The sequence below is a fragment of the Natator depressus genome, chromosome 2 (assembly GCF_965152275.1).
Source record: "Natator depressus isolate rNatDep1 chromosome 2, rNatDep2.hap1, whole genome shotgun sequence".
Lineage (NCBI taxonomy): Eukaryota > Metazoa > Chordata > Testudines > Cheloniidae > Natator > Natator depressus.
This window is the reverse complement of record NC_134235.1, coordinates 161,541,387-161,613,475: the sequence shown is the minus strand read 5'-3', so window position 1 is coordinate 161,613,475 and position 72,089 is coordinate 161,541,387.

The window sequence follows — 72,089 nt, the reverse complement described above, 5'->3', positions numbered from 1 at the left end:
AGATGGTTGAGTTCAGGATCCTGACAAAAGGAAGAAAGGAGAGTAGCAAAATACGGACCCTGGCCTTCAGAAAAGCAGACTTAGATTCCTTTACGGAACTGATGGGCAGGATCCCCTGGGAGGCTAATATGAGGTGGAGTCAGGAGAGCTGACTGTATTTTAAAGAAGCCTTATTGAGGGCGCAGGAACAAACCATCCCGATGTGCAGAAAGAATAGCAAATACGGCACGCGACCAGCTTGGCTTAACAGTGAAATCTTCGGTGAGCTTAAACTCAAAAAGGAAGCTTACAAGAAGTGGAAATTTGGATAGATGACTAGGGAGGAGTATAAAAAATATTGCTAGAGCATGTGGGGGTGTAATCAGGAAGGCCAAGGCACAATTGGAGTTGCAGCTAGCAAGGGATGTGAAGGGTTTCTACAGGTATGTTAGCAACAAGAAGAAGGTCAGGGATAGTGTGCAACCCTTACTGAATGGGGGAGGCAACATAGTGACAGATGATGTGGAAAAAGCTGAAGTACTCAATGCTTTTTTTTGCCTCAGTTTTCACAGACAAGGTCAGCTCCCAGACTGCTGCACTAGTCAGCACAGTATGGGGAGGAGGTGAGCAGCCCTCAGTGATGGAAGAACAGGTTAAGGACTATTTAGAAAAGCTGGACATGCACAAGTCCATGGGTCCAGATCTAATGCATCCAAGGGTACTGAGGGAATTGGCTGATGTGATTGCAGAGCCATTGTCCATTATCTTTGAAAATTTGTGGCGACCGGGGGAGGTCCCGGACAATTGGAAAAAGGCAAATATAGTGCCCATATTTAAAAAAAGGAAAGAAAGAGAACCTCGGGAACGACAGACCGGTCAGCGTCACTTCAGTCCACAGCAAAATCATGGAGCAGGTCCTTAAGGAATCCATTTTGAAGCACTTGGAGGAGAGGAAGGTGATCAGGAACAGTCAACATGGATTCACCAAGGGCAAATCATGCCTGACCAACCTGATTGCCTTCTATGATGAGATAACTGGCTCTGTGGATATGGGCAAAGCGGTGGACGTGATATATCTTGACTTTAGCAAAGCTTTTGATACAGTCTCCCACAGTATTCTTGCCAGTAAGTTAAAGAAGTATGGACTGGATGAATGGATTATAAGGTGGATAGAAAGCTCGCTAGATTGTTGGGCTCAACGGGAAGTTTGATGTTTAATTGGCAGCCGGTATCAAGCGGAGTGCCCCAGGGGTTGGTCCTGGGGCCGTTTTTGTTCAACATATTTATTAATGATCTGGATGATGGGATGGATTGCACCCTCAGCAAGTTCACAGATGACACCAAGCTGGGAGGAGAGGTAGATAAGATGGAGGGTAGGGATAAGGTTCAGAGTGACTTAGACAAATTGGAGGATTGGGCCAAAAGATATCTGATGAGGTTCAACAAGAACAAGTGCAGAGTCCTGCACTTAGGAAGGAAGAATCCCAGGCACCGCTACTGGCTGGGGACCGACTGTCTAAGCAGCAGTTCTGGAGAAAAGGACCTGGGGATTTCAGTGGACGAGAAGATGGATATGAGGCAGCAGTGTGCCCTTATAGCCAAGAAGCCCAATGGCATATTGGACTGTATTAGTAGGAGCATTGCCAGCAGATTGAGGGAAGTGATTATTCCCCTCTATTCAGCACTGGTGAGGCCACACCTGGAGTATTGTGTCCGTTTTGGTCCCCCCACTACAGAAGGGATGTGGACAAATTGGAGAGTCTAGAGGAGGGCAATGAAAATTATGAGGGGGCTGGGGCACATGACTTATGAGGAGAGGCTGAGGGATGAGAAGAGTGAGGGGGTTTAGATACCAGCCTTCAACTACCTGAAGGGGGGTTCCAAAGAGGATGGAGCTAGGCTGTTCTTAGTGGTGACAGATGACAGAACAAGAAGCAATGGTCTCAAGTTGCAGTGTGGGAGGTCTAGGTTGGATATTAGGAAACACTATTTCACTAGGAGGGTGGTGAAGCACTGAAATGGGTTACCTAGGGAGGTGGTGGAATCTCCATCCTTAGAGGTTTTTAAGGCCTGGCTTGACAAAGCCCTGGCTGGGATGATTTAGTTGGGGTTGGTCCTGCTTTGAGCAGGGGATTGGACTAGATGACCTCCTGAGTCTCTTCCAACCCTAATATTCCATGATTCTATGAAAGCTCCTAGTACCTGGCCCAGTCTGGCCTCATCTGAATAGCAGTGAATATAGGTGGAAGGCAAATTTTAAAATGTACTTTCTATGTTTATTTGTGATGGATACCTGTTTCTAATGGATATAATCATCCAGTCAGGAAGCAGAAACCTACCATGTGATTGAAGACCTTGGTGTCTCAGGTTCTGCTGTTTGAGAGTTGTTGCACCAATGATTTTAAATTAGCTTCAGCCAGCCTAATTAGGCCCTAATGGCTGCTAGCATCCATGAGATGTTTGTGGTGGATCCATTCTCTCTCTACTCAAAGCCACAGTTTTTATTTCTCCACTTCAGATAAGGGGAAGAAAAATCAAGCTTAACTTAAATCAGTTCTTTTTTATGGGGAAACTATTTTTTCCTCCAAATTTTTGATGACCTGCAGCCATGTTACACCACTCTGTTAATCCCTTAAGAAGGGAAATGCAAATAGCTTTCTTTCAGCCTCTAGGAAAGGCGAAGATCATTATTTACTATTTGTATTTGGAATGTTGCCGTGGTTCAGAGATAGAGGAAGAAGGTTCACTAACAACCTTTCACATTCCATACATACCATATTAAATCGCATGTATATGCCAGATTAAAAAAACATTCCCATTGTCCCCCACACAAGACATACTGAGGATTTTGGACAGAGCAGGAAGGGAATGGCTCTCTCCTGCTTTCCCTTTAGGAGCTCCACTCTTTGGCATCCCTAAACTGCAAACAGGGAATTTTCAAAACTGTGATCAGGAGCACAGTGTGCTGACAAACACATAGTAAGAGCACAGTGTGCTGACAAACACATAGTAAGAGACAGTCACTTCCCTGAGGAGATTCCTATCTAAATAGGAAGACAGAGAGAGTGAAAAGAGGTGAAGTGATTTGCCCAAACCGTAGGAAGAACCAGGAACAGAACCCACATCTGCTTACTAACGGTTCAGTGCTCTAGCCACTAGACCTTGTAGCCATCCTCTGGACCCCCTTTCACCTGTCAATTCAAAATTAAAGGAAACAAAAAACATCCCTAAAATGTATTACAATGTATTGAGCTAGCTCTGTGTAGAGCACATTGTGGGTTTCCACTATGATATACTACTCGGTTCTTTATGTGGAATTGTTCAAAGTGGAATAGGATTTTAGAGTGGTAACATAGTTGTATACAAATGACATGCTTAGACTTTTAGGTGTGGGTAATTACAATCCATCAGTGGACATATCTAATAAGGTGTTTGGCAAGGAAAATTATTCAGCCACATTTCAATTTTAAAGGTGTTAATGAGCACATCTGGTATGTAAAGAACCTGTCTTAGTGCTGTGGAAATTAAAAATTGATCCTTGGAAACTTTTTAGCTGCTTGTTCTTATGAGATTTTCACAGCATAGATTACTAAAAAAAGGAATATTTAGATAATAAATCCTTGTGGATTCTATACCTGCTCCCACCAGATGCAGAAAAATCCATTTGCCCCTGGGGCATAGCAGTCTTTCCCAGGAGTTTACCACCAGGAATCTTGAGAATCTAGATATCTGTATTTAAAAATAAAATAAAATCTAGCCCTTATAGTTGTGAAAATAACATTCTAACGATGAGCCAAGTGTAAAGCAATGTAATATGCAGTCTTCTGAAGACTGAAGATGGCTCCAGTGCCTTTGCTGCTCTTCACAGCTGTCCCAAACTGCAACAGAAAGAAACTTCATGTGCCCTACCAATTGTGAATTTTACAAGCTGATGTGTGTGTGTGGGGAGGGGGGAGGGGGAAGGGGGGAAGAGAATGTCTGGGCCCTTCAGGAAATGAAATGTTGAGGATACAAGAACCACATGAAACAAGGTATCATTTTTAGCAAAATTTCATGAAAAAGGCACCAAGTTTGACCAACTTAAAACTTAAAACTTTTGATATTTAGAATAAATAGCCTCACCAATAGTGAAATAATTTGTTATATGGTACACCAATACAGATGAGTTCTTTGTACCCTGAACCGCATAGGCATGTGCTACATATTGTGCACACCCAAAGCATTCTTGAAATAAAATCTAAACAGACGAATAAACAAAAACCGGACGGCAAGAAAGAGAAGAATCAAAAACAGAAACAATTTTTTACAAAAGGAAAAGGTAAACCCTATGGGCTATTGTTCTCAAGCTGCTCTGCCGGATGCTGAGCTTTTTAGAAATATATGCATACAGGGGCCAATCCTGCACCCACCCCCATGTGGGACACACATGGAGGTCAATTAGCTTGAGTTAATTGGCGTAATTGTAAATGCCCGCCTAGGCCCTTGGCAAATAGTTGTTCCTGGTTTGGGCTAGACTAGCATTTACAATTGTGTAAGTTAAAAACTGAGTTAATTAGCAATCCACTAACCCAATTTCAAACACCACCGAAACACTAGTCTAGACAGGGACTATGAGAATTCTGTTTGCAGGACTGGGCCATGTGTTTCTCAGCTGATTTGCATCCAAACTGGCATTTCCCACACTACTGATGGAAGAATAGTTGGAACTGTATACAGCATATTAAATGTGTTGGCAGAGGCTGTAAATTGGATGAGATTGTATTTGATGGGTTAAGTGCAGGAAGGGTTGCCAGATCTGGTTATAAATATGTATCTTTCTGAATTTCTCCACAGATAATAAGAAACATGTCAATGAGTGATGACATTTAGATTTCCAATTATTGTAACAACAATAAACTGGATTTTCTGGGTATATTTCTTACAAATGCTTCACCATTTGTAGTTACAAGAGTAGGTGGAGAGGAGTTAGTTGAAGGGGATTCCTGGGTGCATAGAAAACTAGCCTGCTCAGAATTCCAGTCAGAACAGGAAGACTTATGTTCAGGTCTTTTTCGTTAGAAATTAATTCACTTTCATGTTGCTTTGCTCTGGCTGTTGTTTTTTATCAGAAGAAAGCTATTGTGTGAGATTCTGATGGAAGGAATCTGCAAATCTAGTTTACCTGTGACACTGCAATAAAAACACATTGTAAACTGTCTCTAATTTTTAATGCATTTAAGGACCAGATGAAGGTAACCATCAGTTCCTGGAATGACACTAGAAGGATAGCAATCAATCATTATGAGAGGGTAGAAAGTGACAGTTCTCCCACGAGACTTTCTAGCTTAAAGTTTTCATGCATTCCAAAGGAAATTTGAAGAGCTCAGGTGCTGGGGAAAGCACACTAATCCCCAAGATTGAGGAGGATTTTTTTTTAAATATAGATTTGCCCATTTTAAGATTAATTGCAATGTAGAAGGCCAAATGCAAAATAATTCTAACTTCTTACACTAGATAATTAGGGCTTGATTGTGCAGCTGTGAATTAGAGGTGGTACAGCACATCAGAAGGAGCTCCAGGAAGCATTGTCCCTGCTTCATGCACATTTCCTCCTGGACTTCTCCTTGAAGAAAGTGCTACCCTCTGTGTCTGGCCTAGTGCTTAGTTTGCAATGAAAGAGGTGCCGGGGTTCAAGCTATTTTTTCACTTTCATAACCAATGAAGCAAGCCCAGACGTCCTAGGGCTAGGAACTGCGAAGCCTAGAGGTGCCAGGGCTCAGTCCTGGCAAGCCCTGGCACAAATTACGCACTGGACTGACCATTGTAGTGAATCCCTCTCCCCTGGATTACCAGAATTGCCACTTACTCATATCTCTTAAATGGAAGAGCAGACTGCCTCCAGGGAGAGAAGCTTGGCTCAGTGACTTGGCTGACCTGGCACCTAAAGAATTGGTAATGTTTCAGAGATGAGAGATGCAAGACAAATTTGAAAAGATTTGTTTTAATTTTTAAGAAACCTTTGATTCATTCCTAGTAAATGGAAATTGAGAGATTCCTCTTCTTTCGGCTCCTTGCTTCCTTTCCTTTCTCTCCTTCCCATTCCTTGACTATTTTTTGTTCTATTTTTTTTTTGTTCTTCACTTATTTCTGTACATTTTTTCCCCCAATTATATATATAATAAGGCCCACCACTGTTTTTTGGCTCTGTGCAGGGAGGTGAAATAACAGAGGAACAAGAGATTAGAAAGAAGTTCATTGAACCCTTTCATTTTCTTGCATGCTCATTCAGAGGCCAGGCACAATCTGACTCTTTGTAGACTGCACTGAGAATCCAAGGCCTTGCCAGAAGTATTTCCTCTCACTGTTTGGTTTAGAGTTATGATGAGCAAAAAGCAAAGCAGACAGTAGTGAGGTTTATCAAGAATGTGACTAGAAAGGAGAGCTCTTCCATTAAGAGAGATGCTGAATAGAAGCACCTTTCCTTTGTGTTTTGTTGATACAATATTGTGGAGCGACTTGCTGAGACTGAGGGAAACCTGGGTGAAAAAAGTCAAAGGCCTGATCCTGCTTCCACTGAAGTCAATAGCAGATTAGCCAATAACTTCAAGGGAACAAGACTAGGCCCTCAGAGAAAGATTCCCATCCAGTATGGGATTTGATCCCCGGCTTTATTCTGATAAAGATGGCAGAACAAGGTGCATCATCCCAGGAACTTTTCATCTCTACCTCTCAAACACTGGATACCTTAACTTCAGGATCTGTGCTATTGCACACAAAATGAGGATCTTTTTGGTACTGCCAGGACAAAGAGACTATGCTATTCTTAGAATTTTTATAGTGCTGTTTGGGCTAGTAACTCTCTTAGTGAAAAGACTGATGTTGAAACAATTGAACTATTATCTTTTACTGACACCTTGTAGGAGGTCCCAGCACTCAGCATGCACAAAGTGATGGGGAGGAGGAGGTATGGGTGGGGGTGGATGCAAATCCCAAGAATTATACAGAGTGCAGAAACATACTAACTAATTAGAGATCCAAACACCAGAGATGCATATTTAGCACAGTGCCATGCTTTTTCTAGTTGTGCTGTGACAGGATGAGTTGGATCCATACACAGTGATCCTGTTATTTTGGGTGACCAGCTAATCAGTCTGTTTGACCCACACAGATATTAGGTCTAGGTAAATGTGTTTTGAAATGATGCCAAAAAGTGTTTAAAGTTATATATGTTTTGAAAGCTCCAGAGCTGGTTTAATATTTAGTTCTGTTTGATTTGTAATTCCACACAAATAGATTATACAAACCCATATATGTTGTTCCTCAATTGATTTTTTTAAAATATATCAGAAATGGTGTGCTTTCTAGGGTTGATATTTTGTAGAATGTCTACTTTTTAAATACATGCACTGAAAAGTGCTGCATTCATTTGTGCTGGTCCGGGATTCCTGCAAAGTCTTCAGGTTCCGGTCTGGACAATGGACTGAATCGATGTGCCAGAGAGGACAGAAACAATGGCAATGTAAGTCAAACATAGCTGGGACTAGAACCCTGGCCCTCAAATTCCAAAAATATAGGTTTCTGCCACTTGTGCTAATAGAAAAATGGGAAAATAGCACCACCTTATCTATCCTCTTTTTGGGCCAGGCAGGAGATGTGACTCTCTAATTGTCAGACACTCCATGCACAACTGTAATAATGGAAAGTCCCAGCAGGAAGATGGAGGGCCTGAGAGATTTAAGAATGGCAAAATCCTGTTCAATGATTGCCACTATTCAGAGTACAGAAGGGCCATGCTTTCCATTTCCATCACTGGTCACTATTTCTCCTCTAAAACCGATACCTGACAGCTTTCTTCTTTAACATTTAAATTATATATTTTAAAATATTACAATAAGGATTGACTTGCAGTTCACCTCCTCAGATACTAAAGCTCACCTCCGGAAAACAACTCCATTGATTACCTTTCTCTTATCTAGTAATTATATTCCAAACATCCAGAAGTCTGCCTCCCACTGCCTAAAAAGAAAGGGGAAATCCTTCCTCAAAACAGTGTTTGGCTAATAAAATGTTACATAATATGAAAAAAGCTACAAGATTCACACCAGTAATAGTGATGTAAGCCACGAACCAATCAGTGTAGTGCTGTGTCCCCCTTTAGGGGTGGTCACGTAGAGACTGAAGTTCCTGCTTCAGCCTCAGCAAAGTATGCATATTAATATGGAGAGGTTCAATCTCCACTGCCAACAACTCACCCAATGGTTTCAGCATTACAGTGCAGTTTCCAAGGTTAATTACTAGGGCTGTCAATTAATCACAGTTAAATCATGTGATTGGTGCAAAACAAATAGATAAAAATAGTTGTGATTTATCACACTATTTAACAATAATAGAATACCAATTTAAATTTATTATACATATTTTTGATGCTTTTCTACATTTTCAGATATATTAATTTGAATTACAACAAAGCATACAATGCTCACTTTATATTATTATTTATTATTACAAATATTTGCACTGTAAAAAAGATAAACAAAAGAAATAGTATTTTTTAATTAACTTCATGCAAGTCCACTCAGTCCTACTTCTTGTTCAGTGACTCGCTAAGACAAACAAGTTTGTTTACACTTACGGGAGATAATGCTGCCCGCTTCTTATTTACAATGTTACCTGAAAGTGAGAATAGGCATTCACATGGCACTGTTCTACCAAGAGTTGCAACGTATTTATGTGCCAGATATGTATCTGTATCTGCTAAAAGAAAAGGAGGACTTGTGGCACCTTAGAAACTAACAAATTTATTTGAGCATAAGCTTTCGTGAGCTACAGCTCACTTCATTGATGCATTCAGTGGAAAATACAGTGGGGAGATTTATATACATAGAGAACATGAAACAATGGGTGTTACCATACACACTCATAGACTCAGACTCATAGACTTTAAGATCAGACGGGACCATCATGATTATCTAGTTTGACCTCCTGCACACTGTAACAAGAGTGATCAGGTAAGGTGAGCTATTACGTAGAGACTGTCCAGTTTGACCAATGTTCATGGCAGACGGGCATTGCTGGCACATGATGCATATATCACATTGGTAGATGCACAGGTGAACGAGCCTCTGATAGTGTGGCTGATGTGATTAGGCCCTATGATGGTGTCCCCTGAATAGATATGTGGACACAGTTGGCAACGGGCTTGTTGCAAGGATAGGTTCCTAGGTTAGTGGTTCTGTTGTGTGGTTGCTGGTGAGTATTTGCTTCAGGTTGGGGGGCTGTCTGTAAGCAAGGACTGGCCTGTCTCCCAAGATCTGGGAGAGTGATGGGTCGTCCTTCAGAATAGGTTGTAGATCCTTGAGGATGCGTTGGAGAGGTTTTATTTGGGGGCTGAAGGTGACGGCTAGTGGCGTTCTGTTATTTTCTTTGTTGGGCCTGTCCTTTAGTAGGTGACTTCTGGGTACTCTTCTGGCTCTGTCAATCCGTTTCTTCACTTCAGCAGGTGGGTATTGCAGTTGTAAGAATGCTTGATAGAGATCTTGTAGGTGTTTGTCTCTGTCTGAGGGGTTGGAGCAAATGCAGTTGTATCGTAGAGCTTGGCTGTAGACAATGGATCGTGTGGTGTGGTCTGGATGAAAGCTGGAGGCAGGTAGGTAGGAATAGCGGTCAGTGGGTTTCCGGTATAGGGTGGTGTTTATGTAACCATCACCTATTAGCACCGTAGTGTTCAGGAAGTGGCTCTCTTGTGTGGACTGATCCAGGCTGAGGTTGATGGTGGGATGGAAATTGTTGAAATCATGGTGGAATTCCTCAAGGGCTCCTTTTCCAGATGATGAAGATGTCTTCAATGTAGCGCAAATAGAGTAGGGGCATTAGGGGACGAGAGCTGAGGAAGTGTTGTTCTAAGTCAGCCATAAAAATGTTGGCATACTGTGGGGCCATGCGGGTACCCATAGCAGTGCTGCTGATTTGAAGGTATACATTGTCCCCAAATGTGAAATAGTTATGGGTGAGGCTATAAAAGAATAAATGGACACAAATCAGACGTCAAGAATTATAACATTCAAAAACCAGTCGGAGAACACTTTAATCTCTTTGGTCACTCAATTACAGACCTAAAAGTTGCAATTCTTCAACCAAAAAAATTCAGAAACAGACTCCAAGGAGAGACTGCTGAATTGGAATTAATTTGCAAACTGGATACAATTAACTTAGGCTTGAATAAAGACTGGGAGTGGATGGGTCATTACACAAAGTAAAACTATTTCCCCATGTTTATCCCCCCCCCCCCCGCTGTTCCTCAGATGTTCTTGTCAACTGCTGGAAATGGCCCACCTTGATTATCACTACAAAAGGTTTTTCCCCCCGTTCTCCTGCTGGTAATAGCTCACCTTACCTGATCACTCTCGTTACAGTATGTATGGTAACACCCATTGTTTCACGTTCTCTGTGTATATAAATCTCCCCACTGTATTTTCCACTGAATGCATCTGATGAAGTGAGCTGTAGCTCACGAAAGCTTATGCTCAAATAAATTTGTTACTCTCTAAGGTGCCACAAGTACTCCTGTTCTTTTTGTCTATTGAGTAGATTAGAGTTCCTTTGTTAAGCACATGGGATTTATCACAATGCACACTGGGTGTGTGATTGCTGAGCTGAATTAACCAGCTGTGTGAGCTATTTATTGTTCCCTTTTAAGGGTAATAAGATTTTTTTCCATGCCACTAAGGTGGCTGATAAAATTATTAGAATATATGTCTCTTGTAGTGATTCTGGAGTAAATGTGTGGCTTCTCAAAGGTCAGAGAAAGCACCTTCATCCCCAGGCAAGCAGTCAGGAATTTGGAGAAACCAGTCTCTGGGGGGAGCCCCCGATCATGGACATGCTAAAAAAAAAAGTAGGGCTCGTCTTCACGAATAAATTGCACGGATTTAACTTAAATCAGTTTTTTAACTGATTTAGTTAAGTGTTGCAAAGCTGTGTGTGGACACTTGCTTTTTAGTTTAAGCATGACTTGCTTGATTTAAATAGATTCCTCAGCCTGTAAGCTAAAGTGAAAAAAAGACACTCTCCAACTGAAATAAATGTCTGAAGAGCCTTTTTCAATGGTTTAAATAAATCAGTTTAAAATCACAGTTTAAGTTCAGCCACTGCAACTTTCTCATGTTCACAAGTCCTTAAAAATGAACAGCTTTGCCTCTCTCTATATATTCCCTCACTCAACGATATTACACTGCAGCAGAATACAATGAAGGAAGAAATCAGCTTGAAATGGAGCTGATTTATATTTTCCATGCTGCCGCTCAGAAGCAGGATGTAAGCATAGAGTACAGACAAAGGCAGGCTGGAATGTTTCAGAAATGTGCTGTATGCTTTTATAGTCTGTCACTTAAACTCTCTGGCCAAAATGTTAAAACTTGGCTTCCTGAAATTAGGCACCTAAATCCATATGTAGACACTTAAAGGAAAGGCCTGATTGTTCTGAGTTGGTGAGAACCTGCAACTTCTGTTGAAGTGAATGGGAAAGCTACAAATGCTCAGGTCCTTTTGAAAAATGGATGATTAAAAACTGAATATTTCTTCCTCCAATTGGCTATTCTTATACACCATTGTGTGAGGGGAGGAAAGCTGATAGGATAACCCTTAGCTCATCAGGAATTATGTGGTGCCCTGCATCCTATTATATTGTAGTTTCCAACAGTGATTTTGTTAAAAGAAAAATATTTTTTTTCTAGCTATAGTGAGTACGTTGTATGTATTAAGGACATAAAATCCACCCAAAAGCTAGGTCAGGTCAAATAGGGGACTTATGCATGATATATGTGCATATACAACCCACTGGTGACTGTATAATACAGGTCTCTTCCCCTCTGACCGCAGAGCCCAGTCCTCAGAGGATATGAGTGTTATAGCCACATATTGAGAACTTTAGCTCAAGATATAGCAGCTTGTGATTTTTAGTTCTGGAAGACCCAGTTCAGTTCCTGGTTTGTTGTCCAAAATGGCAGCTGTCACATATGCGTGAGTGTAGATAGGTTTCAGAGTAGCAGCCGTGTTAGTCTGTATTCGCAAAAAGAAAAGGAGGACTTTTGTGAGCTACAGCTCATCCGATGAAGTGAGCTGTAGCTCACGAAACCTTATGCTCAAATAAATGTGTTAGTCTCTAAGGTGCCACAAGTCCTCCTGTTCTTTTTATATATAGATAGATATAGATGTGTGTGTTATACACACATACATTTTTTTTATTTATGTTTCTTTTTCTTGTATGATCCTTTTTTCACATTTTGTCCCAATATTTTCTCAACCCTTTCCATGACCCATGGATGAGGCTAAAATATTGCTGCCCACTTATTTCAGCCAAGGGCAAGAAGTAAAATCTTGCTGGTCCCATCTCTTGTAAACTGCATAAGATTGGTGCTGAATTTGACAAGCAGGCAAAACTTCAAGAAAATGCATTGGATGCAGTACCCAAGTTCTCAGAGCCATAGATGCTTGTGTTTGCTCAAAATCATCAGCTAGAGGAGCGATTTCATCCACAGTTTTCACCGCTTTGTCCCATAAACACTGTTTCACATCATCTCTACCTATATCCAGGAAGTGTTCCTGAGCAACAAGGTCACACATTCCTTCAAAGCTTGTAACACCTTTTTTCCCTTTACCCACTTTTCCATCAGATCTTTCATTTGATTAACATAGGCCACATTACTCATCCCATCCATTAAGGCTTCTGAATTTTACTCTATATGTTCCAGGTGTAATCTGAACCTGTTTTAAAACCATTTCCTTGAATTTACCATAATCTGAAGCATCTCTAATGAGCATCTTATTGAATATATCAAGAGCTTTCCCAAACAACTTTGCAACCAAAGTGGGCATCTTCTGGTCCTCAGGAATCTTATGAAATACACACAGCCTATCAAAAGTGATAAAATATTAAGCAAGGTCCCCTGTCTCGCTGTATGCAGGACACAACTGTTCTCCTTTGTGGATTTTTGGAGAGGTGGAAGTCCCTGGAATGTGGGGGTTCTGGTTCTGCTTCTCTAGCAAGTCCAGTTGGTACTTCCTCTCTCTCTTCCTCTCTTCCATTTCTTTGGCTTGCAGTTCCATGGCTCTTCAGTGCGCAGCTTCTTACTTTTAATTCTCTGTTTCAATTTCCAGCCATTTTAATTCCACAAGTCTCATGTGTTCTGCATGCAATCTGCACAGCTCCAACTTTGTAATAGTTTCACTTTCACTCATTAAGCAAACAGAAAATAACAAACTGGTAACCTCTTTGACTGATCTCTAGCCACCACACTTAAATCACTTACAATGTTTGTGAATCTCACTCAGAACAAGATGTTGTGCATTTGACCCTGCTCGCTGAGCCTCTGAGAGTACCCCCACCCCTCCCCAGGGTCCCACCTGGAACTGAGGTACAGCTGAGCCCTCTGTCTCACCAGTCTGAGTTTCTTCTTGCCCTGTGATGTTGTGACAGGCTGCAAAGACCTCCAAGCTTGCACCCACATCAATATCCATAAGGCAGGGACCACACCCAGCTGTGTTCATGAATGCTCTGGGCAGCCACTCATGAACCCACAACATAGAAGCTACAACCAAAATACTCCCAGCTCCCCAGCCTAAGACACCAGAGCTGTACCGTCCTGCCCTGGTCAAAACCTGACCAGAATGAATTTATTACCCAGTCAGCCACTTCTACCAAGGAAAGTGGGCATGCACTAATTCTTGTTCGTGAGGTTGAGATTTATCCCCTTTGCACTTCAAACGACACACAGTGTTTTAGATAAAATATAAAATAGATTTATTAACTATAGAAAGATAGCAAACAGACCAAAGTAGATTACCATAACAAATAAAACAAAATGCAAACTAAACCTACAATAATAGATAGGATCTGAATTGATCCCTGATTGATGATACAAGCAGTTCACCAAGTTTCCATCACAGGCTAGAAATCCCTTTAGCCTGGGACTGGCACTCCCCCCCCCGCCCCCCAGTTCAGTCTTTTTCCTCTGGTACTTTCAGGTTTATTGTTGTAGGGAGAGTAAGGTGCAGTCATTATGTCATTTCCCCCTTTTATATCTTCTTCCAACTTTCTGGAAAGCTCTTTTGCTGTGACCTGGGTCAAAGAGTCCCCATCATGTAGTGCTATCTCTGAGAGGTTTCTATTGTACACCGTTCCTGGGGTAATCCATGTGCTTGTGTGCATTTCCTTAATCAGCCATTAACATTGTGTGACCTTTTTACTGTTGTACCCGAAAGGCTCCTTGTGGGTGTTTTCAACCTCACAACATGTTTCAGTGAAGCCAAACTTCATAACTGCACATACAATGATAGCACATAAAATCCAACATGCTATTAATGTCTAGCAGATCAAGACTTTTAGAATGATACCTCACAAGGCATACTTTGTACAAAATGTATCCTAATTATATGACAGTGGGCAATATGGGGGTGCCACGGTGTCACACTCATGCTATTGTATCTGAACCCTGGTCCTGATTAGACACTGAACACAAGTCAAACAGATTAAACAAACATCTGTCAGGGATGGCTAAGTATACTTAATCCTGCCAAAACATGGGGGAATGGATTAGATGACATCCAGCCCTATGTTTCTATGATTCAGTGGAACTTTAGCCCATTTCAAACACAAGCCAAACCTTATCCTGATTCAAGCCCATCTCTAACAGTCATATGTTTGGTACAGGAACTCTAGCTACGATATGTAAGTGTTATTGATTTGTTTGTGTGCTGCACTTTTACATTTCTGAGAGTTTGCTATTGTCAGCTACCATTCTGTGTGCAGTTTACATGTTAGCTTTTAAAGAGGAGATACAAACCCTCAACTCTCTTGTGACGGCTTTGTTCTTCTTTTGTTGCTTTTGGAAATATAACATAAGTAATTTGGACTGAATGTATATGGTAGCTCTTTGTGTTTAGAAAATATACCAATTTATGTCCATTGTTTTATTGCTTGCCAAAGGGGAGGATTAGAATCATATGTCATTCCTCTTGGTAATTTTGCTGTTTGCCTTTCAGATTCCAAGCTGAGTTTGATAGACTTGTTTTTAGGGTGGGGAAAAGAATGATTATGCTCAAACTGAACACATTTGATGTGGAAAATCAGGGGAGACAAAAAACATGAAATGCAAAGATGCGTGTCAATTTCTAGTTTCGCCACAGACTTTTTGTGTTACTTGACAAATCTCTTAATCTCTTTATGCCCCAGTTTGACCCCTTTAAAGCAGGGACAATATAAATTCCTTTGTCTATCTTGTCTATATAAATTGTAAGTGCTTTGGGGCAAATAATGTCTCTCAGGACTTGTCTTCACATGGATTTGGTCCAGAATAGCTATTCTGGAGGAACTCCATGTGTGGACACTCCTATTCCAAAATAAGACTGTCTTTTCTTGGTTTAACTAAATCCACTTTCACATTGGATTAAGAGCCTAACTTTAGGTACTTGTTTTTGAAAATCATGGCCATGTATATAAAATCCACTTTGAAAGTGAATTAAGCTAAACAGAATTAGCATCCACACATGGATATATTCAAGAATAGCTATTGTGCTTTAAATTCACATCCTACCTTAATCCAAATTAACTTGCAGGTGTAGAAAAAGCTCTTTACTAAGTGTTTGTGCTATGCCCCAATCTTGACTGGTGCCTCCAGGTGCTACTGTGATACAAATAATAGAATGACGTTAATGTACTAGTAATTTTTAAAATAAAAACGTTATCTTTTTGTGATGAAGCCTTTTTGGTTTGTGACACCAAAAAACGGAAAAGCTTTTTATTAAGCTTTGCCAGTGCTCACTTCTTACCCAATATTTACCATATTTGAAAATCTACTTAAATGGTTTATTATGGTGTGATTGTCATTGCTTTGTATGAGTGTGTATTGATTGTACATTGCTTTGTAATCATCCTGATGAAAGACACTATAAAAACAAATTGTGACAAATCCACTGTGCCTGGCCAATGGGGGCTGCGGGAAGCGGCGCAGGCTGAGGGACATACTGGCCGTCGCTTCCTGCAGCCCCCATTGACCGGGCACAGCGAACCGCGGCCAGTGGCAGCCGTGATCGGACGAACCTGCGGACGCGGCTGGTAAACTAACTGGCCCAGCCTGCCAGGGGCTTACCCTCAACAAGTGGCGTCCAAAGTTTGGGAAACACTTCTCTAGGAAATTCTACTGCTTTTCTTGGCTTTTTTATTAACATTAAATTCCAAAAAGGAAATGAAGTCTTAACATTCACAGACAGGGATAAGAGAAAGGAAATAAAAATACCACAAGTACATCTAAAAATTACATCTGGCCAAGGTTTTGAAAAATAAGTGTATAAAGATAGCTCTTCAATTCATAATTAAGCATCTAAATATGTGGGCTGACTTTTTTCAAAATTGCTGAGCCCCCAGCAGCTCCCATTGAAGTCAGAAATCAAGTTCTCAGAAACTCTGAAAAATCAGCCCACTTATTTAGATGCCTAAACCTTGACTGAAGAGCCTAACTTTAGACGCTTTTGAAAATCTTTACCAATGTAGTGTATATATAATATGAGTAGAAATTCTTCACGTTCTGGGGAATAAGAAATTCTCCTCAAGATTACCTTCAGTATCTCTTAGACCAGCATTTCCTTGCCATTTTGGTGTAACTATACCTATTTTCCAAACCTCTCTTGTATCAGACACTTCCTTCCTTCTCCAATTCAACTTGTGCATTCTTTAAGTCTGCAGCAGACCAAACTCCATTCCCAGAATATTTGAATAGGAAGTGAGTAATATTGACTCTCTAGGTACCTATGAGGCCCATATTAATGTAATGTCTGAGCACCTCACAAGCTTTCTTTTAATGTACTACTTGAAATACTGTTATACCAAATATCCAGAGGTGAGTAGAGGCCATGTTGACTAAGGCTTTGAGAAAAAAGGTGATTTGCCCAAAGTCACAGAGGAAGCCAGGGATCAATGGAAGTGAACCCACGTTTCCCAAATCCCAGCCTGAACCATAACCACTGGACTACATTTTCTTTTAGGGGATTACAATAAGAGATTCAGGAACTCAGTGTCTGTCAGGATTTGGCCTTGCTTTCTAACGTACTGTGGTTTGTTGTTGCTGCTGTTTTTTTAACAGCAAGGAGCTTAATTCAGTGAACTTGTTTACAGAAATTGTAAATTATGCAAATATATTCTGTGCTTGACTGCTGTTTTTGAAGTTTTTTGCAAGTAATTATGGAAAACTGGCAGCAATAGCTTTTCTCCTAGCACTCAGTATTTCTAGTGGATGCTCCTGTCTAGTGATGTCGCACCTAAGAATAAAATCATTCATGTTCCCCAGAAATGCTCATTAAACAAACTTTTTAAATGGGTATATTGTCTGAAACTTGACTGTCCCTGTTGGACTTTGATGAATGTTGCTCATTACTTAGATTAAGCTTTTAGCTTTGTGAACACTACTACATTGCCTAATAATGTGAAACATTTTACAATGAAAGGGAGTCATGTAGACAAATGATAGTATTTTAATCAATTAACTTAGCAGTGCTATCAAAACCCTCATGAAAGGTCTAGACACATTAGATAATGTCACATTTTTAATAGTTTATAATTAACACTGGGGAAAGAATTGGTTGCATACCAACTGAGAAGAACATGCCACGAATTACATTCCTTGCCAGCTGAAAAAGGTCTTGAAATTACATGGTGCACTTCCTGTTCTCTGCATATATTTTCTTTTTTTTTTTCCAAAGCAGAACAACAGTTTTCAGTCATGCAGTTGCTCAACTGGCATTTCCAACACTGAATCTAATCCGAAACATTCTGTTCTTCATTGCAAATCAGGTAGAACTGAGCCAGCTTGTGAGCTCTTAATTGGATCATTAATATGAGGAATGAAGACTATCATTTTAAATTTTATGGCATAGGATAAAGCAGCATACAAGTTCTCTGCTGTGTTGTGTAAATAAATGAATAAATAAAAAAACCCTCTTATAATTTCACACACTGTACTATTAATGAATGATAGCTCCATAACAATGTCCTTCTTTGTACAAACCTTCATTCATTATGTGTTAGTTGTTAGCAGAGACTGGAGAAATAGTTCCAACAAGTGTATGTTAGTCCTAGGCAGAGAAAAATATTTAAGACACCACAAAACAAAGGCAGTGATTATAAATGTGAAAAAAGATGGGTCTGCATCTTTTAAAATATTAAGCACCACAGAAAAAGAAACAAATGAAGTGGCTTACAAAGTTAAACAACATTCTTGACAAGGATGGTACTCAAGATGTTTGGAGTTGGCATATAGGAGGTTTGGCAAAGCATCCAAAAGTTTGGATTTTTTTGCAACAGTTGGCTAATTTTTGCTGCAAAACCGGGATAGTAATCTAGAAAAACAGGCTTTCTTTCATATTTTCTGGTGTTCTGTTTCTGATATTAATTGGAAATTAAAACAAAAAAGTGTTATCTGAAGAATTCAAACCCCATCCCCCAAAAAACCTTGCGGAGGAAGGAATGTTCTTATTGGATCCAAGCTTGTTTATACATCTTAAGTAAAAACAAGTCTGCAGTTACTATCAGTCAAAGAAATGGTTAGAAATCACACATCTGATGCAATTATTGCAGCTCCCATGAAGATTCTGTTACACTCTATGGCTATTTGAATCCTTACTTTTTAATCTAAGGCATGTTGCACAAGCATAATGTCCTTCACTGGTGGTTTATTGCCTTATCAGTATTCATTCTGGGCAAGAGTCTTGCCTCTTTTGTAACTCTCATTGCCTGATAATTAATCATAATTTGGTTTAAAGTTGCTGTAGGCATAATGGACCACATTAATCTCTGCCATAACTCCATTGGTTTCAGTGGAGTTATGCCAGGGGTAGATCTCGCCCAGGGATATTAGCATGGTCCCTGAAAATACAACCAGGTCTTACTCCTTTGGTAAACAACAAGAGTCTTGGAATAGAATCTATTATTTTCATTGCAATCAAATGAATAAAGTTTTGTTGGAAAGATTTGGGGGTATATATAGATAATTCTTCTGAGTGAATGCCAGTATTTCGAAAGGAATATAAATATTTCTCATGAGTAATGGCTGCTTAGCACTAGGAAAGATTTCCTCCCTTTTTCTACCTTGTAGACAGCAGTCCCCTTTAAAATGACAGTTTTAAAGTTTGCCTTAATTTATAAAGTGTTCAGAACTGAAAGAAAGGTATATTCTGAAGCTGAAGTAGTAAATATATTTGTATGTTATGCACATCTAGGTGTTTGCAGGTATGCTTTTATAAAGCACAAATCTTTGTCCTATCTAGGTACAATCATTGTAGCTAGCTGTAGCTTCCTCTTAAATAGTGGAGTCATCATCCACACATATTTTGTCCTGATATAGTGTATGGCAGGTGGTGGTTGATCTCAGCATGCCATAAAGATGCATAGATACAGAGAACAATACTTTCTATGAGTCACTGTTCTCCTAAGAAATGTCTGGTAGTAGACCAGCCATACGGGTTTGTTAAATAAGCATTAAAAGCAATATGAATTTTATTAGTGCCTTTTTTTAATGATCTCACACTTATTTGTGCAATAAGAAGGATCATCCAGTGTGATGAGGACTAAATATAGACTTCTCTTAAGATTAATTTATGATAACTGTCTGGAATGCATCACAATATACTACTGCAAGGCTTGAAAAGGGAGAGTTATCTACAGGTTGCTCTGTGGAATCTAAGATTTTGTTTCAAGAACGACCCAAAGAAATATGAACGAGCTTTACGGCAAAAGTCTGGTTAGAAGTGCTAGTCAATGCATCAGGTTATATATACACAAACCACATTGATACTAATTAATTTGTGCATGGTATTAATGTAATATATATGTGTGTGTGTGTTGAGTAATCATACTAACTTGCATTATGCTTATTCTTCCTCACTATGCTAAGGTATATATCCCATAATGCCTTGGGACAAGACTAGCTCAACACTTGGCTTTGATAAATATGGAATCTGTCAAAAACTAGATGGATGAGTGTTATGAAACAAAGGTACAATGTGGTATAAGAAAATACGAGTGCCTTATATTAGGGAGTATCTTCATGTATCTTAATGTCTGGAATTTAATATTCAAAACAAAAAATGAGAAAGCATAGCAGGGCACCAAAGACTAAAGCTGGCCCAAGCTAGCCATTTGAACTGTAAGTGACTTGAAAAGTGCTATGATCTTGTAAACAACCATACTATAAAAATGACTAGTTTAGGGGACATTTGGGAAGCACATCTTCTGTTTAAGTGAACTGAACACTCTGTAAGAATGTGCTCCCTGTAACTCTTTGTTTCTGGTACTGTATTCCTTTGTCTTTAGATAATAAATTTGGCTGGGATTGGTTATTTGGTCTCTTGAACATTCTTAATATCAAATTATAAGTATAGTAAATAGAAGTGTGTAGATGCAAACACCCTAGAAAAAGGACGATAATCCACCATGCAGCTGTTTTACATATAGTGGCCTCTACTCCAGTCTTTCTGAAAAGCTACTCCAGAGATTATCTGTACCATAAATGGGAGCTGTAACAGATGGATGGGATAGGGCAGCAAAAGCTGTGGTCTGAAAACACTGTGTATACCGATACTATATTTGGCTGCACAGAACAGACCTGTGCAGATACCCCTTCCCCCGACAGGAAGATATTTTGTGACCACAAAACATGAAAGTTAAGCCACTTTCACCAGAGTTTTGCTCCTCAAACTAGACCAATTAAAAATAAATAAATAAATAAATAAATAATAGAGCAAAAACGCATCACATTTTAAGCATCCTGAAAGTTACCCAGTTCTATAATAGCATTAGATGTGAAAAATATTTATGAGAGCATTCATTTGCTGGCTAAGCCTTAGGATACATTTTCACCATTAGGAACATATTAATAAGGGAATGCTACCAACTACTGGCAGAATCCAAAGGCAATCCTAGAGATTCCTTCAGCCACTAGAGTACTGCCATTAAGAAGTCAGTGTCCTCAACCAATTGACCCCACCACTAGGGCTGGTCAAAAAATAGTATTTTTTCCCCCAAGCAAAATGTTGACTTTTCAGCAAACAGCAAAAAGTTTTTGATTTTTGGACAAGCTAGTGTGGTGCTTCATGTCCACATTCTCCTCTGTGAATTGATGAATTGGGTTCCTTGGCCAAACTACATCTCCCATGTGGTATCATGGTTTCCCCCCCTCGTTGAGCCACAGTGGTGCATCTTGGGGGATTCAGTCTAGATTGGGGGTACAAGGCATCAATAGTGGCATTTCCAAATTGACTTTTTTTTTTATATATTGGGTGTTTGGTTTTTTGACAGTCAAAATTTTCCATGGAAAGCAGATCCCAACAAATTGTTCAGCTGAAAACCTAATTAATTTTCTGTTTGAAAACTATTTTGTAGGAATTTTTTTTTCCAGTCCTTTCCATTAAATATTGTCAACACACAGGCTAAATTAGACAGAAGCCTGACTAAGTGGATAAGCCCTACATTGTACCCAAGAGGGTACAGGTACTGGTTTACTGACAAGAAAAGTGATTTCCCATTGAAAAAACTAGTTTTTCTCCATCTGTAGGGGACAGCATAGGAGAAAGCATAAAGGTGCTTGAAGGAGAAGTGACCACTCAAGGATAGCCCATTTTCAAAGAAAACTCAGATGTCAACATCTTGATAAAATAATAGATCTTATGGATTGGGTATGGCTAAAGGGTGAAGGGCCTTAAAGGCAAAGACAACGAGCTTATGTTTGATGTGGTGAAGAATGGGGAATCAATGGAGGGATTCAAAGATGGAGGTGATGTGGTTAGAGCAAGACAATCTCAAAGAGCCTTAACCTTCATTTCTTTTAATATTTTATTACTAGGTTAGAGTGGTGGCTAGTGATTAGATCAAGGCCCTGTGTAAGTCAGCAGTCCTGGATTATATTCTTTGTTCTGGCACCGATTAACAGTGTTTTCAAGCAAGTTAACCTCTATGCCTTAGTTTACCTATCTATACAAAGGATATATTAGAGTTCTGTCACATCACATATTTGCTTTGAGGTTCAATCAATGTTAATCAAGTGGCTTGGGGTCCATGAATGAAAAGTGCCATTGAAGAGCAAAGTATTTTTTGTATACATGAAAATCACTTTAGAAATGACAAATTGCTCACCATAAACACCATCTAAGAATCATATCAGATTACCTATTGTTAGGAAAAATTCTTAGGCCACATGGGATAAACTTTCTGGTCATGACATAAAAGAAAACAGTGTTAACTGCTATGCAATTTCCACATACCATACATATATGACAGGATTGCTTTTAAACTAATAGAAAACATATCCACTTGAAGAGGAGGTGTGGGCTGTGCATAAACTCCAATTCTGTCTAATTTCAGCTGAAAAATATCTGCTGAGGACCAATTCTTAGTCAGTGGCACACAGATTGAGTACAGAGACCCTGTGGATTCAAGGGGAAAGAATATACAACTTCAGATCAGCTTCCTATTTTGGAGCATGGACTCTAGCACTGTCTATTGACAGGGCATGAATCCTATTTGCTTCCCCTTAGGTCCATAATAGCCTGGGTTTGTTAGCCTTCAGGGTACTCTATAATGCTTATCATTTCTCTTTAGCCCAGGAAGAGATGGGTAGGGCTAGGTGGCAGTGGTGCTGGACTCAGCTGAAAGGCTAACTTGCTGTATTTTTTGCTTTGGGGTTAGTTTAATTGATCTTGGGGTAACTGATGATTCAATTTGTTTATACGTGTACTTTTAAAAGATTCTGAAGAGCGCCCACAGGGCTGAATGAGTGGTCTTGTATTGTAGGATAGTAAAAAGCCTAAATAAATATATCAATGTGTCTAATACAGGGACTTCCTAAAAGAAGGGCTAGTTATGAATCCACTGGCCACACCCTGGACCTACCTCTTCCCTCTGTAAACTACCTGACTTTGCTGCTGGGGGGAGAAAAGCAAAGGTGTACACTTCAGTGCACAAGTGGTCTAGAGTACCTCTGCAGAGTCTTCCCATGTAGAAAGGTCACAATTCTGCTGTTTTCAGTGCTTTTTGTGCATAAATTCCTCAGGACCCAAAGAATTACAATACTCTACAGAGAAGCCCAGTGTGAGAAGCCCAGTGCCTACTAATTTAAAATAATTACAAAGAGGCAAACAGCAGAAATAACCACAAACGCAGAATAATTGAGATCAATAACTGAATTCAGCCACACTGAGAAACCATTCAAATGATCTCTGAGGAAAAAAAAAGCAACAAAACAAAAGAAACAAAAACAACAGGACTGTCACTGTGCTTTGCATTAAGTCCAGATCTTTGCAAAAAGCAGTTAATAAATTTGAGCAGGTTAGTAATGTTGATTTAGCTGCCTTTATTGTGTTGAGAGATTACCTTCACAGAGCATTGAACAAAAGAATGGCAAAGTGAACAAAGGAAACATCCACAGCAAAGACATATTGTGACAGGGCACTATTTGTAGCACCCTGGTCACTGATGTAGCTGCAGCATGAATAAGGCTGCAGGCTCAGCTATGAGCAATTAAATCCTTTCTGCTGGGGGATTATGAGCACCTGGGTGGTAATCACTGGACCCAGGATATAATTGGGATAATATAAATGGAAGGAACAGAAAGCAAAAAGAGCTCGGAGGATAAGTGGATGACTGAAGGCAGAACAGAAGCCTCCCCTTGCTGTAAGATGGCATTACACTGTGATAATTTGTAAAAAAAAAAACAAAAAAAACCAATAAATACACACCTGGGTGAAAGGATAACAACCTGGTGCGTGTTCATTACCGTGAGACTGCACATTAATGATCTGGATGATGGGATGGATTGCACCCTCAGTAAGTTCGTGGATGACATGAAGCTGGGGGAAGAGATAGATACGTTGCAGGGTAGGGATAGTGACCAGAGTGACCTAGACAAATAGGAGGACTGGGCCAAAAGAAATCTGATGAGCTTCAGCAAGGACAAGTGCAGAGTCCTACACTTAGGATGGAAGAATCCCATGCACTGCTGCAGGCTGGGGAAAGACTGTCTCAGCAGCAGTTCTGCAGAAAAGGACTTGGGGATTAGAGTGGACGAGAAGCTGGATATGAGCCAACGATGTGCCCTTGTTGCAAAGAAGGCTAATGGCTTATTGGACTGCATTAGTAGGAGCATTGCCAGCAGATTGAGGGAAGTGATTATTCCCCTGTATTCAGCATTGGTGAGGCTACCTCTGAGTGTTACATCCAGTTTTGCCCCCCCACCCACTACAGAAAGGATGTGGACAAATTGGAGAGAGTCCAGCGGAGGGCAACACAAGTGATAAGGGGGCTGGAGCACATGACTTATGAGGAGAGGCAGAGGGAACTGGGCTTATTTAGTCTGCAGAAGAGCAGACTGAGGTGGCATTTGATAGCCTTCCACTACCTGAATGGGGTTCCAAAGAATTTGGAGCTAGGCTGTTCTCAGTGGTGGTAGATGACAGGACAAGGAGCAATGATCTCAAGTTGCAGTGGGGGAGGTCTAGGTTGGATATTAGGAAATACTAGTTCACAAGGAGGGTGGTGAAGCACTGGAATGTGTTACCTAGGGAGGTGGTAGAATCTCCATCCTTAGAGGTTTTTAAGACCTGGCTTGACAAAGCCCTGGCTGGGATGATTTAGTTGGGGTTGGTCCTGCTTTGAGCAGGGGGTTGGACTAGATGACCTCCTGAGGTCTCTTCCAACCCTGATATTCTATGATTCTATGAAACTGGTCAGCCAGTGAAGTACCTTGGGTAACAGCAGAGGCACCCTGTGACACACATACATAAATGAAATTAACAAGGACGACTGACTATAAAAGAAAAGAATAAGTAACAGAGTAATATGAGTACTTCCATTCTTAAGCAAGTCCTAACCCAGCAAATTTATACTGTACATAGTGCCATTTAAGGTGAATGTGGTGTATGTGAGGCTTTACTACAACTCAGGCAATATTAAATCATCCTTACAGGCTAATACATCACTGAAATCCTCCAAAGTGTCTTTGTATTTATGAAGAGCCATTCATTCTTAATATCTTTATAAAAGAAGTACTGTCCCTATACATGTAAACTACCTCCCAAAACAGTCGTTCAGACTTTTGGTGTTTGATCCATCAATATATGAACATGTTTTGCACAGAAGAGCGATCGCTGCTATCCATTTTCTCAGAACTCTCTTTCACCATGTGAGAGAAGTAATGAAGCAAAATAAGTAAACCTGAAAAATCCTGAGAACATTACATTCCCAATTCAGTAGGAGCAGAGAGTGGTCAGTCCTTTTTAGAAGTCAAATATGGATGCCCTTCAGTGATCATTGAGAAGTATGTGGGAGAGCTGGTTTTTTTTTAATGCATATGATGCATATTCCTGTTTGATTGCTATTGTGCTGTGAGCTACATTAATGAAAAGAGGTAACTTATTCATGGAAGGTTTAAACATCTGCAGGAAGGCAGACAATGTAGATAGCCTAGTCACGGATATTTAACCAAACAATACTGATGTCAAAGTCCTGTTGTTGTTGTATCCAAAAAAGGGGGCGGGAAACAACCACAATTTAGGATAGAGTCAGGGACCCCAGCAGTACAATGGAGAGTACTGGCCAAAGACTATTGATTTGCTAATGACTCTGATCTGCTGTAATACACACAAAGGATTGGAGAATGGAAAAACCCCAGGGGAAGGGCAAGATGTTAGAATGTGTTGTTAAAGGTGCCTCTCTTTGGGGAGGAGAGAGGAAACCAGAGGAGAAGTATGGACAAGAGGAGAGAGGGTTCTGAAGGATCCTGGACTCTCTGACGCAAAGGACTCTTCGGGGGGGGGGGGGGGGGAGGGAGGAGGAAACCAAGTCAGGGTCTTGTGTATGGGTGGGTGTTTTTCCATAAATATGTACACCTCTTCTGCTTTGTCTATGAGTAATGTGTTTTTGAAATTCCTTTGAAAAATCTCTGTGTCCCTTGCTTTAATTGTAGTCCTTGAAGAGTTAAAACTTAAACCAGGGTACCCAATTTGAGGGTGCTCAAATAAATTGGTTAGTCTCTAAGGTGCCTTTTCTTTTTGCGAATACAGACTAACACGGCTGTTACTCTGGTACCCATGAAGGTGAAGCTCTGGAGGGGACATGTGAGAGCTACTGGGGAGACTTTCAGGATCAACACTGGTCTCAGGGCCTAGGGTAGCTGGATTGCAGGATCCCACAGCTCAAGAAAGGAATACAAAATAGGGGGTCTGTACTCACGGAGTGTACTGGAAAGGCTTGACTAAGGGACAGTGCCTGGTTGCTGCTCAGACCCAGGAAGCTGAAAAGCATGGGGATCCAAAGTTTGAGTTCAGAACAAGAGACTGGTGAGCAGGGGGAAACCAGTCAGGGCTGTAAAAGACATAATTAAAACCCAACTGGTACTACATGGTGGTACTGTATCATATCACAGGTAGTAGTAGTAACTGCTGATATACAGGGACGGTTTACTGAGGACATCTTTTAGTACTCCACCTCATGTATATTCTGTTGTTTCAATTATATTATTTATATTCCTCCAATAAGCATTGCTCTCCTTTTAACTCACACTGTTGTTGTCTGACCAAGGTACGAGGTAAATAATTTTGCATTATACATGTTTTAATTTAGCATCTCTCGCACACTAGCAATAGCTTTTCAATGTAATGTTGAAACCAGCATATAAGAAACATCTCCGATAGACAATCTCTTGCTTAATCAACCACTTCAAAGTATTCCCAGCTTGTATTCTTGTACAGTTTTATTACTTAAAAACATATTTTTTCAGAGACCACTGACTTCAGATTTTACTCGTGGTTTAAGGCAGATTTTTCATGTGTATTATCTATGTGGATCTTTTCAGCACAGTTTCTATTTTAAAATGTAACTGCTTGTTCACATAATTTGTAATACCCTCATACATCCTAAGAGAGATGAGCTCTCCCTTGTCGCATGCCATATCTCTCAGTTGGCATGTACAGTGAAGAGTCTCAGTCCCCTAATGGATATGCTTGTGAGGAATTAGGGCTGTTACGAGCTACTGACAATGTTAGTAAATGTCTCATATCATTATGTCTTTTTTCCACAAAGTGCACTTGAATGTAACAAAGAGGTTGAAAGTTCCAACTGCCTATTATGGGACATTGCATGCTACCTTTCTAATCCCTGCCTTCTTGATATGAAAAGCACTAATCACCAACTGTCCCAACAACCCATAATTAAGTTAACTCTGAAAGTTAAGAGCTTGAAAACATTTTTACCCTAAATTAAAGCTTTTGTGCTTTTGCTCCAGAGGCTGGCAGATAACCAAATCTGGGAATGTTGCATTTTTATTCCTTCTAGCTCTAAACCAAAGGTGATAAATATGTAGATACTTACACTGAATAGTTTTTTAGTTTATTTTATTTTTATGCTGCTTTATCTGACATGAGATAATTGAGAAATAAGCATTTATCCAAATTTAAATCTGATCTTGATAATCCCCTTGGATTCTGAATACCTGATTTGAAACTGAAATATTTTTAATGGGAACAGGTACCCAAGGAAGGAGCATAATTTTGAACAATTTATGGATGGTTTGAAACCATGAATAATTCAGTGCCCACATATCTTTAAATGACATGGCATGATCTAGATTGGTGCAAATTACTAGCGATGTAATATCACGTACATTTGATATTCATCTACAAAGGTTGGTTGTTTGTCAAGCTGTTTGTGGGTTTGTAGCTGACCTTTAAAAACTTGTGGATGAATCAAACTAATAGCCTGAACAATGCAAGTCTTTCAACAAGTGAGCATAATAAATCTCTTCACTTTGAGAGGGAGGCAAGTGTAATATATAAAATTAAAGACAAGCTTTAATAGACACTCTGAACTTAGGGAGTGCTGAATATAGAAAGAGACTAATTATAGTTATAGACACATTGAATATGGATGCTAGTGATGATGTATGGATATGTAGGAGGACTTACAATTAAAAGTGGGAAAAAATTATCTTTGAAAGAAATCGTTACAAATATGTCAATTTTGTAAAGAGGGGTATTTCAGCACCTTTACCTTTCAAAGACTTGTCTTTATCACTGTAATTATATTGGAAAGTAGTGAACTACTCAGTCAATTAGAGATGGTTGGATCATGAAAAAACAAGAATAACTTTTAGATGGAAATATTGCAAATAATTTCATTGTGAATCTTGGCAACACATTATTTGGCAGCTTTAAATTTGCTTTTAAAGCTAAACTCTTTTCATATGTTGAAATGCAGATTGTGACCTCTTTGGAGAAGGGGCTATCTTTTAGTTCTGTGTTTGGGCAGCACCTTGCACAGTTATGGAGGCTGGGCCTCCTAAATGCTACTGCAAATACAACTAAATGATTAAACCTTAAGCCAGAGACAGATTTGGTCCCTTTTCTATTTTCCAGGTGGGGGTGTAATATTTACCCTCTCCTTTCAACATCAAAGCATTTTGGTATTTGGAGTATTCTGGGATTTGGGAATATGTTACTACAATGCTTTGGGACTTCATGGATTTATTTTACAGGTCAAGTATTTCCATGATGGAGGCAACAATTGACTTATTCGTATGTTTGTACAATGTCTCTAGCCCAATGGAGCAATGAATAAATAATATGGTTGCTCTTCCTGGTGGAACAGAAGGTGAACATTTGAGGGAAAAAAAACTTCCAGAAAAACTCCAACTGTGACTGTCAAAGGACTGGAAGATGCTAGCATTTTGGAACAAGAGTTACCATAAGACTGAGAGGGACACAGGATTTATCCTCTTTTCTGCTGACGATGATGTACTCTCCATGCTATTTATAAATGGGCAACTCTTTTTCAATGAACCAATTTGTTTTTCAAAATGGAGACGTGCAAAGTCAGTTGCCTTGGCTAGAAAAAAGCCCAAAGGGTGACAGTCTGTATGTTCTTGTCTACCATGGGAAATTACATTGTGTTAGAACACCTCCTTCAGGAGCTAACTTTAGAGCTAACTCTAGGTTTCATCTTGTCCAGTTGACATAATATTAAAATGACAACATCTGTCTACACTGAGCTTTAAATAGTATTTAACACTCTGTTACTTACAATTACTTAAAGTCATGCTGTAATACAAAGTCATTTTCCAGTGTAGACACCCTCTGTGTGGGTTAGAGAAAAGAAATCATCTCAACCAGCCAAATATAATGATTTAATCATACTTAAATCCAGACTGCAGGATGAAGTTCATAGGTGTGTGAACCTTTTATTATAAAATCTGAAACTAGGCAAAAGTTGCCTAGATTGTGGCTTCTTTACAAACCTGGAGCTTGGCCCATGTTTGCCAAGTTTTGTGAACATTTTGACCAAAAGGTCAGTACAACATTTCTCTCTCTGTTGCAGTGGCCAATGTCCTAAAATTATGAGTTATTGCTCTTTAAGGGTTGCCCAGATATCAAGGCCTTTTAAGAAAGAAGAAAGAGACCTGAAAGAGTAAAAACTTGTCTAATTACAAGATTTCTTCAGCCTTTACAGATAGTCTGAGGAAAATCAGAGTTTCTGCAGCCTTTTACAAGAGAATAATACAACCCAGAACAAGCAATACAGGAAGCAGCTGAAAAGAGTTCCCTTTTTCCCTTTCTCTAAACTACTTTTAATGAATAAATTTAAATATATATGCTAAAGATTACGATAGTATATCATACTGTCAGCTACAGCAGTAGGGAAAAATGGGGAACTAGACTGAATAAACTATTTTGATTACATTAAATTATATGGGAAAGAGTCGACTATAAGTAGCACAATATTATGAACTTTTACCTCCTGGGCAATCCTGTTAAGGAAAGAAGGGAGTTGTGTTCATATTGGTTTTATTTAGCTCTAAAGTGAAGAAGTAAGTATGCTTATGTTATCAAGTTAGTGAAATACCCCTGTGCTGGAAGAGGCAGTAAATAAGAGAGACTGAAACCAAACTGTGTTATAAAGACACTTAATCATAGAGTTGAATAATCAGAAGCGTAATTATTTGATCTATAATGCACAGACACAGTTCAACTATACATTCAATGGTCCTACTGTTGTTAAAACAAAGAGACCAAAAATGGGAGGTTTTATTCAGCTATTCCGGTCTGCTGGAGAACAACAGTTCTTGATGTGACTTTGTGATTATACAATGGACTGTTAAAACAAGTTTAAAGAGCATCAAAGAATATGGAGGGACTTTGTACAAGATATGTGAACTTTACACCACACAATTCAGCCGCTGATAGAATGTTGATGGAAAAACTGCAACTTGAGCAAGCACAGTGTGCAAAGTTAGCCCATGAATGCCCCAGAATAGGGGGCCAAAGAAAGCAAGTATGTTTGCTGAAACAGAGCTAACCAGCAGCTACTAATATATGTGCCAGGATGGCTGTACTAATAGCTATGGCCTAACTTTTCTTATACAAACTGGTATGACAAGATGTTTTGCACAAAGAGACTGGAATATTCCAGCCCCCATTGTAAGACTTCAAAAGTAATTCTTCATTCTGTGATTGGATGGTGAGAGGGGATAACTCCATTTTGGTTGACTAGTTCAAATCTTTGTCAGATTTATGGATCTGTATTTGATTCGTCCCACCAGCATCCCCAAAAAGAGGAACCAGCTTGGACTATCCAAATGGGATTAAGTGGCCTGTCTCCTTCAGCACATCACTTCCCCAAAGCTGAAGGGAGAAGACTGATGCCCTGGGCAAGCCGACTGGGAGTCCTTCTGGTGATATTAAGTACTTATCTCAGATAGGGACCTTTAACTGTCTTTTTCTCTTTTCCAGCAATCTGAGTTGCTGCTAACACACAGGGGAAAGACTAAAGCCGAGTCTGTCCTTTGCTTCACCTCTGTTTGCTGTGTCAGCTCCTGCTTTAGAATATTTCTTGAGATGATGTAATAGCAGGATCATTTTGAATGAAGCTGAGATATACATAAAATAAGGAAAGAGTCAGATTTCCTTTCAGTGGAAAAAAATTGGGCAATGATACCAGCAGATGTAATTTTCTCTGCTTGCATAGGTGGATGTTCTGGCTCTGTCATCATCTTAATGAGAAGATTCCCCTGGGACTTGCTTAACTCTCAATGTATGTAGGTAACACCTGTAGTGGGCTAAGTTATTCGGTTGTGATACTGTGAGACTAGAATAGAACCCTGTCAAGGTTCCTTCCCCACCCTGAACTCTAGGGTACAGATGTGGGGACCTGCATGAAAACCCCCCTAAGCTTATTTTTACCAGCTTAGGTTAAAACTTCCCCAAGGTACAAACTATTTTACCTTTTGTCCCTGGACTTTATTGCTGCCACCACCAAGTGTCTAACCAAATATAACTGGGAAAGAGCCCACTTGGAAATGTCTTTCCCCCCAAAATTCCCCCAAGCCCTACATCCCCTTTCCTGGGGAAGGCTCGATAAAAATTCTCACCAATTTGCATAGGTGAACACAGACCCAAACCCTTGGATCTTAAGAACAAGGAAAAAGCAATCCGGATCTTAAAAGAAGAATTTTAATTGAAGAAAAAGTAAAAGAATCACCTCTGTAAAATCAGGATGGTAAATACCTTACAGGGTAATCAGATTCAAAACATAGAGAATCCCTCTAGGCTAAACCTTAAGTTACAAAAAGACACAAACCTGGAATATACATTCCATTCAGCACAACTTATTTTATCAGCCATTTAAACAGAACAGAATCTAATGCATATCTAACTAGATTGCTTATTAACCCTTTACAGGAGTTCTGACCTGCACTCCTGCTCTGGACCCGGCAAAAGACACACACAGACAGAGAGAACCTTTTTTTTGCCCCCCACCTCCAGCTTTGAAAGTATCTTGTCTCCTCATTGGTCATTTTGGTCAGGTGCCAGTGAGGTTATCTTTAGCTTCTTAACCCTTTACAGGTGAAAGGATTTTTTCCTCTGGCCAGGAGGGATTTAAAGATGATTAGCCTTCCCTTTATATTTATGACAAACCCATCAGATGAAGGACCCACAGAAAAGGAAGATAGTCAATGCATACTTGTCTGCTTTAAAGAACTGAATTGTTTGATAGATCCAGTTTAAACATCGAAGGTTCAGGGAGTCCACACTGTCCTTGCTAATTTGTGTGAGGACTATGGTAGGTGTCCACGTGTCCACCTAGCGCTACTGTAAACAATTTAACTTGCGATACCATCTGGGTATCTATTCCACAGCCCCCAGAAGCAGTGGATTCTGGGAGATTTCAAAAGGCCACAAATGCATTGGAGGACAGGAATGGGAGGACTCATTGAATGATTTCACATAGATCTTGTCCATGCTGGTGCTAAAATGGTTGTGACTAAATTGGCACTGGGCCTTACTGAAAGCAAATCTACTCCAGCCTGCTTTTGGCACATAAGACAACTCTTAGGAGCACTTTTATGTGTGGACACAATTTGTCTTAAACACACACTGAGGGGACAAATGATTCTCATTTTTCCACTGGAGACAAGTCCTTATTTTACAGAGAATACTTACATAGATCACCTAAGGAACTGAATTTGAATTTCTAACACCAAGTTTCCATGGTGTACATTTTCATTCTCTTAGTTCAACTCTTTGTTTCCTCTCCATTGAAATACTTCAACTCAATATTTCATGCTTTTATCCATTTAGCCATGGGACAGTTTAGACAATACCATGAGGAAATGGAAGCACAATCAGAAGCTTTTTCAGAACTCAGAACAGGGCCAATGTACTATTTTTATACCTATTATTAACTCAGAACTCTGACAAATTTCAGCATATTCAAATATAATCTCCTTAACACAAAATGGCAGACTTTAAAAACATGGTATTTCCATCTCTATACTGCATAATAAAGGATTTGGACTGTAAGAGGCTGGGATAATAAATAAAAAGGGAATTATCTTAAAAATTGTCACCCATCCATTAAACTATCATAGAAATAAAGGCCAAACTCATGAATAGAGTTATAAGTTAGCAAGAACTTCTAGCAGCAAAGTAACTGTGCCAATAATGTACTTTTCAACAACATTGGTTCTTCCCAATTTTTATATCTGACAATCCACTCGTCTGTCGCTTACACCCTGAAATAGCTAACTAGCTATAAACAATAATGTAAAACAGTTGTTGTTGTCCCCTGCTTTCAAATACAGGTCAAAAAACTTAAACATTCTGCTTATTATCTAAGAACTGAATTACCAAAAAGGAATACAAAGAGTAATCCAGATGATTAAATTTGTGGAGTGGGGTTCTTATCTCCTTTTATATGCTACTCTTTCAAAAGTCTCCATGTCACTTAATAAGCTGAGCTACTGTTGTATCTTGAGAGGTGTTGGTGATTTCCAATGGATGTTTCAAGGCCAATGAGGCTTATTGAAACCACCTTTCTTTTTGCGAAGCAATAAGTGTAGTGGTCACTATGTAGTAAGTGTAGTAAGTCACTATGAAATGGTGAGATGTATGAGCCTCTGTTGTGATGCTTGTGGTGAAACAATGCTGGAGAGTGTTATAGACAGAGGGCATTGCTGTATAATGGCCATTTCCAGGTTCTACATGGTACTTCTCTCTGACACTTTATCCCACATATCATTTTCCCTCACGTCCCATAGCTCACTTCTCCATCCTCTTTGCTTTGGTTCTTTTTCTGAGTTAAACGTTAAAGCTGGGAGCAAATATGCAATTCTCCTGTGACATGAGAATACAGCTTTCTATTGCACTTTCTGTAGCATATTTATTCCATTCTAATTGTTAGTGTTTTCCCCCTTTCATACATAAAAATGATCAATTTGAAGATACTGACCAAAAAAAAAGACAGATGGATTCAGGGATATAGAGAAGCTGAGAGGAGAGGCAGACTATAACAGTAGTAGGTGTAGAGATGGAAGAGCTGGGAAAAGTACACAACTATTGCAAAAGGTGAGGAGTGAACCATAGGAAGCCCGTGGCAGGGGGCACTCAAAATCTCAATGCGGGGGAGGGGGCAGATGAAACTCCAGCTGTGGGGAAGTGAGTTGTGAGCAGATGAAGCTCCCAGTCACAGATGGGCCTGGTGATGGACAGGTAAAGTGGTGGGGCAAATGGAAAGTGTAGCACATGTCCAGAAAGGGTTAAGCATCCTCCAGGCTAATTGACCTAGAGTCAACCTTTAGAGACATGTTAGGAAGTATGTGAATAGTAATTAGGGCTATTCCATGATAAATAGGCTAGAACTAGCCTAGGTTTTTAGAAATTAAATGTGATACTAATTATATGTATTAATTACTTACATCTTGTTTAATGTTAGCCATGTAAACAGACAGTTCCTGTCTGTTGTTATAGCTATTGATTCAGAGATCAAAAGGGAATATTAGCATTTAGATGAATCTTGGGTGAAATAATGTCCTTAAAATAGGGAAGACCTTAAGACTGAGGAGTTGTAGAGAAAGTTTCTTGAAAGTATTCCCCATTTGGAGGAGGATGAACACGTCCAAATAAAGAGGTCATAAGGCTGTCAAGATGTTGGAAATGGAAATGATATAATAACAGTAGCACTGTTTTCAAAAAAATCTTTGGCTAGAACATTTCCAGGCAGGGCCAGCACTGAGGAGTTGCAAAAGCTGTCACTGAAGGAGGTCCAGACTAGTAAGGGAAACTTACAAGGTGACAAGAGAGACTGGTGTCTATTCAGCTTTTTACTCTCCTATTCCACGCTCACCATGTTAGAAGTGATCTGAGTCTCATTGACTGCCTACCTCATGGAGCCACTCCCCTCTAGGGCTGGCTGAATGTTTAGAGTGTCCCAGCACTGAATGCCATGGTTCTTTGGTGAGACAATAATGAAAAAGGATACTGAAGGGTTGTGACCAGAGACCCAGGGAAGCCAACTGAGGTCACTCAATTAGGGTGAACTGCAAAGAATGGGGCAGGCAATCCCCAAAGCTGGTGGATATTCCAATACTTAGATTTACCAAGCCAGCACAAAACAGCTTCTGTTATACCTCACTGGTTACCCAGAAGTCAACAATGCAGTGTGACAGGGTCGGGCCAGATGGCTATAGGAGAGTAATTTTTTTTTTGAGGGGAAAAAAGGTATTTTTTTATTTGAATAACACACTTACAAAACAAAACAACAGCATATGCAACGTGTAACACAGCAGCCAATCACAATTGTTTTCTCAGTAGCTTCAGGGGAGGGAAGTGTTCAAGCTTGCCTGGGCCCAGGGTGGGGGGCTTCCTCGACTCTCGTGGTCTTCCACCCTTCCGAGTTACCTGGTGGTCCAGAGAGAGGGGGCTTCATCGACTCTCAAGGTCTGCCACCCCCTCGAGTTACCTGGCGCCATGCCCAAGTGTCACCAACAATTCCCTCCTCTGAAATCACCCAAGAAAAGGGGCAGGCTGTGGGTTGGACAACCTGTGGGGGGGGGCACGTGCACCCACGTGTGAAAGGAGCCCTCTAAGGTAGTGGTGTCCGCAGGAGCAATGTCTGGGGCTGGGGTCCCTTACTCTCTCCCCCAATCAAAGGGTCAAAACAAAGGGAGCTGGACGGGGACACCAAGCAGAGAGCCTCGGACATCGCTCCTCAAAAGCATCAAGGGAGTCTGTGGACGCCGCCCAGAGGAACTCTGTCCGGATACGTGAACAGACCGAGGATCGGAAAACGACCCCACAGTCACAGGAAACTCCATCGGCCAACCTCCTCTCTCTGGTTTTATAGATGGCCATTTTAGCTAGGGACAGGAGGAGGTTAACTAGGAGATCCCGCGACTTTCTGAGGCCATGGATGGGGAGTGCATAAATAAAAAGGTGAGGGGAAAAATTCAACCAAAAACGTAATAAAAGATTTGTGAGGAGCCGGAACAGCGGCTGCAGCCTGGCGCACTCCAAATATAGGTGCTCCATGGTTTCCCTCACACCACAAAAGGGACAAGTATCTGGGATGGGGTTGAACCGCGCCAAGTACGTGCCCGTGCTCACAGCTCCATGAAGGAGCCGCCAACTGATGTCCCCGACGGGCCTCGGAACCAAGGTGGAATATAGGCTGGCCCACCGGGGCTGCTCACTCTCCAAAGGTGGCAGAAGGTCTCGCCACTTTGTGTCAGGGCTGGGCACTAGGGTGAAGGCGTGAAGGGTGTGGAGCACGAGCGTGTATAGATGTTTCCTTGGCGCGGTTTGGAAGCATACCAGCTGCAGTTCATGCAGCCGGCTCACTGTAAAGGGGTGAGGGGGTCGATAGGATCTACGTGGCAGGGGTCCAATTAAAAGGTCCGGCGGGCCTGGGGTAGAGGGTGGGCAGGGTGTGCCGTCGAGCAGGACCCGATCGAGGTAAGGTCTAGCAGCGGGCAGAAAAGCGGCCTTCACATCCTGAAGTACGCGCCGGGGGGTATGAGGTCTGGAGAGCCCCATGCGCCGAACGAGAGTCAGGGGATCCAGCCAGTCTCCCCGGTCGTAGTCCAGGAGGTCTCTGACTCTCGTGACTTCCACCAGGATCAAGCTCTGGTGCACCGAGCGGGACTCCGCCACCTGCACACAGAGCTGGGGGTTGTGTAGCAGGGGCTCCGCGAGGAGATCTGCCCCCTCGGTGGCCGCCACGGACCTGGTCATTAAAAACAGTTTCCAAGTCTGGAGGATGTCCTGGTAGAAGACCGGCAGCCCAGAGAGGTCTCGCGGAAGACCTCCCGGACAGAGATAAAAGAGCTGCCGGTCATATCGGAGCCCTCGGATGCGGCACAGGATGGCGTGAGCCAGTATGCTCCATGCTGAACTGCCTGCACCATAAAGGAGCTTCTGTAGGGCCTGGAGGCAGAAGACGTGGACCTGAGTGTGCAGACACTTCAGGCCCTGCCCTCCTTCCTTCAGGGGTAGATGAAGAACCCCTACAGGGGCCCAGTGTGTTTCTGACCAAAAGAACCCCAGAATCGATATCCGGAGGTTGGTCAGAAAACCTGGGGCCGGGACCAGGGTGTTGAGCTGGTACCAGAGCATGGACAGGACTAGTTGATTAAGCACCAGCGCTCTCCCTCGGAGGGAGAGACATCGGAGTAGTCCAGTCCATTTCCGGAGCCGCTCTATCACCCCGCCCTCTAAGTTTTCCCAGTTCTCCGGCGGAGAGGGATGTGTAGCAGAAAGGTAAACGCCTAGGTAGAGCAGCGGACCCGCGCTCTACTGGACGGTCTGAAGCGCAGGTAGGAGAGAGCGGTCGGGTCCGTATGGGTCTCCTGCAGGAAAATCACAGAGTATCCTCCCTCCCGAAGGAAGGAGAGCACCTGGGACCTGCAGAGAGCCATCCTACAACCCCGGGTGTTCAACATTGCGACGGTGAGAGGTGTCATGGGGAGGGTCGGCGGGGGGTCCTCACTGGCAGGGACGCTCGCATCTCCCAGTGGGCCGCACAACAGTCCTTGGCCCATCTTGTAGGTGAGTAATTGTTCACGGAAGACGCGGACCTGCCAGTAGGCTGCGGCATCCTGCTTCCCCGTCCCTTTACCTTGCCCCATGAGGGCCCTTGTGGCCTGGAGGATTTGAGAAAAGTCCCCCCATCGCTGGAGAGCAAGTTGTACCTTGTTGTGGGAGCCACGGACATCCTCTAAAAACTTCTGCAGCTCTCCTCGCAGCTCATTGGGGGGGTGGGGTTACGGTTTCCCGGTTGTTCCCCAGCGGGGCCCTTGGTGCAGCCCCGTGGTCCACTAAAACGGACAAGCAGGGTGCGGACCCCCGACGGGGTGCCTGATGGGCTGGAGCTTCTAGGCCTGCTTCAAGCTCTGGGGTGATAGGGGGCAGTGGAGGGAAGATAGCAGCTCCTAATGGGTCGGGGCAGGAGAACACAAAGGCCGCTCCCTGGGAGTCATCAGTTGGGAAAGGGAAGGAGACAGCCCCGGGGGAGGCAATGACATTGCAGGAGGTAAATTGGATAGAGGTAGGGGCAGGGGCAGGGGCAGAGGCGAGGTTCTGGGTTTTGGGAGGCAAGCAGCTGGATGGTGGCGCCTCCCGATCAGGCTCAAGGGTTAAGAGGGTGGGGAGGGAGCTCTCAGTGACACTGGGCACGCGCTCTGTGGTGGATTTAGCGGCCACAGCATCAGGAGGTGGATTATCTTCTGTAGGGCCCCTGCCCGGGAAGGAAGTCAATTGCTCCGCACCAACAGGGGGTGCCCCTGGTGACTCGTGTCCCAGCCGCATGGCGCCGGCTGTCACCTGAGCAGGCTCCGTGGTCGTCAGCGGGGCGCCATCAGCGGCTGGGTCGGTGGAGGAGTCCAGGGGCTCCTCGGAGGTGGGAGCGGAAGCAACAGTTAAGGGGAGGGAGCATGGGGAAAAGAGGGGTGGAGTGAGGTCGCCCAGATCGAGATTTGCTGGCAAAAGGTCGTCTTCCCCCTGGGCGACCGGGGTCAGATCTAAGGCCTCGATCTCCTCGAACATGGAGGAGAGGACACTTTCCGCCGCCCTGGGGTTCTCCCCGCCGGCACCCACCATGACAGTTGTCTCGGGGTTCACGGGGGTTTCGGGTAGCGTCAGGACAGAGGGGCTTCCTCGAGGGTCTTGGAGGGGAGGGTCTCCCGTGGAGGGGGGACACTGTCATCAGCCCTCTGCCATTGGGCCGCAAAGACCCCACCCTCCGTCACAATTTTTCCTTCCGCCGGCAAGTGCAACTTTTATTGCCGGCGGCGGCACGCAACAGAGTGGCGCTCAAAGGGTCCTTCCTAGTCCCCCACCAGGGGGCCCGTTACCGGGTGTACTTTTCCACGAGGGAAGCCCGGTGCTACCTCTGCCGGGCGGGGTCACCGAGCAGAGAACCCCGGACAGCGCCCACCGCTCCTCGAAGGCGTTAAGGGAGTCGGTGGACGCCACCCAGAGGAACTCCGCCCAGATACGTGAATGTACTGAGGATCGGAAAAAGGCCCTACAATCGCAGGACGTTTCATGGGCCAACCTCCTCTCTCTGGTTTTATAAATGGCTGTTTTAGCCAAGGCTAGGAGGAGGTTAACCAGGAGATCCTGCGATTTTGTGGGGCCACGGATGGGGAGTGTATAGATAAAAAGGTGAGGGGAGAAATGAAGCCAAAAGCGCAATAAAATATTTGTGAGGAGCCAGAAAAGGGGCTGCAATCTGGCACACTCTAAATATACGTGTGCCAGGGTTTCCCTCACATTACAAAAAGGGCAAGTATCCGGGATGGGGGTAAACCGTGTCGAAAACATGTCCGTGCTCACAGCTCCGTGAAGGAGCCGCCAACTAATGTCCCCGACGGGCCTCGGGAGCAAGGTGGAATACAGGCTGGCCCACCGAGGTTGCTCACCCTCCAAAGGTGGCAGGAGGTCCCGCCACTTTGTATCGGGGCGGGACACCAGGGTGTGGGCGTGAAGGGTGTGAAGCGTGAGTGTGTATAAATATTTCTGTGGTGCAAGTTGAAAACTGACCGGCTGCAGTTCATGCAGCCGGCTTGCAGTGAAGGGGTGAGGGGTTATTTGGGATCGGCAGGGTAGGGGCCCAATGGAAAGGTCCGGCAGGCCTGGGGTAGAGGATGGGCATGGTGCGCCCTCGCGCAAGGCTCGGTTGACATAAGCCCGAGCAGCGGGGGTCAAGACGGCCTTCACCTCCTGAAGTACGCGCTGGGGGGTACGAGGGCTGGAGAGCCCCATGCGCCGAGCGAGGTCTTGCGGAAAACCTCTCGGACAAAGAGAAAAGAGCTGCCGGTCGTATCGGAGCCCTTGGAAGTGGCGCAGGAAGGCGTGCGCCAATATGCTCCACGTCGAACTACCTGCACTATAAAGGAGCCTCTGCAGGGCCTGGAGGCGGAAAACGCGGACCTGAGTGTACAGACACTTCAGGCCCTGTCCTCCTTCCTTCAGGGGTAAATGAAGAACTCCAACAGGGGCCCAGTGCATTCCCGACCAAAAGAACTCTAGAATCAATCTCCGGAGGTGGGTCAGGAAACCTGGGGCCGGGGCCAGGGTATTGAGCCGGTACCAGAGCGTGGACAGGACTAGTTGGTTAAGCACCAGTGCTCTCCCTTGTCCATTTCCGGATCCGCTCTATCACCCTGCCCTCTAAATTTTGCCAGTTCTCCGGCGGGGAAGGGTGCGTGGTGGAAAGGTAAACGCCGAGATAGAGCAGTGGACCCGCGCTCCACCGGATGGTCTGAAGCGCGGGTGGGAGGGAGCTTACCTGCCGCCAGTCCCCCACCGCCAAGCCAGAGCTCTTCACCCAGTTGCCTCGGGCGGAGGAGGCTGCCAAATAGATGGCCTGGCATGCCTCCACTCGTGTCAAGTCGCCCGGGTCCTTGACCATGAGGAGCACGTCATCGGCGTACGCCGACAGGACCAGCCGCAGCTCCAGCTCCCGCAGCACCAACCCTGTCAACCTCCTGCGGAGGAGACAGAGGAAAGGCTCGATCGCCAGAGCGTACAGCTGGCCCGAGAGGGGGCACCCCTGCCGCACTCCTCGCCTGAAGCTGACCAGTTCGCTCAGGGTCCAGTTGAGCCTAACCAAACACTCCGCGGAGGCATACAGCACCCGGAGAAAACTCACAAACTGAGGTCCGAATCCAAATGCCTACAGAGTGCTGAGGAGGTACCCATGGTCTACTCTATCGAACGCCTTCTCCTGATCAAGAGACAGGAGGGCGAACGACAGACCATCTCTCCGCCCGAGTTCCAAAAGGTCTCGGACTAGAAATAGGTTGTCAAAAATGCTGCGGCCCGGGACAGTATAGGTCTGGTCTGGATGGATCACGTCCACCATCACGGACCCTAGCCGCAGCGAGATTGCTTTCGCTGCGATTTTGTAATCCGTGCTAAGGAGTGAGACGGGACATCAGTTTCGTAATCGCGGAGGTCCCCCTTCTTTGGCAACAAGGCAAGCACCGCTCGCCTGCACGACAGAGGGAGGACCCCGCTCTACAAGGACTCAGCCCAGACAGTGACTAGGTCTGGGCCGAGGATGTCCCAGAACGCGCGGTAAAACTCCACAGTCAGCCCGTCCATGCCCGGAGATTTATTGGTGGGCATGCGACGGAGGGCTTCTGAGAACTCAGCCAGGGTGAGAGGCAGCTCTAGCCGGTCTCGGTCGCCCACGCTGACTGTGGGGAGTTCCTCCCAGAGCACCCCGCAAGCGCCAGGATCGGTCGGATCCGGGGAGAAAAGGCTTGTGTAGAAGTCGCGGGCTCTCCCACACATCTCCTCTGGATCCGTGAGGGGGGTGCCATCTTCCGCTAGAAGGCAAGTGACATGTTTCTTGGCCCCCCTCGTTTTCTCCAGGGCATAGAAGAAGCGGGAGCCACGGTCCATCTCCCGAAGGAGGCAGATGCGGGACCGAACGAAGGCACCTCGGGCCCGGTGGTTCTCGAGGGCCCGAAGCTCCTCCCGCTTCTCCCGGCACGCTCCGCAGAGGGACGGGTCCTCGGGGTTGGCGGCCAGGCGCCTCTCCATCTCTAAGACCTCCCGTTCCAACTGCTCTATCGCCGCATTTCTCCGTCGGCTGGTATCCCGAGTGTAGTCACGGCAGAAGAGCTTGGCGCGCACCTTCCCTAGATCCCACCATCACCGCACCGAGGGAAAGGCATGCCACTGCTCTTGCCAGGCCAATCAAAACTCCTGGAAGGACGTCACAAAGCTCTCGTCCTCCAACAGGCTGTTGTTAAAGTGCCAATAGGTCGGCCCCGGTCCCTCTGCACAGAGGGAGACCGTTATGGTGGCTAAATGATGGTCGGAGAATGGGGCCGGCTGAATGGTGGAGGAGTGGGCCTGTGAAAGATGGAAACGGGATAAGTAAATACGGTCCAACCGAGAGTGGTGTGACCGATGGGCCTCCACCCGGACAAAAGTGAACGTGGAGGTGTCATCTGGGTGATGGTCATGCCAGACGTCCACTAGGGAGTGATGCTTGACTATTCCTCGGAGAATGTTCGCGGCGGCTGGGCTTGGCTCGGCCCCTGAGCGGTCCTGTTCCTCGAGGGTGGTGTTAAAGTCCCCTCCCAGGACCAGGCACTCGTGCGAATCTAGGGTGCCGAGAAAGTTGGACACCCGCTGATAGAATTGTGGCCGCTTTGGGCTCATTTGCGGGGCATAGATGTTAACAAGGTTGACCACGAGCCCCTCCATACGGACTCGAAGGTGCAGCAAGTGGCCCGGCACGACCTCAGTGACCCCTAGCACCTTGGGCCGTAGGGTGGGGGAGAACAGGGTCACCACTCCAGCTTGCCAAGTCGTGAAGTGGCTAAAGTAGACCCCGTCCCCCCACTCCAGCGGCCACCTGTCCTCGACGGTCGGGTCCGTGTGGGTCTCCTGCAGGAAAGCTACAGAGTACCCCCCTTCTCGAAGGTAAGAGAGCACCTGGGACCTGCGGAGAGCCATCCTACAGCCCCTGGTGTTCAAGGTTGCAATAATGAGAGGCGTCATGCGGAGGGCTGGGGGGGTGGGGGTTTCTTATTGGTGGGAATGTTCGTGGCCCCCGGCGGGTTGCGCAGCAACCCCTGACCCATCCCGTGAATGAGTAGATGTTTTCGGAAGCCGTGGGCCCGCTCATAGGCCGCAGCACCGCGCTTTCCTTGCGCCCTGCCCTCCTGTATAAGGGCCCTTGTGGCCTGAAGAATTTGATCAAAGTCCCCCCATCGCTGAAGAGCTAGCTGTACCCTATTGCGGGCACCACGGGTGTGTTCTAGGAACTTCCATAGTGCATGCTGCAGCTCATGGGGGGGTAGGGTTACAATTTCCGGGGTATTCCCTGGTGGGGCTCTTAATGCAGCCTCGTGGTCCGCTAAGGCGGGTAGGCAGGGTGCGGACCACCGACGGGGCGTCTGACAGGCTGGGGTTATTAAATCCATTTCACGCCTTGGGGTGGAAGGGGATGGCGGGGCGCGACTAGAAAATGCAAAGACTGCTCCCTGGTGGGAATCTACGAAAGGCGGGAAAGAAATAACCCCAGGGGTGGCAATAGCATTGCAGGAGGAGGTAAATTGGGCAGCGACAGGGGTGGGGGCAGGGGCAGAGGTAAGGCTCTGGGCTTCAGGAGGCGAGCAGCTAAAAGAAGGTGCCTCCTGAGCAGAGTCGAGGGTTAAGGGGTAAAGGAGGGGGCTCTCAGTGGCGTTAGGCGCTGGCTCCGTGGTGGTCTTGGCGGCCATGGCATCAGGTGGTGGACCACCTTCTGCAGGGTGCTCGCCCAGGAAGGCAATTAAGGGGAGGGAGCATGGGGAAAGGGTTGTGGGGTGAGGACGCCCAGATCGAGGCCAGCCGGCAGTAGATCATCCTCTCCCTGGGTGACCGGGGTCAAATCTAGGGCCTCAATCTCCGCATACACGGAGGAGAGGCCAACTCCTGTTACCCCGAGGGCCTCTCCTTTAGGGCCCGCCTCACCGGTCACTTCGGGGTTTGCGGGCGGTTCGGGTGGTAACCGGGCAGAAGGAGCTTCCTCGGGGTCTCGGAGGGGAGGGTCTCCCATGGACGGGGGATTCTGCCCTCCAATGCCAGTCTGTCTTCCCCTCCCGACATCAGCGGATGGATCTCACTCATGGCCGTTGCGGAAGGCTCAATGTCAGTGCCTCCCTTCCTGGTCTTCCGGGGGGCTTCCGCATCGGATGAGTGCAGCGGAGCTCGAGCCTTCCGCTTGCCTCGCTTCCCCTGGACTAGGGTCCAGCCCTCCATAGCGTCGTCTGGGGGCTGGTTAGCAGGGGTCGTGTCGCGGGGCGGAGGCGATGGTTCAGGGGTTCGGGGGGGTAACAGTGAGGCAGCATGAGGGGCGGGGCGTTCTCCTTGGGGCGGGCCCTCTCCTATACCCGGTAATATCTTTGCCACACCCTCCTCCATAGGCTCTGCCATATTGGTAATAGCAAGGGTGGGACTCCCTTGCTTGCCTGGGCGTTGTAGGGAAGGTGTTTCTTGGGCCAGGACGGGGGCAGCGGTGGGTCAAGTAGGAGGAGGGTTGGTTTCAGGTGCTGGGCGGCCAGGGGCATCGGCAACGATGGGGCCGATGTCCTGCTGGGTCTTGGGGGTCTTGGGTGCTCCTCCCCCCTGGGCCAAAGGGCAGTCTCTGCGGACATGCCCCGCTGAGCGGCAGAGGTAGCACCGGGCCTCTCTGGTGGAGTAAAAGACCCGATAGCGGGCTCCTTGGTAAGGGACTAGGAAGGACCCCTCGAGCGCCTCTCCGTCATGCGCCGCCGCTGGCGGTAGAAGCTGCACTTGCCGGCGGAACGAAAGGACGTGACGGAGGGTGGGGTCCTTGCAGCCCACTGGGAGAGGGCTGATGACAGAGACAAGTTTCCCCAAGGTGGAGAAAGCGGGTAACAGGGCAGCATTGGGTAAAAAGGGAGGAACGGAGGTGAGGACGAGGTGAACGCCCAGGTCTTCTAGCGGCTCTAGGGGGACAAACACCCCCCCCACCGCCAGGCCCCTCTCCACTGCCTCCTGGGCGGCAGCCTCCGAACCTAAGAAAAAAACAACCTTCCCATACATTTTGGAGGCCGCCACAATAGCCGTGGGTCCTACCACCTTCGCCAACGCCTGCACGTAGGTCTCCACGTGGGGCGAGGCGGGCACCAGGAGGCAACGGACACCGTGCCTCCTGGTCAAGGTGGGGAAGGGGCCCCGGCCGCTGGTGATGGTAGCGGAGGCAGTGGGTGGGCGAGATGATGAGGTGGCAGGCAGGGGGGAGCCTGCCAGCGCCCGGGCATACATCCTGGGGGCCGGGGGAGGGACGTTCGCAGAGCTGGTGGAAGGAGCAGCAGGGAGGGACGCCATGGTCGATGACGAGGCCACAGCGGTGGGGGCAGCCCCTGCCATGGAGGGCCTAGTGATTTTAGCAGGGCCCTTTCCTTTCTTCCCGCCCTGGCCTTTCCGGCCAACTGGGGGGGGTTCCTAAAATCTGGGGGGGCGGTGGACGTAGCAGCGGCAGTAATTGCCCCGGTGCCTCCTGCTGCCGGTGCCCTAGCGGGGGCGGTGGCAGGTGTTTTGACAGTGGTGGTGGTGGTGGGGGCTTTGGGGTTGGGCAGAGGGGTAGGTGGGGGAGGGACAACTGATATTGTTAGAGGGGCCTCGCCCCTCTCATTCCCCGCCATTGTGAGCAGGGAGAGACAGGGAGACACCGGAAGGAGGAGTGGGGAGTGGGAAGCAGATTAACCGCTCCTCCCTGCTGGGCTGCAGGCGGGGGGCGGGGTGCCAAATGGATTGGACAGGAAGGGGGGAAAAACAGAAATCGGGGTCCGGTAATAGGGGCAAGCTGTGGGATAAACAGTCCGGGGTGTGTGTGTGTGGACCCACGCACGTTTGTCCAAAGAGTCTCGTTTAGTCAGCTGTTATGTCTGGTCCGAAAGGTAAAGTTCAAAGCAAACAGCTGGATCCGAAGGCAGATGGCAGGCTGCCAGCAGGGACGGACGGCGGGGGGCCGTGACAGTTGTAATAATGTTGGGGGGGGCACCGATGGATCGGGGGGTAGCTCCGTGCCACACCCCCTGTGCCGCCACAAACACAATTAAACCACAGTCAAACTCCCCCCCACGAGAGTATAATTCGAAAAAATTACTCAGTCTTACGGCCCCCTCCACGATGATTTGTAGTTTCCCTGGGTGATTTCTTCTCCAGCTTGTTGGCTGTGTACCAAGGCTTCCGGCACGCCGAGAATGTTGTAGAGATAAGAAAGAAATTCCAAACAGACAGCAAAATGGCTGGGTCTGGGGGCTTCCACTCCCTACTCCGGGTAGCAAAATCGGTAATCTTCCCCCCCTCCTCTGGGGGTTTCAGCTGAGGCAAATAGCTGCGCCTGAAAGCAGGCGTTGGGGGGGGGGGGTGCTGGCGGCAAGCTGGCAGCCGACCAGCACTCAAAAGGCCACAAAAAAAACCAGCAAAAAATCAAAACAAAACAAAAAAGCGTCTGGCCCGGTCGGGGCGGGGGAACTAAGTCAGGGTTCAAAAGTAAGAAAAATCCAGGCCAGGGGGCTTTAGGAAAGAATAGAAAGCAGATAGCTGAGGAGCAAGCGAGGGAGGTCCCGTTTCCCAACAGGGAAGGCTCTAGAACAATCAGAAACCTTCTGGAGACAATTTAGACAGGCTGATTAGAACACCTGCAGCCAATCAAGAAGCTGCTAGAATCAATTAAGGCAGGCTAATCAGGGCACCTGGGTTTAAAAAGGAGCTCACTTCAGTTTGTGGTGTGTGTGTGTGTGTGAGGAGCTGGGAGCAAGAGGCACTAGGAGCTGAGAATGAGAACGCGGACTGTTGGAGGACTGAGGGGTACAAGCATTATCAGACACCAGGAGGAAGGTCCTATGGTGAAGATAAAGAAGGTGTTGGGAGGAGGCCATGGGGAAGTAGCCCAGGGAGTTGTAGCTGTCGCACAGCTGTTCCAGGAGGCACTCTAGACAGCTGCATTCCACAGGGCCCTGGACTGGAACCCAGAGTAGAGGGCGGGCCCAGGTTCCCCCCAAATCCTCCCAACTCCTGGTCAGACACAGGAGGAGTCGACCTGGACTGTGAATTCAGAAAAACGGCCAAGCTGAGGGCTGCCGTGAAGCTCCAAGGCGAACAAATCCTCCAATAAGCGTAAGACCCAACAAAGTAGAGCAGGAACTTTGTCACAACAGTTCCCTTAAATCAACCCAGCCTTAGGCTTCCACCAAGACACCCAAGTCAAATATGATGAGGATTTTTGAAAATCTTATTCATCATATAAAAAAGTTCTACCAATCCCAAAGGATTGGACATGTTACCTTCTAGGTTAATGAATAGTTTAGCTCCTACCCAAATACACACTTACAGCCAATCCTTATTAAGTAAAATTTATTAAAAAAAGAGAGATGGTGTTGGTTAAAAAATCAATATATATACAGACACGAATACAATTCTTGAAGTTCAGATTCATAGCAGAGATGGTGAGCTTTGTAGTTGCAAAGAGTTCATTCAGAATTAGTCAATAGGTTATAGTCCACTGTTTATATTCAGGCTGGTCCAGTCAGGACTGGGATCTCAGTCTGGTGGCTTAGGCTTTGCCTGCCACCATGAAGCCTCAAGCAGATCCGAGATGACAGGATCAGAACCCAAGGGTCTTTTATACAGTTTTCTAGCAGACACTTGACAATGCAATCCTGGGTGAACAATAGGCTTTTCATGTAACCTTCTGTTTCCTAAACCTCACTGGTAATTAACTATATGGATTAACATAAGATAATTTATCCATTCAGCAGTTTATCACAAGTTTTAAAGAGACACATAGACTATCCTGCTGGTAATAGCTCATCTTAAGTGATCACTCTGGTTACAGTGTGTATGGTAACACCCATTGTTTCATCTTCTCTATGTATATAAATCTCCCCACTGTATTTTCCACTGAATGCATCTGATGAAGTGAGCTGTAGCTCACGAAAGCTTATGCTCAAATAAATTTGTTAGTCTCTAAGGTGCCACAAGTACTCCTTTTCTTTTTGCGAATACAGACGAACATGGCTGCTACTATGAAACCTGAATAAATTAACTTCACCAAGACAGACTGTGGGAAGCACTGGGCATGCAGATTTGCGCTGGGTAATTTTGCATGTCATGAAAGGCACCTTTTGAAACTCATTAACTTATTCACCAGCCTGGGGTACTGAAAGTGGCGGGGAAGGGACTGAACAAACTATTCAACATTGCAACTACACTATTCTAACTAAATGCTCCAACTGATTAGGCTGGAGTTGCAGGTCTGAGCAATTGGTACTCTGAAAGAGTCTGTATAAAGCTGAATCTTTCTTAGAGGGCTATGGTTAATCTGAAATCACCCCCAAGTGTGTGGATCTGTTCCAGCACTTAAAGAAGTGCCATAGCTATGAAAGAAGGACTACCGAGAAAATATAGTGAACAGATAGTAAACCTGTTGTACTCTGTTAATTTTCACTGTAAATAATGCAGCTTTGTCTTATTACACAGGATATTGTAGTATATCTCACAAACAGTCTGTAAAACCTCCCTTGATCACTTTCATCCATCTTTCACCTGTCATGAAATGACTGGTTTAAAGGTAATTGATAAAGAAATGTAAACTCAATGGAGTAAGATATATAGAGAATGTCTGTTGGAAAAAGGGTAAGCATTACTTGGTAATAATAAATGTGTATAAAGAATGACTTGTCACTTGTGGATAACAGATGACACTTCTTCCTTCAACTAAAGCTGGAAGTGAGGTTACTACAGAGGAGTTAGCCATTCTGGAATTACTCATGTAAGATGATTATTTTTCAATATTATCTCTATTGATTTTAGAGGAAAGTATTTGTTATGTCATTATGACACCCCCATAGGATATTAGCCAAAACAAAACTACCCCCAAGAAGTATAGAAAATTAAAGATAATGTTATGAATTAGTATCTAAAATATAACATAGCATACAGTCTTACTAAATTGAAGAAGCACAGCTTCCTTCTTTAGAATAGACATCAGAAGCCATTTAGATTGTTATATAGTAACTGAAATCTAAAGCTTATAATAGTGGTTTTCAACCTTGTCCATATTGGAGGGGGAGGGGCGGGGAGAAACCACTTCCCATTTCACCAGGATCTAGCAGGGATCCTCCTCCCATTTCACAATATGGAAAGGGCACACTGACACCAGTTCATGACCCCATAGGGGTCACAACCTTCCCCATTTGAGAAACCATGGTTTCTAGGGAATCCATTTGGTACCTAATTAGGCCCAGTTTGCAAAATATCATATATATTTTACTTTACTCCATTGTTTGAAGCATAGCTATCATGAAAACATAATTTCACCATATATTAAACTAATATATTGTACTAATTGAAATTATTATTATGGTAGGTTATCACTGTATGCACATTAACAAAATTCAGTTAATTTTCCCTCCTAGTTTTACTTTTTTTTTAAAAAAGGGTGATGGGGTGGAATAGTCACATTTTTATGGCCATTCACTTAAAGTATAAAACAGGGACAAATAGATCTAAATCTTGAATTCTTAATTTAATGTTTCAAATTTTCTTTACTTTATTCTTCCTAAAGTTTTGAATTTAATTGCTTTGTTTAATAAGATACAATATTCTATTAATAGGGGACACAATAATTAATGACCTTTTTTGCTGATGAGTCTTTCAGTTCACATAAAGTACTCTTCAAGTTATGAATAAAACATCAATCTTTTGTGCAAAATCTCAGTTTATTGCCAAGTGTTCACAAGGTCTTAAAGCTTTTCAGTCGAAGCTGACTAAAATAGATATCAAATATTGTTCTTTGTTTTCTTCCACTTTATTTTTAAGATTAACATAATGACAGAAAAGCCATTAACGTTAGAGGTGACATATACAAAGTTCAAGAAAAAAGTGGCAGGGATGTGTGGAACATCTCTACAATCCTACAAAAACGGAATAAATTGGAGAAACAAGCCAATTACATTTTTAAATAAACCAAAAATAACATCTGCTAAATAGAAAAAATATTTCAAGGACAAATACTTATCTTCTACCTCTCTTGCAAAAGAAGTATGTGTATTTGTGTTTTGGAACTATGGGCACTGGGGGTTCTGCCACACTCCCAGCTTGAAAGTGATTTCCATTATATACAAGGTTTACAGTTTGGTTCAATGGCTTTCAGCATCCCCACTATACAAATTGTTCCAGCACCCCTTTTGTTTCCAGTGCGTAGTTAAAGAAGGTACACAGAATATACCTCAGCTTGTACAAGTAAATAATGCAAACAGGAAGTAACACAGGGATAGTAACATCCCATTATTAGTATGATAGTAGTAAGAAGTCAGTTTATGCAGTTTCTGAACAACATGTCAGGAAGAGATGATGATATCATTGCCCATAATCAAGACATATGGGTTGGTTCAACTTTGTCAGATTCCCTAGGAAAGTCAGAATGGTCTTGTGTTGGCATTTTAGTCTAGGAGTGTTTCTTTTTATTCTTTTGTGTTGTAGGTGGTAGATTTGTTGAGGCCAATCTTTCCTCTACCTGATCCTGGGATCATTAGATTGGGGCTCTAATTTGTTCCACAACTTCTATGCTTTGTATTTTTTTTAGCCATTTCCTAGCTGTTATAGTTAAGATTCTGAACAGGTGCTGTGCAATTTGTTGTGAAAGACTTTTCAATTTGTTTCCTTCCATAATAGGTTAGATTTTTATCTCGGCAGTAGAAGATGCCATTTACCTTGGTCCTCTATGGAGCGCTGTGCTCATGGATACAATTACAGGATAGCAGTCCTATTTTCCACTTGCACACAAACAAAGAAAAATCATTTTTACATCCAATATCTTGTAAAATAGAAATCTAAACTGATAGATTTGTGTTGCATGAAAAAGATGTCAGGGAATAGAATATTTTCGTTTTGCAAGAATAATTTTAACAACCTATCCTGCTTATGAGGAGTTTTACAAACACTTTCTGAATCCAGCAAGAAGAGAGAAACTCATTATGAATCTTACAAGTTCCAACCACAACTGAAAATCCTGAAAACTAAGACTTCCCTTGTATCAAGAAGAAAATAAACCCTTAAAGTATTAGTAAATTCCTTTCTTTAAAACCTCGGACATCTTATCAGGAAACTTGGGGAACAATTCCAAAATACTTGGGGAAGCACACCATTTTCATATTAAATCATTATAGATAATAGGTGCATCCGATGAAGTGAGCTGTAGCTCACGAACGCTTATCCTCAAATAAATTTGTTAGTCTCTAAGATGCCACAAGTCCTCCTTTTCTTTTTGCGGATACAGACTAACATGGCTGCTACTCTGAAACCTGTCATGTTCCCCTTGATTGTTTAGGAGCTTTAAGACATCAGTATTTCTCACCCAGTGTTGGATATTGCTGTAAAAGCACAAATGGACCCATCAATTATATAAAAAAAAGAGCCCTTTGAAAAGAAACATCAGAAATCACACCAGTTACAACTGATAAAACAATAGCAAGAGTGTAGGGAACTTCATCAGGCCCAGTAACAGATAAGCAGTGAAGGAATCTGGAGGAAACAAAAGAAGCCTTTTCCTTGCTACACTTTAACTTTCATCCACCATTATGGAAAAGAAGAGAGAGGGAAAGGAAATTGCTGCAGGCAGCACTAATGTGCAGTATGGAACCAGAGAGCAGAGGGCTAACATGGCAGAGACAAAATCAATAACTTCAAAAGGTTCTTCTGGTTCAGGTTGCATCTGTGTGACGTGCGTTTGTAAGATTTTGATGAGAAAGGGCAGTGATTTGCTCTCCCCAAACTCTCTTTCTGTTTAATAGCTTTGGATTTTACAGACAACTCAGTTATATAAGAGTAATTGTTTCCGTCCACTGAGGCCACTGAGCCTGTGGGAGCTTTATGCTGTGCCTATTGACCTTGGAGCTACAGTGCGGTAATAAACTGTTTGCCATGGTTGTAGGCTCTGGTAAAGTAGCCTCTTAAGACTTATTCTGTCTCCCTCCTCACCACAAGCTTACATTCCGTCATAATCAAAACCAAGAGCTAGCTTGGAGCTAAAAGCAAACTAAAGAAGTTGCACTTGATGAGCTAGATAATAACTGTGAATCTTCTACTAGAATCCTCCTTTGTGAAGAAGGGAAGAAAATCAAGACTCAGATGGGCAGGCTAGGGTAGGGGAGTTAATGTAATAACTGCAGAAGATTATTAGTACAAATGCTCTCTGTGTGTAACTGTGAATGACCTTCCCAATTTGTCAATCTATAGTTCAATAGCAAGTGCCAAATCAAGCAATTGTATACCAGACATGCACAACTGAGTGACACTTTATTTTATAGTCCTTAAGTACAGTCCTGGCAATTTACAATCCTTCCATTCCTGCAGGAAGGGAATGACTTTCTTACAGTCATTCAGTGCTTATACAGTGGAGTTCATCCTACATGGTACGTAATCCACTGTAAGGGGAATTCTGCAAATAAATCATGGGGGAGGATATGGCCCACTGAAGCCACTACATTAGCACTGTTACATGTCATCTTAGCTGAAAGGTCAAGATAAAACGTACAGGTTCTATTAGATCAATATGGAAAGTGGCCTGGATTGGTAGAAGTATATGTTGCACTTGATTATCTGATATTAGTCTTTTCCATCTCAACCTTCCATGATCTGTGAGCACATAGTGTGAGGAAAGAAAGAAACAGTGCTCTTCTGACATGCGCTCTCTCTCTCTCTCTCTGTGTATATATATACACACATACACACACATCATTTTTACAGCTTACTTTACAATTCTTCACTGATATTTGAATAATGCCGTTTAGAGATGGAAAAGAACTATCAGTCTGTCTTCCAGGTGCGGGAGATAACGGGGTGTGGACCTATATAATTGGAGTTAATAAGAGCTTTTCCAGGATCAGTTACATAACATTCACATTGAATATCAAAAAGTACTATTCCAGAAGTAAGATACAACTTGATGTGAGTAAGGTTGGCAGAATCTAGTTCTGAACTGATAATATTTTTTAAATCCTAGCTAAGAGATACATTTCAGCTTAGCTTCCTCTAGAATGAGATAAATAAAATTTGAATACATTTTATAGAGACAAGATAGTTAATCATGTTGTGTTGAGAGGTTAGTCTGGGAACCTTTTGCAATAACTAAGTAGAACTAGGATTTACCTTCTGAAAATGAATATTCAAAGCTGTGGATTTCCACTTACATCCTAATGATGTATGCTTTCTTATGGGAACTGGATACTTTCTGCGCAACAATACCTTTGACAAGGTCTTTTTCTGGAAAATAATCTCACAATTTATTAGATCTATATAACTGAGTTGCATTCATATATTCTGACCTTTCTTTGTGTTCTGTAATTTGACTGTCTGCCAGTATCAACCAACTTTCCAGAAGTTTGTTAGCCTTTTAATTGGAAGACAAGGTGGGTGAGGTAATGTCTTTTATTGGACACTTCTGGCTTGGAAAGATACTTATAGGTATTTTATTTATATTGATATTGCTTTAACTATTGCAGCTTCTGGATTATACCAGTTCCTTACCACAGGGTGATAAGGGATGGATAGAATGTTTTACCAATGAGCAGAGAAAGCTTTTTATATTTATAATGAAAGTTGTATTAATATTTTTAATTTTGTAGACATTTTCTCCTTACTGTATATGATGGAATACACTCTTGTATTCATACCCTACACACTACTGTAAAAATCTTTGTGCAAAATATGTGATGTATCATTTGAAAACTAACAACTTGGTCGTTAATATCATGGTGAAATGTATGTAGCAACATTGTATGTCAAGTTATGAACACAAGCTGAAATCATGACTGAAGTGTGTGTTTACCAGACAAGTCTGTGAAGTGGGTAAATCTGTTTCACAAAGATAAATGACAAGTTGATGCCCCAGCCAGGTTTCATCAAAGCTGATGGGCCGTCACCTATCAAATGGCCATTCAGCAAAAGAAAAAGGTAAAAAGAAACAGCATGGAACTTCTTTCACCATGAGACATTATGTAACCTTCTTGGCTGTTTGAATAAGCTTTGCTTTGAGGAGTAACCTTCAGGAAAATGCATCTGAAAAATGAGTGGCAAAAACAACCCAAGTTATCTCTTCCTGTGCCTCTCTGTCTTTTACCTAAGAGGACAAAAGAAAACAGTCATTGGCCCTTGGGAGCAGATTCTGGCCTGAGAATTTGGTTAGCGGTGCTACTGGAACCATCTTGAACCAAGTCTAGTTTAAGTTTAAAAAGTGTTTTATTTTTATTTTTGTTGTAACCATTTCTGACTTGAGTACTCACTTAAAACCTCTCTCTTTGTGGTTACATTTGTCTTATTTTTGAATGAAAACTAATCCAGTGTTGTGAACTGTGTGGGTAACTCCATTTAAAGTGGCAAGCCGTTGTACCTTGATCCCCTTAGAGGGGCAACAGACCAAATACATTTGAATGTCCAGGAGAGGGCTGCACAGTGCTAAGCACACATTTTTTTGAAAGATTTGGGATTAGGAGTTTGTTGGCATCACCCTACAAGTGATAACCAAGGCTGGTAAAAAGTAGGGTGTGACTAGTGTGTGCTCACTGCTTGCTGGGGTTAGAGCTGCTGAACCAGGGCTGTAGATATACACAGACACTCAGGGTGTGACCTGTATGCTATCAGGCTGATTGTCAGCAACCAAAGTTGGAAGCTACAATAGCAAGCATGGTAAGGTACCCAAGTTTGCAGGGAAGGGGTGACACAGACTGTCACTGGTCTGCACTGCACCCCAGAATGTCATACTGTACTTTTGCAAAATGGCTGTTTATCTAGTCGTATAAAAGTCTACTTTGAGTGTTACTGGAATGTCTAAAACAGAATGTATAATATTAGGCATATACTTACCACTGGTTATTATAAGTTATAAAATAGTTTGCCATGCATTACAATTTTGTTCTGATCCATTCTTTTGATCCAAATGTATTCTTTTTAAAAAGGATGATGTGCCAATTTAATCCATATGTAATTGAAATGGCAGAAAATTTGTCCAAATTCAATAATGCTTTTAGATGAGATTTTCATGGCCCTGACTGACAAGTGCAATAAGTCTAAGTTATTTTTAAAGGTTTCAGTTTTCCCACTAAGAATTACTGACAGTCTTCAGAAACCCTACTGAGCTTGGAATTGTACTTTTAAAAAAAATCTTAAAATAAATGCAGTTATCAATGTTCACAAAGGTTTATTTCTGGTATAAAATAATCTAATGTGCCTTAATTGGGCTCTGACTTTTTTAATTCAATGATTTATAGATCACTTTGCATTTTAAATGTAAAGCACAAATTCTTCATAGTCCTGCTACAGCATCAGTAAAGGAAGGCACTCTTTAATGCTAAAACAATGGTATCAGTCTTTCCCTCATTTTTGTTCCAAACGATAAAATAAAAGCCTATAATTTCAAACCATCAGTAGACACAGAGTAAATATCAGTTTCACAAATTGATCTACAACTACTAGTTACTCGTAAGGAAAAACGCACCAGTGGTCCTTGTACTGTATTTTATAAAAGTGCATTACAAGCCTGTAGTCCCCTCTTATCCGTTTAACTACACTACCATATGTCAAAAGCAAGATTACAACAGAAGGCTGAATAACTATTAGTGCAGTTCTACATACAGGACTCTAAAAGCTAAACATAATTGAACATGTGGAAAACTATATTCAAAATCTAGTTTAGACAGCAGAAATAAAAGAGTTTTTATAAAAATGGATAATCTTGAACACATCCAAGTCCTGTCCTTAGACAATTAGCTCTCCACACATTCGTTGAAAGTGTAGTAAAATGGCCATCCTGGGATTGACTGGGTTATCAGCGGCCACTCAACCCGATCTGCCACTCCAGGCAAAAGTTCAGGGTGCTGCTCCCTCCTACTTCCTTGGAAGTTCCTGGCAGAGACAGGTTCCCCAACTGACCCACACAACCTTCCTCCAACCCCCTTCCCCAGGGCTGGGGGGGCCCACTCCCTATCCAGCCACCTCCCTAACCCTCCCTGGCCTCCTCATCCTCCATGCCACAGGACCAGGGACCCTCATCCCTGCAAGACTTCTTCTGGAGCCTCTCAGTTTAGCCACAACAGGAGCCAGTGGTGCTGGAACAATTTGTACAGTGGGGGTGCTGAGAGCCACTGAACCAAACTGTAAACCCTGCATATGATGGAAACCACTTCAAGCCAGGGGTGCGGCAGCACCCCCACAAACCTCTAGTTCCAGCACCTATGACAGGAGCTGGGTACCCATTGCCCACCTCCTGGCACTCCCAACCCGCATACCCCACCATCCCCCTGCACTCCACACCTCAGGCCATTCCAGCCTCTCCCACACCCCATGGTCTGCCCCCTCACTTTTTCTGGTTGAGCTCCAGCTCCTCATTGTCAGGCTCATATCATGTGGTGGACACAGTGCAAGTCTGGGGCAGCAGCTGGAGTCTGCCTAGGCATCAGAGCCTAGAGGAGATGGGCATGGTGTGGGAGGGGGGGCAATATGGAGCCAGGCAGTTTGCATCAAATTTGCAGCCTGCAGCTCTGACCTTAGCCCTGGTTTCTAGCTTCAGACTCTGGTTCTGACTGTACCCACTAGACCCAACTCTAGCTCCACCCACGGTGACACAAGGTCTAAGAGAATGGTGGTAGCTTCCCTCCCCCACTAGGTGAATCAATATGGATGTTTCCCTCTAAGCATAAGATTTTGGAGAAATGATCCACTGCCTAAAATTTTGTAAATTACCAGTTCAAGTTCAAGCACTGATCTTAACTTTGTCCTTGTGGTCAAATTAAGAATGATGAGTTTACACATTTTGGTGAACATTGGGATTGTAACACAAGCTTCCTAGGTGGTGCAACATTGTTTCCTATTATGGTTATAGAATGCATAATATGGTGGAGAAGGAGATAGAGACTGATGTGAAAAAAGTTCCCTGATACTCAGGGGTGGCAGGTTTGTGGAAATTTTGGTGGTGCCCAGAACCCGCCCCCCCCAAACTCTGCCCCCCACCTGCCTAAGGCTCTGGGAGGGAGTTTGGGTGGGGGGAGGAGGTCTGGGGTGCAGGCCTTGGGCTGGGGCAGGGGATTGGGGTGCAGGCTCTGGGAGGGAGTTTGGGTGCAAAAGGGGTGAGAGGTTGGGCTCTCGGAGGAAGTTTGGTGGGGGAGGGAGTCTGGGATGCTGGCTCTGGGATGGAGTTTGGGTGCTTGGTGCAGGCTTCAAGCTGGGGCAGGGGGTGGGGGTGGGGGTGCAGGAGGGGTGAGGGGTGCAGGCTCTGGGAAGGAGTTTGGATGTAGGCTCTGGGCTGGGGCAAGGGGTGGGGGTGCAGGAGGGGGTGAGGGGTGCAGGGTCTGGGAGAGAGTTTGGGTGCAGGGTCTGGGAGGGAGTGTGGAGGGCTGGGGTGCAGGCTCTGGGAGGGAGTTTGGGGGCAGGCTCCGGGCTGGGGGTGGGGGTGTTGGAGGGGGTAAGGGGTGCAGGCTCTGGGAGAGAGTTTGGGGGTGGGAGGGGGTGTGGAGGGAGGTGGTGCAGGGGTGAGGGCTGTGGGGTGTGGCTGGGGATCAGCGGTTTGGGAGGGGGCTCAGGGCTAGGGCAGAGGGTTGGGGTGAGGGCTGTGCGGTGGGGCTGGGGGGTTCATGATGCAGGAGGGGGCTCAGGCCTGGGGTAGAGGGTTAGGGTGCCGGGGGACGAGGGCTCTGGCTGGGGCCAGGGATGAGGGGTTTGGGGCTTGGGAGGGGCTCAGAATTAGGGCAGAGGGTTGGGGTGCAGGGTGTGAGGACTGTGGCTGGGGATGAGTTTGGGGTGCAGGCAGGCTGCCCCGGGGCTGGGGCCAGAGACAAGGACTCCCTCCAGCCTTCTCCCCACCAGCAGCAGTGAGCTCTGGGGGAGGGCCGCCCCCCCAGCAGCACACTCACCCCGCACCACTGTCACTGCACGTGCTCCTAGGGCCCCTCTCAGGTCCAGGAAGCCTCCTTGCCTCCCCTGTGGTGTGTGTGTGTGGGGGGGGGGGGCAGGGGCTGCCATCACATGTGCACCTCCTCCCCTGCTGCTGCCCCTCACTGTAGCCTCACTGGGGGTGAGGGATGGGGCTGCCCCTGGCCCAGCATGGGGCAGGATTGGTGACTGTGGGCAGGGGTGGGGGACCTGTGCTTCTGGAGGGTCCTGCCAGAAAATGTAAGGGTCCAAGGTGGAAGGTCAGGGTAAGGGCATCCTGCCCTGCCACTAGTGATTGGTGGGCACTAGGACCCTGCAGCGGCAGTTCATGACTGGAGCAAGCAGAGCATGGAGCTGCATGGGAGAGGCAGGGACTCTCCTGGCCGGGCCCAGGGGAGGTGCACGGGGGCAGCAAATGGGGCCTGGGAGCCCTCGGGGGATGTGTGTGGAGGGGGTGGCAGGCGGGGCTGGGGGAGAGACCCGGCCCCAAACATTGGTGGATCTGGGCCCCCGGGCCCTGAATATTGCTGGAGCCCGGGCACCACAGGCCCATACCACTCGCCGCCCTGCCCCTCTGTACCCTTCAATGATATCAGGAGAGGGGTAAAAACTTTTGGTTACAGATTTTGCTGGCCAGAGAGGTGGCAGAAAGCTACATGATTAGTGTGAAATGGAGTCAAGGGAGACAAAACTTTTTAATTATGGGAATATGTACAGTGTAGCTTCTATAAACAAGATCCATGCTATGAATGTATTTGGCTGTCCATTATGCAGCATGAAAGGAGTTAAAGAAAACTTTTTAAAGAACAGGAATGGGAAAAAGAGCATAATTTCTCCAGGGAATATACCTGTGTCTGCTGATTGCAAGGCAATTTTGATTCTACAGAAGCTCGCATTACTTTCTGATATACTTCTTGTAGGAATGTATTTCAGCATTGACGTGTGCTTCATATAATGAAAGGGGCTGCCATAATGTGTATCTTCTTCTGTTGCTTAAAATAGAATTAAAATCCATGTAAATGTGAAGGGCAATTACCTTTTTCCCTCCACTACAGGAAGGTTCTGATTCTTGCTCACCCTCACTGTAAAATAATATGAATACTGCTCCTAGGAAAAGGCTAAGGCAACAATTAGAATATATCTATCCAGCCTTGGATCAAGCTGGATTATAGTTTATCTGTTGAATTCCTTACAATCATGCCATCCCCCTTCTCTATAAGAGAGCCTGATTTGCCTTTTAATAAACCTTACTTGAAATAGACTACTTTCCCTAGTGTTCAAATAAATGAGAGAAACATCAGTATTATTTTCAGTCAAATCAATCTATTTTTCATTTATAAAAGGAAGTATTTTGCTAGAAAATTTTTAATTTGAATTCAGCCTTAGTGAAATCCAGAACAATTTTTCTGAGAAAAAGAAAGGCATGTTGCTTTGCTACTGTCAAATTATATTACAAGATATAGCATATCCTTATATGTATATATACACAAGCTTATACACTCTGATATATATAGAGATAGATAGATCTATATATGATAATCTATATCTAATGTAATCTATGTACATACACCCATCATGTAGTATATATATATATATAACACTGGTTAGTTTTGCAAAGCTTTGTCATGTTGATTTTAGAGGAATATAGTGAGCGCCTTTAAAAAGTTGTCTTTTTACTTTTTTTAAATGGTCAGATATTAATGTCATGAACAAAGTAATACTCTATTTGAGAGAAAAATGTAGTTTTTTGGATGGTGAACATAAGAATGGCCATATTGGGTCAGACCAAATGTCCATCTAGTCTAATATCCTGTCTTCCGACAGTGGTCAATGCCAGGTGCTTCAGAGAGAATGAACAGAACAGGTAATCAGCAAGTGATCCATCCCCTGTTGCTCATTCCCAGCTTCTGACAAAAGGAGGCTAGGGACACCATCCCTGCCCATCCTGGCTAATAGCCATTGATGGATCTATCCTCCATGAATTTACCTAGTTTTGGTTGGTTGGTTTTTTTGGTGGAGGGGACACCTACTTTAATAATATATTTGAGCAAAAGCTTTCGTGAGCTGCAGCTGTAGCTCACGAAAGCTTATGCTCAAATAAATTGGTTAGTCTCTAAGGTGCCACAAGTACTCCTTTTCTTTTTGCGAATACAGACTAACATGGCTGTTACTCTGAAACCTACTTTAATAATGAATCCCTTTTCATCCAGCATAGATAATTCCACAAACTCTGTAAAATGTTGTCTAGTGATGGGTGGGACTGGTTAAGAAAAGCCTTTTAGGCTTGTACATTGACCTGGGAATATTATTTGGCTAGGCAGAGAATATTCTCCATGTGCACCACTTACACTCTTGTCAGTGTTGGATATTGTAACTTGGTCTGGTACACCAAATCGCTCATGGAGAGTTTACATATGGGATACAGTGTATGCCCAAGACTCTTCATTTCTGTTGGCAGGGAAAAATTAAGGAATAGTCTTTGGGATTAGTGCAGCACTTGCAAGGATATGCTGAGCTATCTGGGCTGCCTCAATAGGGTAGGGAACTATTATTTCAGAAGTAGGAAAAAGATAGTTTAGCTAGGAATGCGGGAGGCCATCAACACGTGTCTTTTAGGGACTGGGGCCTAAAATACAAGAAAACATCTATCTGAGCATGCTGAAATCCTAGTGCATACATGTCCAGATTACCCATAATCCTCCCCAATTCTGTTTTCTCATTGTTGAATTCAGTGGGATTACTCACACAGTTGCTCATGTAGCTAAGTGTTTGCAGAACTGGGCTCTAAATCCAATTTTTTTTATGTAGTATATGGAAATTGCAGCTTCCTAAAACAGTTTCCATATTGTCTAAACATCGATGCAAGACTGACTGCTTCAGCTATTGTACCCGTCTGTGAACATGTTGGCTCTAAAGTTTAATGGAGTCATCCAGTATAGTTTTGTCATTATCCCTCAGTTTTATCTGCATGGTTTTACTTACTACTTTCTCTTCTTTGATTCACAAAGTTATAGTCACTAAATTTACTATTACAAACCAGCACTGAATTAAATATTGATTTATGAACCGCTTCATCTTGCAGCACAGGATTTCCCAAATAATCCTGGCTCTGGGGCCAGGTTTCTCTGGACAGAGTTTTGCTTACTATGATGGTCTGCCATCTCAATCCTGTTCTTGTTTTAAAAAGAAAGTAGTTCTCCAACCTCCTTTTTGGAGAGGGTCAGGGGGACGATGGCATAGTAAGTTGAGGGGAATAGCTGAGGCAAAGGGACACAGATAAATCATACAGGATGGATTTTTTTGCCAGAGGTTTGGTGGGAGTAGAAGATGGAATCTGAAATTTTGCCTAGAGGAAGAGGCTATCAGAGAGAATGGAAAAGGAATCAATAACAAATAATCTATGTAGGCTATTTTGGTGTTTTTCACTATTTTTGAGGGAAACTGAGGTGCTGTGGGAAACTGTCTGTGAGCTCAGCACTGTATGGACTGTAATCAAACCGTGGTCAGAGCACAGAGTCTTGTGTAGTAGAAAATCCACCAGGAAGAGGCATTACAGTGGCCCACGGAGTTTGCAACCCCTACTCCCCCAGGATGTAAGGGCCCAGGGCATAGGCAGTCTGGCCTAGCAGTCACAGCTGGGCTTGTGTCCACAGGTCAAGAACAGCCTTGAGGCCATAGTCAGCAAGCAGGAATCAGAGTAATCACTAAAGCTGGGATCAAAAGGCAAGAATCAGAGTCAAACTGGGGTCAGCATTGGAAATCAGAGGTAGTTACCCGGCTGGACTCAGGAGGCAAGAGTTAGGGTCAGGCTGGGGCTCAAGATTGGAGATCAGAAAGCAAGGTGCAGTCTGGAGTCACAGAAAACCAGACACCTACATTGTTGCCCAGACAACTTTCTGGGCCATCCTCCGGGGTTAAATAACGAGCTTGGACCAATCAGAAGGCCACAGGGTTCTATCACTCTGGATCCTTGTTCTTTGCACCTTCTCTCCACAGTGCTCCTTGGATATAGCTCTATGTGATCTCCTGGTGTGATGTGTGAATATCAGCTACTCGAGACTCCATGCACCCAGGAGCTAGTCCCATGGATTCTTACATGAGAGAGTCATTACAGACTGAAAGTCTGATCAAGGTCACTTGGGTTCACAAAATAAACTGACCTCCTTGCCTATTCATAATTACTACCTATGCTTGCTTACTTACTATACCAAAATGATACTTTGGGGTAGCACTAGTGTTGTCATCATAAAGTCTTGGCATGGTAGATAAGAAGACAGCTAAGGGAAGGGAAAGAGATAAGAAAAACTGTGTGTGTGGGCAAATAACACTGATGCTCTGATTTGGAAAATAAAATTAGTGGGGAGAGAGAGTTGAACATGTTTCAGAACTGTGCAGCATTCAAAGAAGCAATACATAGTATCTTTTCTATACTAATCAGCTTCTGATTTTGCTGTCATTCCAGTCCAATTAAAATGAATTTAGTGGTACTAATTCCCTCCCCCTCCCTCACCGCCTACGGTATTCAATTGTCTTACATACAGAATGTAAAACACGTACATAATAAAAAAGATCTTTCTTTTTCATTATCTTTTTTAAGGGTCTATAGCGATTTTCTGGAACCATTGCAGCAAATTGTAAGTGATGTATGAAATGAGAAATTCCTGGCCACCCAATGCCCAGAGGAAATTCAGACACTGCTTCGCAATTGCTACTGCTATGCACATTGCAGCACTATCTTTATTTCTCAAAGGAGATAAGGGTATTCCAACCTTCCTTTCTGTCCTTACCTGTCAACTCACTAGATTAGTCAGTTAACAGCTTTTGGAGAAAGTCGTCCATTTCACACAGTCCCCGCCTTTCCAGAAGTTCCCCCCCTCCCCCCCGCATCCCCCTACAAAAAAAAAAACCATCAAAAATTTTGATCTTTTCAAATATGCAGGAAGTTTCTTATGTATTCTGTTTATTTGTAACTCCCTGGTATTAGAGATTAATCCAAATCTAACCTTTGGACCCTAAAATTTAGGAGGAAGTTTAGACTGATTGGAACTTTGTGTCTTGTTGGGCCCATCTGTCTTCTCTAAAACTTGTTTTCCAGGTCACTGTGAACCTCACTAAAATGGCTGCATGAAGAACAAGGACGTCACAGAAAGGTTATTTGGCACAGCATGATTGCAGACTCTGGGTTGGCCCCTGGAGGCTCAGAGTGCCCTTGCACCCCAGGATGCTCAGCAACATCACAGGAGAGGGCCATAAGTCAAAAGGAAATCTGTAGGCTCTCTCTGTTGTTGTAGTTTGTACTGCAATAGCACCTACCGGTCGCAACTAAAATTAACCCCCCCTTATGCCATATGCTGCACACACACATAGTAAGAGACATCCCTGCCTTGAATAATACAAGGCAGAGTCCAAGAAAAGACAGTTTTTCCAGTGTTGTGGACATCATACACCAGCATAACAGCCACATTGTCCTTGGTGCAGCTCTGCTTGCTGATTCAGAGGGGATGGAGACACAACACTGTCTCACCCCCTTTACATAGTTAGCTCGTAGAGGGACACTACAAGGAAGTAGGGGACCTGCTCCCTGGCCTATTATTTCCAACCGTTGCACAGAGATGTGGGTATGGGAAGAGTATCATTCTCTCTCTCTCTCTCACACACACACACATACTCCCTTTACCAAAAAAACCCAAATTGTTTTAAGATTTTGGTTTTGGGTTTTTTTTGTTTTAAGAACACCAGTATCATCTAAAAGGTTAACTTTAGTTGTATATTTTGAAGAATTTCATTGTTTCACAGTAGATTAACTTGATGATCTAGATTGTGTAACACAAGTTACCTCTTTTTAAAAATAGATCAATTTCCTTTGGGTTCAATTTCAGATTAAGTTTATCACAGGCCATTTGTAAATATTTCAGTTCTTGTTCAAAGATTTTAGCATGCACCAGGATATCTTCTAGGTACAACAAACAGGGTGAGAGAGCCATGCCATATAATACCCTCTCAATTAGCCTTTCAGATGTGTTTGCACAAGCTGAAAGCCATCACTTCAAATTGTCATAGACCTTGTCCTACTGTGAAACACTTTTCCCTCTGTCCTTTGGATACAATTCTACTTGCCCATACCCATTCTTAAAACCCAGTGTGGAAAACTAGACTGAACTTGCTACAGCATCAAGGGAATCATCTATTTGTGGTAATGGACAATAATCCTTTAAAAGACTTTACTAATTTTTCTATACTCCACATAGAATCTGATCTGATACTTCCACCTTCTATTTTAACCAGGTCTATGGGTGAGGCCCAAGGATTGGTTGAAGGCTCAATTATGCCTTTATAATACATTTCCTCAGTGCCTATAATGCCTCTTCTCTCTTTGCTATAGATAAATGGTGAGGTGGCTGTTTAATGGGTCGTTTTCCCTCAGTATCAATCTTGTGCTGGACCAGTGGAATACAACCTATATAATTATAAGCTCAGGAAAACAGTTTTTAATTCCTAACTCTTAAACCATTCTGCTGTTCTGCATTTAAGTGTACTGTACTGTACTGCACCAGAACAAGTCTAATAAAAATCTTTGTCCCCTTTCCCTTTGTAGTCTTCTGTTATACCAGCATTTATTAGATCCACCAGCTCATACTTTACAACTGTGGTTTCCTTTTTTACTATTTGCTGTTTGTCAGAAACATTCAGCAAATGATCAGGAATTTATTTTGGATTTAGATCCACAAAAGCTTTAGCAGCTAAGCTTTCCCATGAGAGCCAGGATCTCCACCACTCCCGTCTTTCCTTTTCTTGAAGCTAACACAGCATGTAACTGTTATAATGGTATCTGCCCATAGGGGCATGGCAGCTTTTTCACTGGAAACCAATCGCCAATATATAAGTTGTTTCACCCGAGTCACAGTTTTAAATGTAATTTCCAGACTGAATTTATAAGGCACTGTTTCTGATATTTATTACAGTTATTAGCCATAAAGAAATTCAAACAAATTATTAGCTCATCCACTATGTTGGCTTCCCAGTGTTGCTTGAATTTCAGAAGTCCAATTTTCAAACTTAATTTTCTCCATTTTTGAAGGGGTGGATGTTCCCCCAGTCAGTTTTAGATCCCTATACCTTAGCTTTTTTACCATGTCTGGTCTCATAACTTTCATGCTTGAGCCAGTGTCCATTATTCCCATACACTGTACAGACCCTATTACACACACACTAGGTGAACTCCCATTATTGTTGAACTGCCTAGATCTAAACAAAAATGGTGGGGCTGATCCTTGTACCTCCAAGCTTTGGCCCCTTCAGATTGGTGTACCCCCATTTCACAAGCTGGGTGATGGGGCTTTGACTAGTCACTTGTGATGCTCTGTTCTGGCCAGCCTTATATCCACAACAGTCCTTTTCATGGTTAATTTTTTTTCAGAGTACCAGCGTTTAACTGACCTGCCTCCCTTAATTGTTGCATTATTGCTGATTTCCCTTGTTTTACAAAACCCAATGTATCACTTTCTAATTGTTCAAAAATGTCACACACCAGATTAGAACCCCCTCTTTCATCATACATATTAGATACAGAATCATACTTATAGGGCACCTTAAGGTGATTCTCTTCCTCAGTAGTGACTGCTTCCTCTTCTGGTGGACTGATGCAAGGAAAGATTCCAGTTCTGTGGAAAATTCAAAAACCACTTAGAATATCTTTGGTCTCCTTTTACTGGTCTTTATCTGCATATCCAAATCCAGCTGAGCATCTATAAATTGGTTGATTGCCAGTTTATCTTGGAAATCCTTGCTAGTATCTGGATATGTCAGGAACAAAAGTCCACGGACCTTCTGTCACTTCAGGTGGAGCCCCTTCTGTCTTCTTCTTGTTCTTAGCTGTGTTTCGGCCAGCTTGGATTCATGGCTGGCTCCAACCAACATTTCAAAGGCTTTTACCAGATCTGGATAACTCAATCTCTTTTCTGGGAGTGAGTTGTGCAGCGCCATCAGAGTTGGGCCACTCAAGTTGGTTGCTAGGAAACCCCCTTTCTGTTCCATATTTCACAGGGGCCACAGCAATGGTTCCCTCAACCCACCCAGCAATATTGTTAACCTATCCAACTATACTCTTAGCCCAGCAGAAGCAGCTGTCCTATCTCGGGGCCTCTCCTTCTGCCCCTCCACCCCCACGAACATGATACAGTTCTGTGCTGACCTAGAATCCTATTTTCGACGTCTCTGACTCAAGGAATATTTCCAACACACCTCTGAATAACATACTAATCCACAGAGACCTCCCTACCAACACTAAAAAAAGAAGGATTCTAGGTGGACTCCTCCTGAAGGTCAAGACAGCAGACTGGACTTCTACATAGAGTGCTTCCGCCGACGTGCACGGGCTGAAATTGTGGAAAAGCAGCATCACTTGCCCCACAACCTCAGCCGTGCAGAACACAATGCCATCCACAGCCTCAGAAACAACTCTGACATCATAATCAAAAAGGCTGACAAAGGAGGTGCTGTTGTCATCATGAATAGGTCGGAATATGAACAAGAGGCTGCTCGGCAGCTCTCCAACATCACTTTCTACAAGCCATTACCCTCATCCCACTGAGAGTTACCAAAAGAAACTACAGCATTTGCTCAAGAAACTCCCTGAAAAAGCACAAGAACAAATCCGCACAGACACACCCCTGGAACCTCGACCTGGGATATTCTATCTACTACCCAAGATCCATAAACCTGGAAATCCTGGGCGCCCCATCATCTCAGGCATTGGCACCCTGACAGCAGGATTGTCTGGCTATGTAGACTCCCTCCTCAGGCCCTACGCTACCAGCACTCCCAGCTACCTTCAAGACACCACTGACTTCCTGAGGAAAATACAATCCATCAGTGATCTTCCTGATAACACCATCATGGCCACTATGGATGTAGAAGCCCTCTACACCAACATTCCACACAAAGATGGACTACAAGCCATCAAGAACACTATCCCCGATAATGTCACGGCTAACCTGGTGGCTGAACTTTGTGACTTTGTCCTTACCCATAACTATTTTACATTTGGGGACAATGTATACCTTCAAATCAGCAGCACTGCTATGGGTACCCGCATGGCCCCACAGTATGCCAACTTTTTATGGCTGACTTAGAACAACGCTTCCTCAGCTCTCGTCCCCTAACGCCCCTACTCTACTTGCGCTATATTGATGACATCGTCATCATCTGGACCCATGGAAAAGAAGCCCTTGAGGAATTCCACCATGATTTCAACAATTTCCATCCCACCATCAACCTCAGCCTGGTCCAGTCCACACAACAGATCCACTTCCTGGACACTACAGTGCTAATAAACGATGGTCACATAAACACCACCATAATGACAGGTTTCAGAGTAACAGCCGTGTTAGTCTGTATTTGCAAAAAGAAAAGGAGTACTTGTGGCACCTTAGAGACTAACCAATTTATGTGAGCATAAGCTTTCGTGAGCTACAGCTCACTTCATCGGATGCATACTGTGGAAACTACAGAAGACGTTTTTATACACACAAACCATGAAAAAATGGGTGATTATCACTACAAAAGGTTTTCTCTCCCCCCACCCCACTCTCCTGCTGGTAATAGCTTATGTAAAGTGATCACTCTCCTTACAATGTATATGATAATCAAGGTGGGCCATTTCCAGCACAAATCCAGGTTTTCTCCCCCCCCCCCTCAAACCCTACCTCCCCCCCCCCAAAAAAACCACTCTCCTGTTGGTAATAGCTTATCTAAAGTGATCACTCTCCTTACAATGTGTATGATAATCAAGGTGGGCCATTTCCAGCACAAATCCAGGTTTTCTCCCCACCCCACCCCCCAAAACACACACACGAACCCACTCTCCTGTTGGTAATAGATTATCTAAAGTGATGACTCTCCTTACATGACTGTGGGGCCATGCGGGTACCCATAGAAGTGCCGCTGATTTGAAGGTATACATTGTCCCCAAATGTAAAATAGTTATGGGTAAGGACAAAGTCATAAAGTTTTGTGTGGAAGGTTGGTTTTTTATGAGAGTATCCATTTTTGAGAGCTCATTCTTTATCTTTCCCTGTTTGCTGTAGAGGATGTCGATCAGGTGGTTCTGCAGTTTCTTTGAGAGCGTGTGGCGCAAACTGTCAGCATAGTCTGTGTGGTATGTAGATTGTAATGGACTTTTTACCTTCAGTCCTTTTGGTACGATGTCCATCTGTTTGCATTTGGAAAGGAAGATGACGTCTGTCTGTATCTGTACAAGTTTTTTCATGCAGTTGATAGATTTCCACTCCATATGGCTAAATGCAGTGCCAGACTTACAACTACAATACCCACATGCAGAAGTGAAGAAACAGATGATAGAGCCAGAAGAGTTCCCAGAAGTCACCTACTACAGGACAGGCCTAACAAAGAAAATAACAGAACGCCACTAGCCGTCACCTTCAGCCCCCAACTAAAACCCCTCCAACGCATTATCAAGGATCTACAACCTATCCTGAAGGATGACCCAACACTCTCACAAATCTTGGGAGACAGGCCAGTCCTTGCCTACAGACAGCCCCCCAACCTGAAGCGAACACTCACCATCAACCACATATCACACAACAGAACCACTAACCCAGGAACCTATCCTTGCAACAAAGCCCGTTGCCAACTGTGCCCACATATCTATTCAGGGGACACCATCACAGGGCCTAATAACATCAGCCACACTATCAGAGGCTCGTTCACCTGCACATCTACCAATGTGATATATGCCATCATGTGCCAGCAATGCCCCTCTGCCATGTACATTGGTCAAACTGGACTGTCTCTATGTAAAAGAATAAATGGACACAGATCAGATGTCAAGAATTATAACATTCATAAACCAGCTGGAGAACACTTCAGTCTCTCTGGTCACGCGATTACAGACATGAAAGTTGCGATATTACAACAGAAAAAATTTCAAATCCAGACTCCAGCGAGAGACTGCTGAATTGGAATTCATTTGCAAATTGGACACAATTAAGTTAGGCTTGAATAGAGACTGGGAGTGGCTAAGTCATTATGCAAGGTAACCTATTTCCCCTTGTTTTTTCCTACCCCCACCCCCTTCCTCAGACGTTCTTGTTAAACCCTGGATTTGTGCTGGAAATGGCCCACCTTGATTATCATACACATTGTAAGGAGAGTGATCACTTTAGATAAGCTATTACCAACAGGAGAGTGTTTTTTTTGGGGGGGGGGAGAAAACCTGGATTTGTGCTGGAAATGGCCCACCTTGATTATCATTAACATTGTAAGGAGAGTGATCACTTTACATAAGCTATTACCAGCAGGAGAGTGTTTTTTTTGGGGGGGGGGAAGAGAAAAACTTTTGTAGTGATAATCACCCATTTTTTCATGGTTTGTGTGTATAAAAACGTCTTCTGTACTCTCCACAGTATGCATCCGATGAAGTGAGCTGTAGCTCACGAAAGCTTATGCTCAAATAAATTGGTTAGTCTCTAAGGTGCCACAAGTACTCCTTTTCTTTTTGCATATTTCAACCAGTCATTTAAAACTGTGATATTGAACTGAGCCAAATAAGCCTCCCAGGGAGTTTCTCCCTCATAGTTAGCGGGCTTTTGCATAACTTGAACTGGGAAGACTTATCCCCCCTGGGACTCTGTAGGTTACAAAAGGAGTAGAATACTGTTGTAAATGTTCTTAACCAAGTTCTCTGGCTGGCCCAATTCTATGTCTAGGTGGCTGCCTTTCATGGTGTACTGCAACCCTTTGATTTTCTTCTCTAAGTGATTTTTCAGCTCATCTCTGTTGCAAGTTCCAAGTTGGCTAGAGATTTTTTGGTCTTCCCTATTTCATAGAAAACCATCTGGTCCATGGCAGGTATTTTGATGGCCATCTCATCAATCCATATTGTCATTCCATACTGGGTGTGTTGCAGCTGAGCTTCTCAATCTATCTGGGCATCTTGTAGTTGCTGCTCCAACAGATTTTTTTCTCCACCTGCAAGTCATCTTCCAGCCCTTTTTGGAAACCTCCAGATGCTGGTAGTTCCTTTTGTGAAGCCTCTTGTTTTAGGTCTTGTTTTTAATTATTTTGGCAATCTTTGAGTTCTGCAAGCTCCTCCTTATTTGTTCCATCTTGGTTCAACAGGAACAGTGCCCACAGTTTCTCTCCCTGGAAACTGGATCCACACCAATATTACTCTTTTTGACCAAGCGGCTAGCCAAAGTTTGGGTCTCTGCAGGATTTTTCTATTAGGAGGAGAAAGTGATGACAGAGTCACGTGTCTCTGATGAAATCCTGTTTATTTACAAAGAATATGCAAATTCCTATTTCCCTGAACACAGGAAGAATCAAACAATACAAGATAGTTATTTGCTCACAGCTCCAAGTCCCTTTTAGCCAGCACTCAGCCACAAAAACTCTCATGTCATCCTGAGAAAAGTTGTGGTACCAGTGCTTGTTCAGGCTGTGTCTGGCTTTTTGCTCCTTGAGTGTCTTTCTGTGGTGTTTCTTCTGCTCCCCTCTGTCACACACACACACATCTCTACTAAAGCAATACCCAGCAAAACCCCTACGTCCACATGTCCCTTTGTTTTGGGCAGTGACCTAGGCCTATTTTAGATGGACACAGCTATTGTTTCAGATTTCTGGGGTTCCCTAAAGAAGCTTGACTATCTTAAATTAAGGGTAGCAGTTACATCCATCAGCTTCAGTAAACTTCTAGAGAGATGTCAGCATCTGTGTGAGACAAAGGGCTTTCTAATATGTAAGACTGAATCAGTAAGATAATTCAATAAGATAATCTGCTTTGTAATATGCTTTCCTATCGATTGGTGTAGTTTACACTCTTCTCAATTTCTACTCTGATTTTTCTTTGTAGTTTGAAATATGTGCCAATAAACTTTGCTTGTATTGGAGATAAATAGATCTGGATGTGGCATCTGCTAAGTCTGAGTGCCTTGGAGACAAAGAAACTGAGCTCAGCTCTAACATTTAAACTTCTAGCATTCCACAGCCAAATCCAGTTAGGAGGCCTAATATCACATTTATCATCATTTAGCACTTTCAGTGCTGAGGAGCTGTCTATCTTGTTCAGGGTATTGAGTGCATGTGTCACAGGATTGCATGTATGTATGTGGAGGAGGAGGAAGATGCATTTTGTAGACATACTGGTTTCTTATCCCCTGTATGTTCTCAGCTGCAACATTATAGAAACAGGTGCTTAACTTGACTGTGGCCATGTTCAGCATCTCTTGGAATAGGTGAAAAGGAAGTGATGAGGTGCTACTCTGGGTTAGTGGGGGACAGCAGGACACAGAGTGGCCAGTATAGATAAATGGCACAACAAATCCTCTTGAAATGAGCAGTGCTGCTAACCCGGACAAAATCTCTCTTTTACTATGTCTTGCACTATTACAGCTGTGAACTAGACTGCCAGGGAGGGTATGTCTGCACTGCAATCATGAGGTGGAATTGCAGGATATTATACCTGAGCTAGTTCTGATCTGGCTAGCTCAAAGCTGGCTTGTGCAACAATAGTAGTGAAGTCACGGCAGCACAGACAGTGGCACAGGATAGCTGCTGGACTATGTATGCAGGGTCCCGGGAGGGTGGGACTAGCCCATGCAGCTGCAGCTTCACTGCTATTGTTACTTGAACTAGCTTTGATCTAGATTGAAGCTAGCTCAGGTATGCCTATGTGTGCAACAATCACACCTCTTGATTGCAGTGTAGCACACATAGCCAGAGAGTGAGAAAAAACACCCACATCTGCCCATCTAAATAAACCCCTCCGTTCATGTTACACCCACATCCTGTCTCTAGCATGAGAAACACTACAGCAGTAGTCTCCCACTGCATTTTGCCCTGCCCCTCCCACTCCTGTACCCACATCTTGGCTCCTGCTCCAAACCCCCTTTCCTCCTGACTCCTATCTTCTGGGATGCCTCTCAAACTCCAGCCACTGTCCCCTCACTGTATATCTCTTCCCCCTTCTCACCTTATTCCTGTTCCTCACCCCTTTACATTTGAGTCAGGCTGCTTCCTCCTTGCTGCCTGAGCATGTTGTGATAATTGGGCTGACAAATTTACCCTAACAGGGAGCTCAGCTGTAAAAAGTATGTTAAAGTTAATAAGATGTCACAAAGGGAGACAGCAAGACTGAATTAGTCTAAACAAAAAGGCCTAATGATATAACTCAAAATATAACTAACGGTGTTAAAATCATGCCTGGTAAACAAAAACATGTGGGTCTAATAATCAGTAAACCAACATCGGTGTGTTAAAAAAACCAAAGCTTAATTAGTAAACAAAATAATGAGTACCTGGGCTATTCTACCCACCATTCCTTTTGTAAGACCTTAAAAATAGAGACTTGGGGAGGGGGCGGAGGAGAACAAATGAAAGCTACTGAAGTGAGCTTCACCATCATGGCTGCTATCCCCACTGCCTCCTAGGACCCTGGACCTTCTTTGTGCTAATCTGAAAGATGTTCTGACCAGATCGGAAGCCCCTACTGTTTCCAGCTGAATCCCAAACACAGGGGTGAAAGTAAGGCGAGTGATTTACCAGTATGCTGGGGCCACCTCTGGCCCCTGGAAGAGGTGGGGCCTAGGGTGGAAGGGGTGGGCTTGAGGGGGTCAGAGCCAGCCCCAGCCCACCCTGTAAGGTAAGTGCCCCCCCTCCTTCTCCTCCTCCTCCCCTCCCCCACCGGGGTAGCAGCAGCAGCCGGGGGCTCAGGGGGCTATTTAAAGGGCCCGGGGTGTCTCTGCTTCTACTGCCCTGGTCCTTTAATTAGCCGTTGGAGCCCTGGGGAAGGG